The following is a 66,870-nucleotide window of genomic DNA, read 5'->3' as shown; positions in this document are numbered from 1 at the left end:
TCAAGTCTAAGGGTCTGAAGGGGGCCAAGGGAGCATAGGGCAGGTGACAATTAGTGTTCAGTAGGTCAACCCACCAGATGAATGACTCTGATAGGGAGACCCTCCTGGGAAGGCCACGGAGTCATTGAATATAAGTGACCAGTTGCTTCTCTCTGTAATTTCTCTCTTGTACCACTTCATTTCTTCCCTAAGAACAGCATTCCTTCCCTGAGAACTGGATGGGTGTTTTCTCTCTGCTTGTGTGTTTCTCTCATGTGTATATTCCATATATTGTACACACGTACAGCTGTGGATGGTCAGAATGATGATTTCTGCTTAACCTGAGATGATTTTGATAAATAGAAACAATGCTAAGATATTTCACATTGTTCAGACTGACATAGGAAAGTAACTGTATTTTCAATCACAAGAACAGCTAATTTTAGACTTCAGAACAAATTGAAAGCAACTGGTTGCCCCTGGCGATGAATACACAAGGGGAATTCCCAGGTGTTTATTGCTGATTCATGTCAGACTTGGAGCAACTTTGGTAGCCAATAGTCATGGACCTTATGGACATACTTCCTACCACTCAAGGTTCAGCTAACTACTTATTGTTTAAGTGCTGAATTTCAATGACATTTTCTGTCTGGAACCCTCACCACCATAGAGCCATGTGCATAGCCATGCGTTCCACACTGGACAGTTAATGTGACCTCCCTAGCCTAAGAGAAACTCTGACTTATCTTGTGTTATGAAAATGAGTAAGGTCCTGGAAAGGTAACATATAATTTTCCAGAATTTGGATTGAGGAGAGACTGTGTAGAGCTACATAGAGAGCTGTGGAAAACAATATAGAAGAGCAAGAGAGATTTCCAGAGAGGATTTTTTTCAACAGAAAGATACCATCAGGTAGCATTTTTTCTTATCCCCCCCCCCCCCCCGCGACAGGAAATTTTGGAAGTTGCTTGATTGCACTTCCTGCTTACTCTAGTAGTATTGCAATTTATACAATGTTGTTCCTACCAATCCAAGAGAATGGGGGATCCCTCCATTTCCTTGTATCCTCTTCAATTTCTTTCTTCAAAGCCTTAAACTTCTTGTCAAATAGATCTTTCACTTCCTTGGTTGAGTTACCCCAAGATACTTTATGCTGTTTGTGGCTATCATGAAAAGTCATGTTTCTCTGATTTCACTCTTCTTCTTTGTTCTTTGTGTATAGGATTTTTTGGAGTTGATCTTGTATCCTGCCACATTACGAAAGGTATAGTAAAAATTCTAACAAGGTAATCTATAAATTCAGTGCAAGCCCCATCATCACAGCTACATAGAGAGCTGTGGAAAACTATGTAGAAGAACAAGAGAGATTTTCAGAGAAGATTTTTTCCAAGAGAAGTAAACGAGAAAGATACCATCAGAAAGCATGTTTTTCCTTATTTACCCCCCTCAGATAGATAAGAATATTTCCTAAGACATCACTGAATTCAGGTCTGTTTTTGCATATCCTGGTTCTGACTGGAGGCCGGCTCCCCCTGGTAGCAATGGGGGTCCTACAGCCTTTGAGGCAGGAAGAACTGTGAGGCAGGAAGAAAGAGAAAAGGACAGCCATCCATCCTGACTCACCTATGTCTTTAACAAGAGCCCCCAGAACTCCTTTAGCAAGTTTCCCTTCATTTCTGCCCATGTCACACAGTCACTGTAAGTTTTAACACATCCCACAACTAGGGCGATGGATGTCCAGTGTCCAACAGGAGAGGCAGGCATGGGGAGGAGATCAGAGGAGTGGCTTCTGTACAGGTGGATGCGCATCAGCGTCCTTGGGAGACACTGGGCTGCTGTGATGAGGCAGTGAGCAGCCAGTGAGGAAAGGAACCTTTGGGAGCCTGGTTCCCTTTGACAGGCTTCACAGGGACACCTCCCAGATGCCTCGGTTTATTCATTCCTCCTACAAGACACTAGCAGCATATGCCAGTACAGTCCATGTCCGTCAGCGTAAGGTCCCAAGGACACTCCTGCCAGAGTCAGGTGAGTCAGTCATGTGTTCTCCTCAGTGAGGGAGAAGGGTCACGCTGGCATCATGATATTACTGAAGGTGATGGGAGAAGCCACGGTAGGAACTGGGCTTTGGTGAACTTGGTTGGAAGTGACCACACAACCCTTCAATACATTTCCTCATGTCATGGTGACCCCAGCCATAAAATTATTCCTTGCCACTTCAGAACTCTCATTTTATGGCTGTTTTGAGTCTTTTGCTTTTTTAATTTTTTGAGGTAGGACTTCTCTGTGCAGCTTTGGAACCTGTCCTGGAACTCATTCTGTAGACCAACTTGGCCTCAAAATCCCAAGTGCTAGGATTAAAACCATGTACCACCACCGCCCAGGCTGTTACGAATCTTACTGTAAATATCTGATATATCCAATGGTCTTAGGAGACCCCATGAAAGGGTTGTTTAACTGCTGAATATTGTCTACAGTGTCTGCTGCAGAAAGTGAGAGATGGATCCACACACACGTGTCTCCACAAATCCTATCTCTACAGAGAGACAGCGGAGAGGGGACACCTTCAAAACGTCACTCTGTCTTGAAGGTCAAAACAAATCTCTTCATCTATTCTGAGACACCGACAGGATGAAGCCTCTGACTAGGTCATTAGGAAGAATGAAGTTCTGTGTAGCTCATGGACCAGAGACTGGAGTCCGGTTCCACCTGGGATTCTGCATCACACACAGGATAGAGCAAACATGAAGGCTCAGGGTTCCCGTCCTTTTCTTCGTTCTTTATTTTATTCTTTAAGCGTTTTATTATTTAAGTGTTATATATAATAGTGGATTTTATTATTACATTTTTATCCATGTTTTTAATACATTTTGATCAAATTCAGCACAGTGACCCACTTAGGCCCCTCTTACACCCACTGACCCCTCCCTCTTACCAACTAGTCATGCTTCAACTTTCCTGTGTTGGTTTTGAGACAGGTTTCTCTGGGTAACAGCCCTGGCTGCCCTAGAACTGGCATTGCAGACCAGGCTGGCCTTGAACTCAATAAGATCCACCTGCCTCTGCCTCTCAAATGCTGGGATTAAAACGATGTCTCACCACCACCCAGCCCCTGATTATTTTGTGAGTGTGGTACTATTGTATCACTAGGGTTCACCTGTGACTTTACACCTAGCATTGTGTTGTCGGGATTCTTCCGCCTCTTTGGGTGTTCACACATCTAGAATTGCGATCCCTTCTTGATAATCAGAGGCCATCTCTCTCCTTTCACAGTCTTTCTGTTTGAAGTTTATTCTGAGAGACACTAGAACAGCTTCTGGCTAGTTCCATTTGTCTGGATGGCTGTCTTCCCTCTTTTGACTCTCACAGGGCATTTGGCTTTCATCACTATCACCTGTGTGTTCTCCAAGGCAACAAGAAGAGTTCTGTGTAGCTCTGTTTTTTAATCCAACCTGCTTGTCTGTGTCTTTTGATTGGGGAATTGAGACTGTTTGTATTCAGGGATAGTAATTACTGAAAGTATGAATTCCTATCATTTTGCTGAGTTAGGAATGTTTGATATTTACCTAGTTCTCATCTACTTAACCAGGATTCTAGTGTGATTTAGTCTCTCCGGTAGACTCTTGGATATATTGACCTTCTTCCTCACACTGAAAGAGTCCTTCCAAGATCCATTACAAACCTGGCTGTAATCATGAATTCTCTTAGCCTGCCTTGATCATGATATGTTTCCCTTTTTCTTTGCATCACAGCAGTAATTTGTCTGGGTATAGTGGAGTGGGTGAACAGCAATGGTCTCTCAGCGCTTGAAATCCATTGTTCCAAGCCCTTCCGGCTTTTCAAGTTTTTCTGTTAAGAAATCATTGCCAGTCTGATGGGCCTATCTTCATACATGACTCACTGTTTCTCTCTTGCAGCCTCTCATATACTCTCTGTCTTATATATCGAGTGTTTTAACTCTAAGGATGTGGAGAGTTGATATTCTAGCCCTGTTGAATGGTCTACATGTCTCTAGTACCCATCCAGATGGGCACCTCTCTCCTCAGATAGAGGGCAGAGCACTCACGTTGTGAACACTCATCACCGTCCAGATTTGAACTCATTCCATCTTGCAAGTGACACCTGCTCCTGGAAACCCTAAGTCCTCCCCACAGTGCTCGCAGCACACAGATCCTCTGCAGGGTGAGTGTCATGAGTTCTCATAGGAGATGCAGGACTCATTCTCAGGAGCTGACAAACCTGTTAAGCCTTCTGTGCACAAGATCACACACAAGTGTCTTCCCGTGTGGTGGGTAGTTTGGAGTGTCCTCAGACACTAGGAGTTGTCACTAAGTCACATGCCCTGCTGTCCCTCACTTCTCCTCCAGGCTGTTCTGGCAATATGGAGAGGCAAGTGAAGGGGAAGATGTCCCTGAGCATGTTCCCCAAGACAGAACCAAGAAAAACACCCTTTAGCCAGTTTCAGGAGACCCCCCCTTAGTCCATGTTGGGGACTCCTTTTCTATCCTCAACTCATTGGGCTCTCATGTGGAGGCCCTAGGTTCTAGACCACACTCAGGAAACAGCCAGAGAAGAGAAGTTGGTACCTCTGGGGTCCATGAGGGCTGCAGTGTTCCTGAGACCAGGTGTGGGGTGGCTCACTGGTCTTCCTCACAGCTATCTATGGGTCCAGGCTGGGAGGAAGAGAAAAGCAAACTGTTGGGATGGACGGGGGACAAGAGTAATGGAGGCTGGGGTCTCACGGCTCTGTCTGAGAGAGCAGAGCAACTAAGGTCAGACAGACAGGACGTTGTCCCTGCCCTGCTGCTAAGGACTCAGTCCTGGGCCTCCCTCACTCTTCTATCACCCTAGCCAGAGCACAGGCCCCCGTCCTGCTAGGTCCAGGGAAAAACAGGCATCTGGAAACATGTCCATGTAAAGGGACTAAAGCTGCTTGGGAGAGATGTGCTGAAATCTGGGTTGGGAGCTGTGCATGGCAAGGAAGGCAGATAACATCAGCTGAAGAAATATTGGCTTCCTTGCTCATGTTCTCCTTTCTTCTGCTCTTCATCTGGACCTTGAGAGCTCAGTCCAGTGCTCCATGTGGGTCTCTGTCTCTATCTCCATCCATCGCCAGATGAAAGTTCTACAGTTATATGCAAGGTGTTCATCAGTGTGGCTATGGGATAAGGCCATTTCAGGCACCCTCTTCCTCTGCTGCCCAAGGACCTAGCTATGGACATCTCCTTGAACACCTGGGAACCCCTCTAGAGCCAAGTCTCTTGCCAACCCTAAAATGGCTCCCTTAATTAAGATATCTTCTTCCCTGTTCCCATATCCACCCTTCCTCCATCTCAACCATCCCATTCCCCCAAGCTCTCCCCAATCCTCGCCTTCTCCCTTCTCTCTCCCCATCTTCCCTTCCTCCCACCCCACTGTGAGGGGTGCGTCCACCCACGGAGACGGTGGGACTGATCTAATCGGAGCTCACCTAGACCAGCTGAACTGGGGCTGAACGAGCATTTGATCAAACTGGACTCTGTGAATGTGGCTGACAATGGGGTCTGACTGAGAAGCCAATGACAATGGCACTGGGATTTGATTCTACTGCATGTACTGGCTTTTTGGGATCCTAGTCTGTTTGAATGCACACCTTCCTAGGCATGGATGGAGAGAGGAGGGCCTTGGACTTCCCACTGGGCAGGGCACCCTGACTTATCTTAGGACTGGAGAGGGAGAGGGAGAGGCGGGAGTGGGAGGGAAATGGGAGGAGAGGAGGAGGTGGAAATTTTTAATAAATAAATAATTTTTTTAAAAAAAGAAATATTGTTTATGGATCTGGGCTACTGTGCTAGAGCTCATGGCACTGAGAGAAGAGAAAGAAGCCCTGAGTCTGCACACCAGCTCGGTCCTGCTGTGTAAAGACAACTTCTTCTGGGGCATCAAGAAGGTCCTGCCAGAGACAGGAGCCGTGCCCGGTGGAGCAAGTTTATCAGGATCACCAGCCCATGACATGGAGACTTAGTACTAGCTATAGATGTCAGCTCTTCATTTAGGTTTGTTTCTACCCAGCTTTCTTTTAACCTAATTTATCCTATTTCTGTCTAACTGCCTTTTTGCTCAGGCCTTTTTACCTTTCTTTCATTCTGCATGTCTTACTTTCTTGCTTCCTCCATGTCTAGCTGGTTGGTCCCTCCCTGGCTGGCTGGAGCCAGGTGTCTTCCTCACTTCCTTCTTTTTTTTTTCTGCCTCAAGCCTAGATTTCTCCCTCCTCTTATTCCCTCTGCCTGCCAGCCCCACCCATTCCTTCTTTTCCTAGCTATTGGATGTTCAGCTTTTTATTGGACCAATAGGCACCTTAGGCAGGCAACGTAGACGAGAAACACATCTTTACATAAATGAACAAATGCCATCCTCTGAACCTTCCCAACCTCGTACGTGTACATGACATGAGCATTTATCTCGATAGGTCATGTCGGCACAGTTAGGTTCTGATAGTCTCAAATGTTACATTTATCTCGATAGGTCATGTCTGCAGAGTTAGCTTCTCATAGTCCCAAATGTTACATTTATCTCAGGAAGTCATGTCGGCACAGTTAACTTCTCATAGTCCCAAATGTTCTGAGGTCCCTCTTGCTGGAGAGGAAGATGAGTGTTAGTCTTTGCCAAGTAGGGCTTTACCTCCTGCTCTTCGTCCACAGAAAGGGTGTCCACGGATACTCCGGACACAACTGGCCCTCACTTCCTGCAGCACACATCTAGACTCTCCTTCAAGCTTCCCCGGCCAAGCCCTGGTCCTGACAGGTTCTCTCTGCTAGCCTGGTCCAGCCGTGGATCTCACATGAGTCTTCACTTTCACCGAGAATAACCACACAGGCTGACTGGGAGTGTCATTAGCCTATGGACATGAGACACTGACTCCACAGACACCTGCTGCTTCTGTCATGTGGGGAGGGAGGAGGGAGGCCAGGCTGTGACAAGAACTTCCTGCCAGGACACCACAGCTTCCTTTTTTCCCTTACCCACAGCTGCCCTGGCCATTCCCAGGATAGTCCATGTGCAGCTGGACTTGATGTACCTCAGTAGGAGAGTGGCGGTGAGAGCCACAGATGCCTGGCCACCCTGTGTGGAAGCCATACTCCTCCAGGTTGCCCTTCCTTCTGGACTTCGTGTTTCCCAGACATTAGTTTCCAGACTTGGGAACAATAACACAGTGACCAAGTGACCCAGTTGTGACTAGCCAGACATAAGGAAGGCTGATAGTACAGGCTCTTGCTACAGACACTAATGTGACAAGATGGCTTCTGTCCCTACCTCATGTGCCCTGTTTTATAGAATACAGGACCACAGAGGCTGTCAGGAAGAAAGACTGGCATTTGGGGTGATCTTACACTTGGGTGAAATGTCTACACTCTGAGTTTCCTGTTTCCGGTCACTCTGTGCTGGTGGCCAAGCCCAGTGGTAAAGCCCTTATTCAGTGCATAGGTCCAGGGCTGACACCTAGTACCACAAGGCCAGCTGCACTGTGACTGGAAAAGCAGGGGATAAAACCGAACTCTCTGAACATGGCGAACAATGAGGGCTGATGAGAAGCCAAGGACAATGGCACGGGGTTTTGATCCTACTTAACGTTCTGGCTTTTTGGGAGCCTAGCCAGTTTGGATGTTCACTTTCCTAGATATGGACAGAGAGGGGAGGACCTTGGACTTTCCACAGGGCAGGGAACCCTGACTGCTCTTTGGACTGGAGAGGGAGGGGGAGAGGAGTGGGGGGAGGGGAGAAGGGTAGGAGGAGGGAGAGGGAAATGGGAGGCTGGGAGGAGGCGGAAACTTTTTTTTTCCTTTTCTCAATAAAAAAAAAAGAAATGAAAGGAAAAGAGAAAGGAAAGGTCAGCTGTCCTTCATGCTTCCCTTGAGCCCTCCCACACACTTAATCAGCTACACAAAGAACCCCTTAGCACTGGCACACTATGCACTATGGATGTGAGTCAGGAGGAAGTGTGGGTGGCCCCAGCCCTTCCCTCTTCATAGCCAGCTGAAGCCCAGGCTGGGAGCCTCCCTTCCCTAGCTGTGCACAAGCTCTTCAGAGGAAAAAATAGAGGCTCTCAGCAAGTATTGATTCCCAGTGTCTGTGGGAAATCTTCCTAGGGAAAGGAGACAGGGGCTGAGGACAGCATAAACCTAAGAATTTTTGTCAGCTGTCTGGGTCACATTCAAGCCCATGTACACTGGACAGAGGGACTCCTGCTACCTCAGCCCCTCCCTTCACTCCATTCCCTCCATTAGTCCCCTGACCCCAAGCAGTCCCCAGAACTCCAGGCCTGTGCTGAGTCTCCTTCACAGGAAATGTCACCAAGTCCCACGTGGTGCCAGGACCAACCAGGACCGCCTCATTCCATGTGCCCAAACTGCTGTTCTCTGGACTCTGGAGACATTCATTGGACATCGAATCACTAGCTTCTGAGGAATCAGCCCCATTCCAGGAAACAGTGTGGATTAAAAAAAATAAGAGTTTCCAGGACCTTCTTCTGTTGCAGACACACAGGTAATCAATCTCCTCTCCCCCGGCCTGCCTGCAGTCTGGCCTTTGACCTTGGGATGCCAAGACTCATAGTTCTGAAGATGCGTTTGTGTCACGGCCACCCTCGTCCCACAAGAATGACGCGACCACCGGAGCTCTTCTCACTGCAGTTTATTCCAGGACTTTATTCACCATCTCTCTCTCTTCCCCTCTCTCCTCTCTCTCCCTGGGCAAATCTCCCCCAGCCCTTAAGTAGGCATGGGCTGCCAATCCAGGATTGCCAGGTGGGCACTGCCCATAGGCCCACGCATATGCAAGCAGCTGATAATCATTGCGTGATCATAGCATAGGTCAGACTTTAGCCATAGGAGTTGATTATACATCTCCATCAGGTGTGACACCACGCAGCTCGCTACATGTTTGTGCAGCTTCTCCCTCCATGCCCCACACTGTGCCCTGTCCACCCAAACACAGGACAGCCTGTCTTCCTTCTCCACCCCTCACAGGCTGTGCAGAGTCTGGGGAGGCCCAGAGGGAGGCGGGCTTGTCAACCACCTGCTCAGCCTGCTTCACTGAATCCTCAACAAGACTCAGATTCCCATGGAGCCTCACACAGATGCACGCTCAGAGATACAGTGAGAGGCACAACTCCTAGGCACCTTGAATCTCCCCAGTCAATATTCGTCCCATTTGGTCTTGGCAGCAATAACCACTCTGGGCAAACCTCAGTCTACCAAGGACTCATGAACTGCAGTCTGTACAGTAGGAACCCTCAAGAGCCACCTTCTTCTGGGAGACTGCTGGCCAGGTCTTAGGCAGACTTCAGCAGAGCCCCTGGGCCTTGGTAACCTCATCTGAGGGATTCCACATTTTGTCATGCTTATGACGGAGGGAGAGAGGGACAACCAGAGCCCAGCATGGCTGCATGTCTACCTGGTGTCCTGGACTGATGTCTGATTTGATCATCTTTCTCTTCAAGAGCTGCTGCGAGGATGATCAGGTAGGGAGCTTAAGAGATCCCCAACTTGCTGGAAAATCTTCCCATGGTTGAGCAGGAAGGGAACACAGCTGTCCTTCCCATGTGCATATCAGGACCCCAATAAGCAGCTGCCTGCTGGTTCAACCTAGCAACCGAAAGTGTTAAGTCCCACCTTCCCCAGCAAGGTCAGACCCACACAACAGAATGGCCACTTGTGGGGAAGCACCCACAATCCCAACATCCTTGTTTACCCAGGGAAAGGAACGAAGTAGCTGCACATCCCAAGTCCCTCTCAGTCCATGACACTTTGCTTGGGAGTTCTCTGTGGACTTCAGGAAGACCTGCCACCAGAGACCTTAATGCAATGGGAAGCAGCCCCGCTATGGCTCTGGGAGGCAGAGAGTGAACACCAGCACCACCAAGTGGAGCCCAAAGGGGTCAGCAGCCAAGGCACAGGGCCATCATGGTCACCACTGCACAGGCCACAGCCTGGAGAGGACAGAGCTCAGACAAGGTGGAGACTGCATTGGCTGCCTCAGAACAGAGGCTACCTCCCTGCTGACCTCCCTTTCTCCAGGTTTCATTCAGGGAACAGGTATTGTCCAACAGAGCATGTGACAGGGGACTTCTGGAGTCACACAGGCATCGACACAGGCAAACCTGCCAGGACCACAAAGCACATGGAAGGAAACTGGATCCCATGCTGACGTCCCTGGGTGACTGTGTGGGACTGGAAGGGTCCTGACACTCAGCCTGGCTTCCACACTCATCCTCGGGACAACACTAATTGTCTTTGCTCACATAGAGCATCTGGCTTGAATTATGTGGGAACTTAATGACAAATTAGAGCTTAGTTAGCTGGAGAGATGGCTCAGAGGTTAAGAGCATTGCCTGCTCTTCCAAAGGTCCTGAGTTCAATTCCCAGCAACCACATGGTGGGTCACAACCATCTGTAATGGGGTCTGGTGCCATCTTCTGGCCTGCAGGGATACACACAGACAGAATATTGTATACATAATAAACAAAAAATAATTAAAAAAAGAATATTGTATACATAATAAATATTTAAAATAAATTAGAACTCAGTGTAAGACAATACAATTGAACCCATGAACATAGTATTTCCTGATGGAGCGTAGATAACTCTGCCCTCTGTGAGATGCACCCCGTGCTCACAATAGTCGGGAGCTTCAGACTCGTTTGCTGAGTGGACACAGCAGCCTTGCGATCCCGGTTAAACAGGATTAGAAACTGATTCAGAGGCTGGTGTTCACCTTGAAGACTCTCCTGAGTACTGAGGGAGCTGCCAGTGAGTGGTAGAGAGAGGATGAGACCTCAAGTTCTGAAGATCCCCACATAGATGGAGAAGAGGGGTTGGGGGTCAGGGACCGGGATGGGGATCTTGCACAGCCGGCAGCTCCGCATCGTGGGCCACCACAGTACTCAGTCACCAAGGAGGGTCACTGTTGTGCCGCAGCATGGCCTTGAAATCTGTGACACTTAACTTTGCTAACCAGGGGGAAGGCTTGCCCTGCTTCCTGCTCCCTGCAGCCTGGCGTTTGTCCGTCACCTCCTAAGAAAGGAGCAGTCAAGGCCACCCTCTCTGCATATTTCTTTGGTCCCATACCACCTTCTCCAGCAGCAAGTGTTTTATATTCATTTTCCCAGTCAGTGGCTGTGTATTGAACCCGAGTCCACGAAACAGAAGGCAGAGCCAGTTGACCTGAGACATCATGTTGGCCAGTTCTGCTGCAGAGAACCATTTCTTCAATATAACAGCGCAGGGTCTTTTTAACACATTATATTACACTTGTTTACGTGTGGGTATGTAAACACATTATATTACATTTGTGTGTGTGTGTGTGTGTGTGTGTGTGTGTGTGTAGGAAGGAACACATGTGGAGATGCTGAGACAACTCGAGCCAGGTCCTCCTGCCACCATGAGATTTCCAGAAATCTACTCAGGTTCTTAAGCCCAGCAGCAAGTTCCTTCATTCCTTAAACATCTGCCAGGGTGGAGACTTTCGAAGAAACCAAATGGCTAGGATTTTTTTTATCACAAGTTGTGACCCATTACTCAAATACGTCTTTACTCTCCACCCCCAAACCCATCCTTGGTGCTGCACAGCAGAGAACATATTGATTCTTTTTACTGCTCTGGTCTCTCAAGTCACCCAGTCCTTATGGAGGACAAGCCTTTTGTCTACAACACGACCTACTGTGTATAGTAGGGCTAATGATTTGTGTGTGTGTGTGTGTGTGTGTGTGTGTGTGTGTGTGTTAATCTTGTACCCAACCATTTCGCTGAAGCTGTTTGTCGGCTATAGGAATTCCTGGGTATAATTCTTGGGGCCACTTATGTATGCTATTCTATTATCTGTGAATAGCGATAGTTTGACTTCTTCCTTTCCAAACTGTATCCCCTTGATCTCCTTTTGTTGTCTTGTTGCCTTAGCTAGAACTTCAAGTACTATATTAAATAGATATGGAAAGAGTGGATCCTTGTCTTGTTCCTGATTTAGTGGAATTGCTTTGAGTTTCTCTCCATTTAATTTGATGTTGGCTACAGGCTTGCTGTGAATTCCTTTTATTATGTATAGTGTTTCTCTTGCATCTCTGATCTCTTTAAGACTTTTATCATGAGAGGATGTTGGATTTTGTCAAAGGCTTTTTCAGCATCTAATGAGATGATTCTGTGGTTTCTTTTACCTTTCAGTATGTTCATATGGTGGATTATATTGATAGATACGTTTTGTATGTTGGACCATCCCTGCATCTCTGGGATCAAGTCCACTTGATTGGTGGGTGGTCTTTTGGATGTGCTCTTGAATTCAGTTTGTAATATTTTGTTAAGTATTTTTGTATATATGTTCACAAAAGAAATTGGTCTGTAATTCTCTTTCTTTGTCAAATCTTTATGTGTGGGGGGTATCAGGGTAACTGTGGCCTTATAAAAATAAATTTGGCAATGCTCCTTCTGTTTCTGTTTTGTGGAGTAATTTAAGAAATATTGGTATTAGCTCTTCTTTGAAAGGATGGTAGAATTCTTCACTAACACCATCTAGCCTTGGGTTTTGGGGGTTTGAGAGATTTTAATGATGGCTACTGTTTCTTTGGGGTTATAGATCTTTTTAAAGGGTTTACCTGATCTTGACTTAACTTTGGTAAGTGGTATCTATTGATAAAATTGTCCATTTCTTTCAGATTTTCCAGTTTTGTGGAGTACAGCTTTTGAAGCATGAGGTAATGACTCTTTGTGTTTCTACAATGTCTATTGTTGTATCCCCCTTTTCTCACTTTGTTGGTTTGGGTGTTCTTTCTGTGTCCTTCAGTTATTTTGGATAAGTGTTTGTCTACTTGATCAAATCCTGTTGATTTTCTCAAAGAACCAATCTTTCATTGTATTCATCTCTGTTTCTATTTTATTGATTTCAGCTTTCAGTTTATTTCCTGCCACTGGCTACTCTTCTTGGTTTGTTTTCTTCTTTTGTTCTAGAGCTTTCAGGTGTTCTGTTAAACTGCTGGTATGAAATCTAATTTCCATATACTTAGTGCTATGAACTTTCCTATTAGCACTGCTTTCATGTGTCTTACAAGTTTAGGGTATTGTACATTCATTTTCTTGGAATCTAGGAAGTCTTTTAACTTCTTTTTCTCTTTCTTTAACCATCAGTCATTCCGTAGAGAGTTGTTCAGATTCTATGAGTTTGTAGACTTTCTGCTGTTGTTAAAATACAGCTTTAGGCCGGGCGGTGGTGGCGCACACCTTTAATCCCAGCACTCGGAAGGCAGAGACAGGCGGATCTCTGTGAGTTCGAGGCCAGCCTGGTCTACAAGAGCTAGTTCCAGGTCAGGAACCAAAAAGCTACAGAGAAACCCTGTCTCGAAAAATCAAAACAAAAAAAATACAGCTTTAAACCACTGTGGTCTGATAGGCTACCGGGGGTTATTTCAGTTTTCTTGTAACTGTTGAGACTTGCTTTGTAACCAAGAATGTGGCCAGTTTTGGAGAATATTCTGTGAGGTGCTAAGAAGAATATTCTTATGTGTTTGGGTGAAATATTCTGTAGATATCTGTCAGGTCCATTTGGATCATAACATCTCTTAGCTCCATTATTTCTCTGTTTAGTTTTGTCTGGATCATCTGTTCTTTGCTGAGAATGGAATATTGGAGTCTCCCATTAAGTGAGGGTTTATGTGTGAATAAAGACTGAGTAATAATTCTTTTGCAAATATGGGGGTTACCTTTCATTCAGGGTATAAATATTAAGGATTGAAATGTCATCTTGGTGAATTTTTCCTTTGACGAATATGAAAAGTCCTTCATCATCTTCTTTGATTAACTTTGGTTTAAAGTCTATTTTGTTAGATAGTAGAATAGGTACAGCAGCTGGCTTCTTGGGTCCAGTTGCTTTGAAATCTCTTTCCAGCTCTTTGCTCTGAGGTAATGTCTATCACTGATATTGAAATGTGTTTCTTGTATGCAGCAGAAGGATGGATCTTGTAATCATACTCGTTCTGTTAGCCTGTGTCTTTTTATTGGGGAATTGAGTCCATTGATATTGAGATATATTAATGACCAATGTTTGTTAACTCCTGTTATTTTGGTGGTGGTGCTCATTTTGTGTGTGTGTGTGTGTGTGTGTGTGTCTTCTTTGGGCTTTTGTGGTGTGAGATTATGTATTCTTTGTGTCTTTTGTGAGTTTAGTTAACTGCTTTCCCTTGGAATTTTCCTTTTAGTAACTTCTGCATTTCTGGAAAGATATTGTTTCAATTTGACTTTATTATAAATTACGTTCTTATGTCCATCTCTGGCAATAGAAAGTTTTGCTGGGTATGGTAGTCTCGACTGACATCTGCGGTCTCTTAGAGTCTGTAGGACATTCAGGTCCTTCTGGTTTCTAAGTCTCCATTGAGAAGTCAGCTGTAATTCTAATGGATTTGCCTTTATATATGACTTGGTCCTCTTCCTTTGTAGCCCTTGATTGTCTTTTTTTGTTCTGTATGTTAAACTTTTGATTATCATGTGTCATGGGACTTCCTTTTCTGGTCTAGTCTATTTAGTGTTATTTAAGCTTCTCTCACCTTTATAGGAATGTCTTCCTTTAGGTTTGAACATTTTACTTCTGTAATTTTGTTGAAAATATTTTCTGAGCCTTTGATCTGGGATTCTTCTGCTTCTTCTATTTCTATTACTCTTTGGCTTTGGGTTTTCACGGTATTCCACATTTCGAGAATGTACTGTTTTAGGAATTTTTCAGATTATACATTTTCTTTCACCAATGTATCTATTGCTTCTATTGCATCTTCTACCCCTGAGATTCTTTCTTCTATCTCTTATATTATGTTGGTGATACTTGTGTCTGTAGCTCCTGTTCACTTACTAGATTTCCATTTCCAGAATTCCCTGTTTGTGTTTTTTTATTTTTTTATTATTTAATTGAAATTTTACATACCAGTCCCAGTTTCCATTCCCTCCCCTCCTCCAGTTCCCTCCACCTTCCTTTCCATCCCATCCCCCATCCAGTCCTCAGAGAGGTTTCAGCAAGGTAGCAAGGAGAACTCTAAAAGAAACATACTTGGATCCCCCTGGGAAAGGGAAATAAACAAGATCTTCTAAGTTTGTGGGTTTTTTTGTTTGTTTGTTTCTATTTCCATTTCCAGGTCTTGATCTCTTTGCCTTACCTGTTTGCATTTTCGTGACTGTCTTGGCATTATTTAATGGATTTGTTTATTTGCTCCAATTTTGTTTGTCTTTCCCCTGATTTCCTTTTTTTACCCACGAGTTTTTGATTCTTTGTGAGTTTCACATCATGAACACCAATCCCAAATCTTTGCCAGTCCTTCCATGTCTACTCTCTAGTCTTGCAACCTCCCCTCTCCTAAAAAAATCTAGAAAATAAACATTAAAAATTAGAAGAAAGTCTTGCCGCGGAAGCTGTGGTGTGTAGTTGAAAGTGGTTAGTTTGTTCCCAGTTGCTCAGCCCTGAAATAATCACTCAGAAATTATATTATTTGTAATATTTTTTGGCCAATGGCTTAAATGAATTTTTGGCTTACTCTTATATCTTAAACTAACCCATCTGGGGCTGGAGAGATGGCTCAGTGGTTAAGAGCACTGGCTGCTCTTCCACAGGTCCTGAGTTCAATTCCCAGCAACCACATGGTGGCTCACAACCATCTGTAATGAGATCTGGCGCCCTCTTCTGACATGTGGGCATACATGGAGGCAGAATGTTGTACTCATAATAAATAAATAAAATCTTATTCACCTGGAAGAAGGATCAAATCTCACAGGTTGAGGGCCATGACTGCCTTGGAACTTCAGAACATAATAGAACATATCAAGTCTATACTGATAGTTTTCTTGTGTTTTAGTAAATAAAGCTTGCCTGAAGATCGGAGTGCAAAGCTAGCCACACTAGTCAGCCCCACAAGCCAGGCGGTTGTGGCACACACCTTTAACCCCAGTAACCACACTACTAAGCCACAGAGGCCGGGCGGTGGTGCACACCTTTAATCCCAGCACTAAAGAAGCATATAAGCCAGGATGAGACAGGAATTTGCTCTCTTTTCAGTCTGAAGATTTCATAGAGGCAAGAGCTCTCTACTGGCTTGGATGCTTTGCTTTCCTGATCTTTAGCTTGAACCCCCCCCCCAAAAAAAAATCTTAAAAAACAACTAACCCATCTGCATTAATCTGTGCATCACACAAGGTCGTGTCCTCCCAGCAAAGTTTCCTCAGTCTCCAGCACAGGGTTTTGTCCCCGGTGACAGCTACATGACTCCTCTCTGACTCCGCCTTCTTTCTCCCACCATTCAGTTTAGTTTTCCCACCTAGCTCTATTCTGCCCTATCACAGGCCAAAGCCTCTTCTTTATTCACGAACCAATGGTATTCACAGGATGCAGAGGGGAATCACACATCACTGGTATGTTACGGTGTGTCACACAGTACACACATTTGCCAAGAGGCTTTACTTGCAAATGTTCTTTGCAATGAGCCATTGGGGTTTTTGTTGCTCTGTTTTTGTTTTTATTTTTGTTTGTTTGTTATTGTTGTTGTTTTTGTTGTTATGTTTTGTTTTTGTATTTGAGGCCTCTGGATTCTGCCACACCATTGATAGTGGCCCCTCAGTGAGACTCCTGGAATATCCTGCTATTGCTCTGAGTTCTGGAGATCCTGAGGCTATGGTTCTACAGGACCAGTTCCTTCATGTGCTCCAGCAGTTCATCGACTGGTTAGGTATTGGGGTATGCCATTTTACAAGGCCTGGGTCTGGACCAGTCTATTAGCTGAGTTGTTCAGTCGACCAGCTCTCTCACTCGCATGCCACCAGGGCCAGCTCCCCTGCAGTGCCCAAGAGAGGGGCAGAGCCATCTCTCCTGCACCCATCACTGCTGGCACCACTGTGCCACAGACCTCGACACATACCTGTGCTGCAGACATGGCCCTTGGGGGCAGAACAGATGCAATATCGCCGTGGTCCGCGGTGGCAGAACAGGCCTCTCACATCAGGCTGTTCTCACTCCTGCGCGTCTCCAGTTCTGACTCTCCTCACAGTGCACACCACTCTGCTTCTCTTCCTCTCCCATCTCCTATCACATGCTTGCTCATCGTGGTGGTGCCTGCCTGGCCTGTGCCAGAACCGCCTCGTTCCTAGTTTCTTCAAGGGAATTTTCTATTTCTTCTTTAAGGGCCTGTATCATGTTCATGAAGTTGGTTTTAAGGCCATTTTCCTGTGCTCCAGCTATGTTGGAACATTCTGGTCTTGCTGTTGTCGTCTAACTGGGCTCTCGTGGTGCCATATTTCCCTGGCTGCTCTCCATTGTGTTCTTACACTGGTATCTAGGCACTTGGGTTTGGATGATTATATGTCTAGGTACTGATTTCTGAGTTTATCTTTATTGGATGGGTGTTTTATTCTTTGGTTTCTGTTTCCTCTTTGATCTCCCGGACTTTATGACCTGGATATCTGGCAATTGACATGACCTCTGATCTAGTAGGGAGTCTCTGTCTAAGTTGGGGGCTGGACTTGTGGCAGCTGTTGGCCTTTGGTGCAGCAGGAAGTCTTTGCCTACATTGGAAAGTGGGATACAGTGATGAGAAAGGGAGTGAAGGTTGGTGGCCCTGAGTCAGTGGAGGAGGTCTGCTGCAGGCCTGCCTGTGTGTGGTTCTGGTGGCAGCTGTGGTGTCTGGTCCAGCAGGCAGTCTGCCCGAGTTCGCCTGTTTTTCTAGCTCATGTGGCCTGCCCCAGTTCTACTCACTGGTGTGGCCTGCACCTGTTTCCTTTTACCAGCTTGGACTGATGCTGGTGACAGTTGGAGTCACCTGAGTTACAGCAGGAGGAGGAGCACAGCTGCAGGAGGGAGCAGGGGTGGGGCAGGACTGGGTGGGAGAGTGGGATTGGTCTCTGGGAGCCAAATCTCAGGAGTGGGACAGTTCAGCTGGAAGATGGGTCACTCACCTGTTCTTCTGACTGGTATGTCTTGAAACTGAGCAGTGAGTATCCACCAGAATTAGGGGCCAAGAAAAAAATTTTAATGAAAAAAATAACTCTCTAAAGAGTGCATCATGTCTAAGGCTCCATCTTGGCTTGACTCATGGCTCAGTCTTCGTTGAGATATGGAATGAAAGCTGTGAGCCCGGTTCTCACTCCAGTCTCCCCACCTGCAAAATTACAGCACAGCCCCATAGAGCATGTGATAATTACACACTGATTTGTAAAATGGAGAAAGATTTGTATCTTACAGAATGATCGTAAAACTCCAAATGGTGAAATGAACGTTTGCAAACTGTAGTGTATGGGTCCTGAGTAGTCACCTGTTCTCCCTTTTTCAAGCTGTGAGGACGTGGCCATCCAGCCCCAGTGACATTTGTCTGTGATAAAATAGCCCGAAAAGAGAGAGTTTGTTGGCCCCTGGTGTCCAGGTCCTCTTAGTCCCTTCTCCTGGGACAAGTCAGAGATGTCTCATAGACTTCCAGCTGCGGGTCTCTGACAGAGCAGAGGATTTTGGTGTGTCCATAAATGATGCCATGAGAGCAAGACATGAGGTAGTGTTCTCTGTCGTGGAGGATGCTGGGAACTAATGGAGGAAGCAATGTAGGATGGTTCTAAGCAAAGTTGGATTCCAAGCACCATGTTCAACAGCATCAGCTCCATCCACTCCAGAGCCCAGGACTTCATGAGGGGCAAGGAGGGGCTCAGAGAGAAGAGGGGCTCGGGGAGAGAGCAGGCTGGTCAGAACCCAGGAGCTGTGGAGAGTGATCTGTGGTAGGTCCCTAAGCCTCTAGTGCAGTGATTCTCAACTTTCCAAGACTGCCACCTTTTAATCAGTTCCTCCTGCTGCAGTAATCCCCAACCCTAAAATGACTTTCATTACAACTTCATATCTGGAATGTTGTAACTATCATGAATCATAATGTAAATATCTGAAATGCAAATGATCGTAGGCAATGAAGGGGCCATACGACCTACTCTGGTGGCATACTCTATTTTCTTTTGTTTGTTTGTTTTGTTTTGTTTTTGAACCTGGGTATAAAGTTTTATTTAAGAAGAGGGTATTGGGTAGGTAAGGAGAATTGAGAGGGAGGAAGGAGAAGGGGAGGGAGGGAAGGAAGGAGACAGGGAGGGAAAGAGGGAGAGAAGGGGAGAGAAAGAGACATGAGAGCTGCCTCCTACTCGGTTTTCTTAAAGACCATGGAAAACCTACAAACAGCATGGGTGGGCAGAGAAGAATCTAGAAAGCCTGAGGTTGGTCCTGTGAGAGGGTGGACACGGAAGTGCAGTGAGGGTGGAGCTCAAAAGCGGTGTCTGAAGTTTCACTTGTTTCTGAGCTGCACAGAAGAGGAGGTTTTCACCCTTCCTTGAGCTCTGACCTTTGTCCGATAATCACAGGCACAGGCAGAGGCACCCAGACTGCTGAGAACCTGAGTCCTGCTCAGCTTGGGAGATCAAGACTCCTCGGTAAGTATGGGAAGGTGTGCAGTTCCCTCAGTGCTCATCTTCACTGCAGCTCTAGAGGATGTGATGGACCATTTTACAGATGCACTCAAGGGCGGTGAATCTGTATTTACATCCGAGTCGGGTCTGACTGTTCTTCCTAAGCCCAAGAGGTTGGGGAACGCATCAAATGGGATCACTGATCTTCAAGGGTTCCCCTTGGATAACAGAATGTTTGGGGCATGACAGGGAACTGCAGAAGAAAGGTGTCTGGTGTGGGTGCCCACTCCATTGTGAAATGGAGGAAACAAAAAGATAGAGAAGGGCAGGGACCTAAGCCTGCCCATCTTAGGGGACTGGTAATTAAGCTGTCTCTGGAGGGCTGGTTCTAAAGCTCATGGGGGCAAAGGCTGCCTTCTGAGATACAAGGAGCCCTTTCTGGTTGCTGGAGGGGAGTGGGAGATCTCTCACCCAACCTTTCTCTGAGACCCTAATCTATGGCAGTCTCTGAGTGTAAACTAAGGCTGGAGGAGACACTCAGTGGAGAGTGGCTTGACCAGGATCCTGGAAAGGAGGCTGAGCAGTGGATGGCAGCCTTGTGTCCTCTGGGCCTCACCTGTTCTCTGCTCAGCCTGTGCGGGATGGGGAATGGCAGGCTCTGTCCTGTGTATTCAGGTAAAGAAGAAGACAGACAGCTGGGCATGGGAGGTACGTACTTTTAATCCAGCATTTAGGAGGTAGGGGCTTTGAGTTCAAGGCCAGCCTCATCTATACATTGAGTTGCAGGGTACTGGAGGCTACATAGTGAGACCCTATTACCAAAAAAAAAAGGAAAATGGAGCAGACCTGTGACACATGCAAACTCAGGGGTCAGACCTAGCTAAATAAGTAAGCCATGTGTCTCACCTCTGTCCCATGGGTCTCTATGGTTACCTACTTTCTGGCTATCATTTCTCATTGTTCTGTCCCAGGGAAGCAGAGCACTTCCTGGTGCTTGTATTTCCTGGTTTGATGGTCATCTTCCTTATGGTTCAACAGTCAGTTCTTCCTTCATAATTTGGACAATATGAGCTGCTCTGGCCCCACAGTATCTCCAGGGACACTCTCTGCTGTCCCCCTGCTTTAGATATGGGGTGCTTGTGGGACCCTTGCTGAGCCCTATAGAGAAGGCTGCATAGTTTGTTCTGCTTCGCAGCACAGGGCTGCAACAAGGATCATGCCAAATCCACTGGTCCTGGAGGAGGAATTGGGGTGGGGCAGGTGGCAAGTGTAATGTGGAGAAGTGCCCTTAGTTATAGGTTACCCAGGGCTGGGAGGGTCTGGACAAACCTGCAGATAGGAGCTATTTATCGTATCCATTTGTAGCACTAGGGATGATGCCCAGAGTCTCATACACACTGAGGGGTTCCAACACCAAAAAGTAGCCCTAGCCCCAGACACCATTGGTGTTTGTTGTTAATTAAAACTAAGGTTTCAAAAGCTATGGAGAAACCCTGTCTCGAAAAATCAAAACAAAAAACAAAAAACTAAGGTCTCCGTGTGAAGCCTCAGCTGTCCTCAAACTGCCAGCAGCCACCTTGCCTCAGCCTCCCCAGAACTTTGCCTAACCCCTGTGCAATCAGATCTGCTATTTCAGGCTACTGTCCACTAGTAGTCTAGGGAGAATGTCCACCCTTGTGCACTGCCCATGGGAAAGTGGCTTCTCACACATTGTTGATGCAACATTGAGCCTCAGGCTATGAAAAAGTTAAATGTTGAAGCTCTGTGATCCAGTCATTTTTCTTCTAGAAACATCTTACAGGAAGCAATCTGCAATGCAAAAATTTTTTTTCAAGAGAGTGTTCATTTCACACGATGATTAGGAGCTGCCTAAGGGTGAACGTTTAGAGAAGAAAGCAAGGACTGCATGGGCCCTTTCAGGGGCAGGGACTAATAGGACTCCAGACATGGTAGGATACAGGATCCTGCAGAACAAGGAGGGTATGAACTTTGGGAGATCACTGTGGCATCTGTAAATTTAACCATTCAAGAACACAGGCCCTGATATAGGTGAGAAGGCACTCACAGTCACATAGGGAGGGGAGGAGATGCTGTGTGCCTTAGAGAGTGGAGAATCATACCTAAATGATGGGGTGCCATCAGAACAACTTGGGGTCAAATCCCTGGTCCAGTATTATTGTGAAATATTGAGAGATGTCAACAAACTCTTATGTTATTCCCTCCACTGTAAAATGGGGTTCACTGGAGTCCCCATCTCACGGAGGATGGTGGTCCTCTAATGAGGTGTGTATGAGGAGCCTTGTGTATCACAAACATACAGTAAATCTTTTCCATTAACATTAATTCACATGTGTTCCCACCAAATAGTTGGCAGAACATCCCTTCCCATTTCTCCTTTGTGTAGATTGCATATTGCTTTTCTTCATTGCTATGCCCTTACTTGGTGACATCCCCCTTGGACACTGGCAGGATAAGAGGGCTCTGGCAAGGCCAAGATGAGAGGACAAGGTAGACCAGATGGCTGGCATCTGTAAGCAGCAGTGCAGAGCCTACTGGTTGAGAAGTACTCTGGATGTCAGTCCTTTGGTCCTTTACTCCCACTCTGGTGGAACCACTGGGCCTCTGGCCCCTCCCTCCTGACTTCACTCAGCTGTCCCATTGCATCTTACACTTCTTACTGGTGTTTCTTTCTCCTCCCCGCAGCCTGGACACGTGAAGAGCTGTAAGGAAAACCTACCTGAAATCCCAGAGCTGGTGCTGAGGACCCAGACGCCCTCGTGATTATGTCAGGTAGCTAAGTTCCACCTCTCTGACTGCCTCCAGTTCACAAAGACTCCAAAACAGGAAAAATACTGCACCTATTACTTATCCACATCTGGTCCCTTTGGTCTTAGTGGTCCACCTATGTGTGGTGATTGTGTGTATGAGTGTGCATCCTGTTCTTACTAAAAGATTCCCCCGAGGCTCATGGATTTGAATACTTGGTCTCCAGTTGGTGTTGCCATTTGGGAAGGTTATGGAACTCATAGGACATGGAGCCTTACTGGAGGAAGTTTATCCCTGTGTGTGTGCCTTTAGAGTTTATAGCTCAGCTGACTGTAAAATTCAAGTCTTAATCTCAACACTAGGGAGTCTGAGGTAGGTGGGTCTCTGTGAGTTGATGTCAAACTGCTCTACACAGTGAGTTCCTGTAGGAGCATAAATGACCCACAAATAGGATTAACCAGGCTAGCTTTAATATCACCTTTATTAAGAGGAAGAAGAGGACAGCTTACAAAACCAGGGTTCCAGCGACAAGCAGTAAAAAAAGGGGCAAACAGGCGCACATGGATGGTTTTATAGGCTATTTGGGGTCCCGGGGCAAACACCCCCCCCCAAACAAGGTGATTGGTTGAGATTCCCCATCAAGTTCCAGGTCAGCCAGTGTTACATAGTGAGACACTGTCTCAAAAATGAACAAAATAAAATAAAATAGAGTTTTTAACCTTTGCCCCTTCCAGTACATTCTATGCATCTTAGGTATAGAAGATCTCTCGGTTTCCAGCACCTGCTTCTGTCCCTTCACTGCCACTCTGGACATCTAACCCTGTGGAGCTGGAGGCCAAATGGATCTTCATTCGTGCATTTGTGTCACAGTGCTTTATCTCAGTAACAGAAAAGTAACAGTACAGAAGTTGGCAGCAGAGAATGAGCCCATGCCGTGAAAAACTCTCCACCACCACCTCTCTGTCTACCTATCGATCGATCAATCCATTGATCTGTCTACCTATCTATATCTATCTCTATCTTTCTCTCTTTCCTTTTATCTGTGCACACACACACAGACACACTCACAAACATGTAAATGTGTGATATATACAGTAAATATTTGCTGTATTGATTGATATTATATGTGAGGAATGTGGGAGACTTTGGAACATTGGACTAGACATGCAGTTGAATACTGTAAGCAGAGCCCAATGGGTCAGTTTGGCAAGATCGTGGAAGACAGTCGTGCTGAGAGCAATGCAGAAGTGGGGATTCTGGCTCATGCTGTTTCAGAGGGATGCAAGGACTTATTGACAACTGGGACAGAAGTCATTCCTATGACATTTTGACAAAGAACCTAAGTATATTTATCCATATTCTGAGAATTTACAAAAGGCTAAATTAAAAACAACGAACTAATTTTCTTGTTGGGGGAAAGGTCAAGGCATCATAATATTGAGTCTGTGGAATGGTTATTAATGGTGACTCTTTACACAGATCTACGGTGAAAGAGCAGGTGGGGCAGTAAAAAATGACAAACGTTTGGAAATTTTGCACTGGAGACAAAAGGAGCAATAAGAAGCTCAATGTCACTGAGTAGCTATGACTGTCAATGAGATTGGGAGACTAACTGGAGGCTCCTGCCCTGTGGTGGAACAGTGGGAGGATGCCAGCTAGGCTCCAGCTTAAGAATGGAGAAAGCCCAGAGCTTTCTTGGTCCTGGAAAGCCATTGCTTCAATGTTCAAAGATGCTGCTAGTGTGGTTGAATGGGCAAGGGTCCATCCCAAGCTGACAGCCAAACCTGACAATATTGTTTATGGGTACTGGCTGTGGAGTCATGAAAGATGCAAGAGTCAAGTAGTTAATGTGCTGGCTTGGTGGGAGCCTAGCCAGTTTGGATGTTCACCTTCCTAGATATGGACGGAGGGGGGAGGACCTAGGACTTACCACAGGGCAGGGAACCCTGACTGCTCTTTGGACTGGAGAGGGAGGGGGAGAGGGGTGGGGGGAAGAGGAGAGGTGTGGGAGGAGGGGGAGAAGAGTGGGAGGAGGGGGAGAAGAGTGGGAGGAGGGGGAGAAGAGTGGGAGGAGGGGGAGAAGAGTGGGAGGAGGGGGAGGGAAATGGGAGGCTGGGAGGAGGTGGAAATTTGTTTTGTTTTTACTCTCCTTTTATCAATAAAAAAAAAATCACACCAAAAAAAAAAAAAGAGTCAAGTAGTGACGAATGCTTTCTCCATGGTGTCAGAGCTCCCTACGTCAGGAAACAACCCGAGTCACTCCATGTTCAATAGACACTGATGTTAATTACATATTTTTTTAACTTCTACTATTGACACAATGAGCTAATGGAGAACCCACTTGGCTTGAAAGTCACATCTGAAGGAGCGGGTACCACAGTTTTTGACGATTTAGAAACTGTTGGTGAGCACAAAAAGGAATTCAAGAAAAGGTCAAAAGGTCTGTCAATTCCCTCAGCAATGGAAGCCCATATCTATAATGAACATATGGAAATTTAGTCCCTAATAAGCATCCTCTTCTTGGTATGCAGAGGGAGAATGGTCACTACAGCTGCACATGGGGTCTCCTCTGTATGCATAGACATAGACAGAGAGGTAGGTGGACACAGAGACAACCGTGTGAACATATAATAGATAATGAAATGAAAGAGAGATGACAGAGAATAGACCTCGGGTATCTCACTGTCATGAGGACACCAGTCCCACTGAGTAGCGCTCTATATTTAGAGCATCATTTGGTCTTCATTACTTTACTTCCTTAAAGGTTCTGTATCCAAGCACAGTTGTTGTAGATACTGCCTTTGGATGGGCTACTCAGTCTAGGGGTTGTAACCCACCCTGCAGTCAGTTATTCCAGGGTCCCGGAGAGGCACTACCTGGAAGATATGAGCTAGGAGACAGAAGGAGGCTAAGCAGGGGTTCCTATCAAAGCCTCCGTTTATTAGAGATGGGGTACAGCTTATATATGGTAAAGAGTTGGGGGATGGGCACAGGGGCTGGGCTCTTGCCACGTGGTTCACGTTGGTCACATGGTCCGAGTTGGTCACGGAGGCAGGAGGTTACCTTCGGTCAGGTCACAGTAGGCCAGGAGTCACGAGTTGACACACCTAGTTCCCTAGATAGTTTGGAATGTGGGGTGGGTTCCGCTAACAGATAGCTCTCATTAACAGCCAATTTGGGTGTGGGGTAGGCTCTGTCAATAGAACGATTCCTAACACAATTAGGGGTGTGAGGTTCTCTGCAGACTCCCCAGGGTGACGGTTCCTGCAATGATTTTAGGACGAAATTGGCTCCTGACAAGTTGTTGAGCCTAAGAGCTTTTACACATGAATTTAGGGAACATAATTGAATATACAACCCAGGAGACCCCATTAAAATCCTAAGACATATGCTCGGGAACATGACATCTCATCCCTCCTGCTTCTTGCCATTTAACCTCTTCGATGCTGTCTTCTAACCTCATTCTTTTTTTGTTTTTTTTTTGGTATATAGTGTTGTTAAACATTGTGAACAATATAACTACCATCATCACGAACAAACTGTGCAGAGATGACTTGAAGCTGTTGATAAATGAAGATAACACCTGGAAGGCGTTTGTGAAGAAAGCAAAGTTGTCAAGGTTACCTGCGTGGTGCACCCAGCACTGCCCACCACACCAAGAGGATGAGGGCTTTCTGGGCAGGCATATCCACTCTAGGCAGTCCCAGGGGAGGGGTGGTGGACATTCCTTCTAAACAATCCAGGAGGGATGTTTCCACTATTTTATCCTTGGTGGACATCTCAGGTTGACTGAAGATGTTGCTCAAGGTGTCAGGACCAATTCTGCCATCTACTAGTTCTGTGACCTTGGCAAGTTAGTTAGCACTTCCTGAGTTTCCCCACCATGAGACTGCAGTGTGAGAAAATAAGATCATGTGCGTGCAGCTCTCAGCATGTGGCCAGTACACAGTGGGTGCCCCTGAAATTATCACTGAGAGATACTTTAGACATGGGGAGAGGCCAGGGCCAGGAGTCAACTGTAGGACTGAGGAATCAAGAACTTATTGTGAGACAAGTGAGAAAAATGTAGACATGGTTAGCCCTGTCCCCAGGTTCTGTCTCAGTCACTTTCCTCCCATGTGAGGAGCTGTGACAACAGCAGGGTCCTCTGTGAACTGAGGAGGCCGAGAGCCCACAGTGCAGCTGCACAGAGCTGGGTTGACCCTGACTGTCCTTACTGAGATCTGGAGCCCAGCTGTGTTCAGTAGGAATAAAAGTGCAGGCTTATAGGACATGATGATGACAGCCTGGGATGAGCAGCAGGTCAGGGACAGGAAACCAATGCCAGCACCCTTCCCAAACCCACAGAGACCAAGACCAGTATCTCATCCACGGTCCAGGAAAGACTGAGAGTGACCCTAGAATGGAGGTGCAGGTAGAAGGCAAGGACAGCAGGGACGGAAGGATGGAGGAATTGGAGGTACAGAGAAGAGGCCTAGCAGGGGACATGCAAGATGGAGAAGAGTGTTTATCTCCTCGGCCATGACCTCATGCTTTATGTGTGTGCAGCATTGTGTTTGGGCACACCCTCCACGTGCTGTGTGTGCTCAGAAGTTCTCAGGTGTTATTTCAGACTCTATCCTGTTCTACACAGGGCTCCCTGAATATCAGAAAGGATGTGTGGCTAGAGGCAAGAGTCCACAGGCAATGTGGTTGGAGGACGGTTTGCAGAACCTGACAGTCTGAGGGGATCACATGATACCATCTCAGAGGACAATATTTCCCTTATTGCCCTGTCCAGCTTCAGGCGATGTCCAGCCTGCTTGTCACTATTAGTGATCTCCAGGCCCCTTGTATCTTTGCACATGGCCTTGCTGTGTTCAAATGTGACCCTGTCAGTAGCTATAGTATCTGTTAGCAGGGTGACCTCTGTTTGCAGGGCTCCTACTAGACCTGGTCAAGAGTGAGTGTGGGGTGGGAGTCGGTGTAAAGCCAGGGTTAATGGCAGCTGTCCTGTCTCAGTCACCTCAGGCAGCCACTTGACCTTGTGAGATCCAGTCAAGGAGGGAAAGGAATTTGTCAATCTGCAGAGATCAGGCAAAAGGATCTGGAAAGTCTCTTGTGGCTCTGAAGGTTTGCTTTGGGTTTAATTTTAAATCTCAAAAATAGCTAAATGACAAAGTCTGAGGAAAGAGTCCCAGTGAGCCTTCTTTTTATATTTGACACTAGCCATTAATGAAGGACAACTCTAATCCAAACAGGACTGAGAAGTTGCAAAAAAAAAAAAAACCACACAAAGAATGCACATATAAGACAGTTGGCACATAGTAACAGTTGATCTTGGAGCATAGAGGGTTAAAATGAGCTAATGGAAACATCCACCAGATGGAAATGAGAGAGCTTCAAGCTTCAAGTTTCTTCTCCTTAGTGTGGAGTGTTGTTCTGCATTGAGTGTGTGACAAATCACACAACTACTGCACACAAGAAAATCACAGGACTACTGCACACTAGAAAATCACATGACCACTGTACACCAGGAAATCACAGGATCATTGCACACCAGGAAATCACATGACCACTGCACACCAGGAGTCACATGACTACCGAACCCCAGGAAATCACATGACCACTGCACACCAGGAAGTCACATGACTACTGCACACAGGGAAGCCCACCCTAGGAAAGAACCTTCATCCTGAAGCAGGTCCAAGAAGTCGGGAGAACATTGCTCAGGACTGTTGCCCTCAGGGACAAACATGGAGCCATACTGTACACACAGAGAGCTGGGGACTTAGAGACACCTGTCAGGAGGGCAGGACCACAGATCCCTTGCATGAACATCAATAAGAAATCAATTTCAGTGACACATCCCTCAGGGGAATCTTCCTAAGGTCAGTGTTTTGGCTTCCAGTTCCTCTGCAGGTCAGAAATGTCATCAAAGTTCCTGCATCTTTCAGGTTGAGCATTTTCATAGGAAATTCTTGGGAACAGATGCATCTCAGACCCTGCATTTTCCAAACTTTGAAACACCTGCAGATATTTAGTGAAGTATATCACAGATGGAGCCTGAATCTGCCTGAATGCTGACAGTGTACAGGAGATGGAGGAGTTTCTGTAATTCTTTATAATCAGTTGTGCTGTCGCTGTGTATTGTCCCATGAGGACAGACGTGGAGTTTTGGTTGCTAGGTTTGGAATTCATTCAGAATGAGGGATCCACACTTGGCTTGCACTGTGAATGGTCCATTGCAGACTTCCCAGGCAAGCACAGGCATTCCTGCCAACTGCATACTGCGTGGGCTGCAGATGACTTCAGGGCAACCAGGGACAGAGAGGAGACTCTTGGGAAAGGGGAATTCCATACACCACGCACAGTTCTCTGACTGAAAGAGTAATTGCTCTAAGCCCACATGTGGCACTCATCTATGGGCTTCCACAGATAGTGATGACATTGGCTTGACCTTGAGTGAAATCATTTTATCAGTGCCTCTAATTTTGTCAAGTGTCCTGACTTCACACACTGACGCCTATGGACTAAGGCCCTGGACATCTATGCTGTAACAGATGATCCAGGTAGAGGGCAGATTACAGATCTCTGCTGCGTTATTCTTGCTGGGTCTGTGGTATGAAAGTGAGGTATACACAAGGTTTTAGGTTTCAAAAACTAACTCTTTTATTCATGAACTTGATCTCTTCTGTCACAGCACAGAGGGAGCTGCCCTGCGTGATGCATTGAAGAAGCATTTAGTACAGAAGCCCGCAGATGAAAATGATGAAACAGAAAAGAGGCAGCAGAAAAAAAATTTTCTGAAAGAATTTCCTGAATTGAAAAGGAAACTTGAAGAACACATCAGGAAGCTCCGAGCTCTGGCTGACCATCTTGACAAAGTGCACAAGGGCTGCACCATATCCAATGTGGTGTCCAACTCCACCGGCATCGCTTCAATCATTGGAATAGCTCTGGCACCCTTCACAGGAGGGGCCTCTCTGCTGATCTCAGTCGGTTCAGGGATTCTAGGATTAGCATCAGCTGTAACTGGTGTCACCACTACCATTGTGGAAGAATCCATCACAATGGCAGATGAAAGTGAAGCCAGACGCCTGATTGGAGCCAGCATGGACATAGTGGAAAGAATTTTTAAGATCATGCCTTTGATTGCATTCAAAGTTAGTAGTTCAGGTGTGGATTTATTCTGTGCCTGGAAAACCCTCAAAGATCTTATTAACGGCATCAGGAAAGGCAGAATCGGGAACTTCACAACATTTGGAGAAGGTATTAGGCAGTTGAGGAATCTCATATCACACAATATTCCCCTACGAATCAAAGTGGCCAAGATTGCAAAAGGAGTCGGTTCTCTTTCACTATTTGGATTTGATTTGTATAACCTTGTGATTGACTCCAAGGATTTACACAAAGGGGCAAAGACAAAGTCAGGAGGAGCGCTACGGGAGCTGGCTAAGAATCTAGAAAAGAAGTTGCGTGAGTTTGAGCAGATCCACAAGGCTCTGCAGTCATTCTAGCCTCAGTGATCCCTCCACCAAGCAGTTAAGAGTTCAGGGGAAATGACATGTACAGGGATGGGGACGGGGGGGGGCATACCATTACAAGGGAAATAACACATGATCAAGTCTATGGACCTGAGGGTTGAGGAGTTTGTATCTCTGGCTGAGCAGAGCAAGGTCAACGCAGTGCTCTAAGAAGACAGAATCTGGAGTCTAAAATAAGGGGCCAGAATGCCTAGAGAATGGGACTAGGACTGCAATACAGAGGGTCTGATATGGAGAGCAGAACACGAACAAGCCATGAGAACCTAGGAAACCTGGAGAGCTGAAGATGGGAGAAAGCCAGAGTGGGAGCTGAAGCCAGAGCAGGGGACCACATCCCGTTCCCTGAGGGCAGGGTCCCTATGACCTCTAGGTGATTCTTCCCAGCATCAGCAGGATAAACTCATCTTTGTGTGCTCCCGGCAGTGACTTCTGTATAGAGATAGTGATGGTGATGATATTGAAGATGATGTTGAGGATGGTGGTGGTGACAACAGAAAAGATGGAGTTCTTGAGAAGTAGTCAACCCTCCAAGGGAACAAGATCACCACAGAGACCAATGACATCAAAGTGATTGTCTGCTGTGATGTGTCATTATTGGGTCTTTGGAGATAGAGAGTCAAGGCAGATTTACATAAGATGTCAAACAAAGTATTGTTTGGGGTCAACATGTTTGTGACAAGAGACTCAGTCTGTGACCCTCAGCTTCCTCTCATAGTGTAGGGAGGTCTGATGACCAAGATAGTGTCTAGATAACCTGGATTTTGTCCTCTTGTCTTCTATAATTTGTGTTCAATAAATATTAACTGTGGTCTAGAAAATGGAGTATATAGCAGTCAATTACAGCAGAAGGTGGCATGGGACCAAAGACAATGCAGTCAGGATAAATCGGACTGATCTGAGGTAGGGAGATATGAACAAACACCAGGCTGGTGATGGAGGAAGGTCATTGGTTAATTATTAAAGAAACTGCTTGGCCCTGATAGGTTAGAACATAGGTGGGTGGAGAAAACAGAACAGAATGCTGGGAGGAAGAGGAAGTGAGCTCAGGCTCGATAGCTCTCCTCTCTGCAACAGACATGATGAAGCAAGCCACCAGTTCAGACATGCTGAATCTTTCCCGGTAAGACTGGTGCTACACAGATTATTAAATATGGGCTAGGCAAGTTGTGAGAATTAGCCATTAAGAGGCTAGAACTAATGGGTCAAGCAGTGTTTAAAAGAATACAGTTTCCGTGTAATTATTTCGGGGCATAAGCTAGCCAGGCGGCCAGTAGCCGGGTGGCAGGAATGCGGCCCGCAGCTCCCTCAACAGGCTGGGGAAGGTAGGAAGGCTGGTGGCCTGCCACAGCTCTCAGAGGGAGGAGTGGTGAGCAGGGTAATCCTGGCATTAATCAGAGTCAGAAAGTTCTAGTCTCAGCTAATGCCACCAATGTCAGGCTTGGTTCTAGCATGGGCAGCACTTGGGACCCCTTACAAAGACCTACAGTCCACTGCAATGGCAGGGGCCCATGCAGGGAGAGCAGGTTGGGGTTTCTTGTGGTGGCTCTTGATGGTTGGACTCAAAACAGCTGAAGTCAGGCCAAGCTGGGACCCCTGCACTGACACATTGAGCCTTGTAATGTTGGCTCACTGGCTCCTCTAGACACGGGTCTCCTCACTTCCCTTCACCACAGGACCACAATGTCATGGTGTTTGAAGTGTCTTGACTCTTCTCAGGGTCTCAAGGATGAGAATCACATTTTCAAAACCCTTGAGAGATCAAGGATTTCACTTCTTCTACGGAAAAAAGACTGTTTCGAATGGGCTGTCAGTATGGCGTGAAATTGCCTTCTCTGTGCTTGTGGTCCCAGGAGGTTTGTCTGTTTTAGTTCCTCTGATGATTACAGCAGTCATGATGTCACTGTTCATATGGAAGATTCCTGTCTCCTTTAAGATCTGTACAAAAAGGAGGCCATTTGAAAGGTAGATTCTCTCTGATACAGGTAATCATGTGCCTGGTCCAATTGGTCAGAGCCAACCCTCTTCTTTAGAGTTCTAAATAGGGTAGAGTAACCTTGGTGTCCTCGCTCCTTTGTACTGACGCCTTCCTGCACATGGAAAGGTTAATATTTGTACAGCAAGGATACCATCAGTTGGATTCAGATCACATTCCCATTTGCTGAAGTTTTCTCTAGACAACTTTGAGCTGGCAAATGTTTGCAAGACTGTCTTGTGATGTCACTGTTCATGGTGAACAATTCCCTGGAAGATCTTCAGGATCTCCAGGTGGGATGAGATCTGCTTGCGTTGTTGGAGTTACAGATGGCAGGATGGGATTGTCTTGACCCCTGACTTAAGAGTCAGTAGCCCCATCCTGACTGTTAAAAGTCTATGAATGTTCCAACCCATTCCCCACCATGTTTGGCCTGTGGCTCAGGAGACATTTACATGGCCCTGACTCTCACTGTGGTTTCCTCTACTAAGCTAAAGTCATGCTGATGAAAAGGCAGAATCAAGAGTAAGAAGAGCCTTATCTGGAAAGCTCAGCACAGCTGAGGAAAGAGGTTCCCTGCCTCAACTTCCAGGAGCAGGTCAGGGCAGACACCATCAGAGATCCATGAAAGCATCTACACAGGGGACAGTCATCCAAGAAGGCAAGAAGAGTGAGGTCCAAGGCAGGTTCAGAGCTGACCAAGAGAGCCTTCCTCCATCTCAGTGCTGAGGATACAAGGTGTTGCATGCTTGGGAAGTACTGTAGCACTGGGGCACGTCAACAGCCCTATAGGAGCCTGGAAGACCGAGACTCACAGTGCAGATGCTGCTAGGCAAGTGTGGAGTCACCCAAGATTCCATCTCATTATCCCTTTTGCCCGTTCTCCCAGCTCTGTTTGGCACATGGTCCTCATGTCTAAGGGTCTGAAGGGGGCCATGGGAGCATACAGTAGGTGACAATTAGTGTTCAGTAGGTCAACCCACCAGATGAATGACTCTCATGGGGAGTCCTACCTGGGAAGGCCACAGAGTCATTGAATATAAGTGACCAGTTGCTTCTGTCTGTAATTTCTCTCTTGTACCACTTCATTTCTTCCCTAAGAACCGCATTCCTTCCCTGAGAACTGGATGGGTGTTTTCTCTCTGCTTGTGTGTTTCTCTCATGTGTATATTCCATATATTGTACACACGTACAGCTGTGGATGGTCAGAATGATGATTTCTGCTTAACCTGAGATGATTTTGATAAATAGAAACAATGCTAAGATATTTTACATTGTTCAGACTGACATAGGAAAGTAACTGTATTTTCAATCACAAGAACAGCTAATTTTAGACTTCAGAACAAATTCAAAGCAACTGGTTGCCCCTGACGATGAATACACAAGGGGAATTCCCAGGTGTTTATTATCGATTCAAATCAGACTTGAAGCAACTTTGGTAGCCGATAGTAATGGACCTCATGGACATACTCACTACCACTCAAGTTTCAGCTAACTACTTATTGTTTAAGTGCTGAATTTCAATGACATTTTCTGTCTGGAACCCTCACCAACATAGAGCCATGTGCATAGCCATGCGTTCCACACTGGACAGTTAATGTGACCTCCCTAGCCTAAGAGAAACTCTGACTTATCTTGTGTTATAAAAATGAGTAAGGTCCTGGAAAGGTAACATATAATTTTCCAGAATTTGGATTGAGGAGAGACTGTGTAGAGCTACATAGAGAGCTGTGGAAAACGATATAGAAGAGCAAGAGAGATTTCCAGAGAGGATTTTTTACAAGAGAAATATACCATCAGGTAGCATTTTTTCTTATCCCCCCCCCGACAGGAAATTTTGGAAGTTGCTTGATTGCACTTCCTGCTTACTCTAGTAGTATTGCAATTTATACAATGTTATTCCTACCAATCCAAGAGAATGGGGGATCCCTCCATTTCCTTGTATCCTCTTCAATTTCTTTCTTCAAAGCCTTAAACTTCTTGTCAAATAGATCTTTCACTTCCTTGGTTGAGTTACCCCAAGATACTTCATGCTATTTGTGGCTATCGTGAAAAGTCATGTTTCTCTGATTTCACTCTTCTTCTTTGTTGTTTGTGTAGAGGATTTTTTGGAGTTGATCTTGTATCCTGCCACATTACGAAAGGTATAGTAAAAATTCTAACAAGGTAATCTATAAATTCAATGCAATCCCCATCATCACAGCTACATAGAGAGCTGTGGAAAACTATGTAGAAGAACAAGAGAGATTTTCAGAGAAGACTTTTTTCAAGAGAAGTGAACGAGAAAGATACCATCAGAAAGCATGTTTTTCCTTATTTTCCCCCCTCAGATAGATAAGAATATTTCCTAAGACATCACTGAATTCAGGTCTGTTTTTGCATACCCTGGTTCTGACTGGAGGCCAGCTCCCTGGTAGCAATCGGGGTCCTACAGCCTGTGAGGCAGGAAGAACTGTGAGGCAGGAAGAAAGAGAAAGGGACAGCCATCCATCCTGACTCACCTATGTCTTTAACAAGAGCCCCCAAAACTCCTTTAGCAAGTTTCCCTTCATTTCTGCCCATGTTACACAGTCACTGTAAGTTTTAACATATCCCACAACTAGGGCTATAGATGTCCAGTGCCCACAGGAGAGGCAGGCGTGGGGAGGAGATCAGAGGAGTGGCTTCTGGACAGGTGGATGCGCATCAGCGTCCTTGGGAGCCACTGGGCTGCTGTGATGAGGCAGTGAGCAGCCAGTGAGGAAAGGAAACTTTGGGAGCCTGGTTCCCTTTGACAGGCTGCACGGGGACACCTCCCAGATGCCTCGGTTTATTCATTCCTCCTACGAGACACTAGCAGCATATGCCAGTACAGTCCATGTCCGTCAGCCAAAGGTCTCAAGGACACTCCTGCCTGAGTCAGGTGAGTCAGTCATGTGTTCTCCTCAATGAGGGATAAGGGTCATGCTGGCATCATGATATTACTGAAGGTGATGGGAGAAGCCACGGTAGGAGCTGGGCTTTGGTGAACTTGGTTGGAAGAGTCCACACAACCCTTCAATACATTTTCTCATGTCATGGTGACCCCAGCCATAAAATTGCCACTTCAGAACTCTCATTTTATGGCTGTTTTGAGTCTTTTGTTTTTTTTAGTTTTTTGAGATAGGACTTCTCTGTGCAGCTTTGGAACCTGTCCTGGAACTCATTCTGTAGACCAAATTGGCCTCAAAATCCCAAGTGCTAGGATTAAAACCATGTACCACCACCGCCCAGGCAGTTATGAATCTTAGTGTAAATATCTGATATATCCAATGGTCTTAGGAGACCCCTATGAAAGGGTTGTTTAACTACCGAACATCTTGTCTCCAGTGTCTGCTGCAGAAAGTGAGAGATGGATCCACATACACCTGTCTCCATAAATCCTATCTCTACAGAGAGTCAGCAGAGAGGGAACACCTTCAAAACGTCACTCTGTCTTGAAGGTCAAAACAAATCTCTTCATCTGTTCTGAGACACCGACAGGATGAAGCCTGTGACTAGGTAATTGGGAAGAATGAAGTTCTGTGTAGCTCATGGACCAGAGACTGGAGTCCGGGAACATGGCACCAGCTCTGCCTGGGATTCTGCATCACACACAGGATAGAGCAAGCATGAAGGCTCAGGGCTCCCGTCCTTTTCTTCATTCTTTATTTTATTCTTTAAGTGTTTTATTAACATATATAAGTTATATGTAATAGTGGATTTTATTATTACATTTTTATCCATGTATTTTATACATTTTGATCAAATTCAGCACAATGACCCACTTAGGCCCCTCTTACACCTACTGACCCCTCCCTCTTACCAACTAGTCATGCTTCAACTTTCCTGTGTTGGTTTTGAGACAGGGTTTCTCTGTGTAACAGCCCTGGCTGCCCTAGAACTGGCATTGAAGACCAGGCTGGCCTTGAACTCAATAAGATCCACCTGCCTCTGCCTCTCAAATGCTGGGATTAAAACGATGTCTCACCACCACCCAGCGCCTGATTTTTTTGTGAGTGTGGTACTATTGTATCACTTGGGTTCACTTGTGACTTTACACCCAGCAGCTCTGTTTTCGGGATTCTTCCGCCTGTTGGGATGTTCACACATCTAAAATTGTGATCCCTTCTTGACCAATTTTTCCGATAATCAAAAGCCATCTCTCTCCTTTCACAGTCTTCTCTGTTTGAAGTTTATTCTGAGAGACACGAGAACAGGTGCTAGCTAGTTCCATTTGCCTGGATGGCTGTCTTCCCTCTTTTGACTCTACGGGGCATCTGTCTTTGATCACCATCACCCGTGTGTTTTCGGAGGCAACAAGCAGAGTTCTGTGTAGCTCTGTTTTTAATCCAACCTGCTTGTCTGTCTTTTGATTGAGGAATTGAGACTGTTTATATTCAGGGATAGTAATTACTGAAAGTATGAATTCCTATCATTTTGCTGAGTTAGGAATGTTTGATATTTTCCTAGTTCTCATCTACTTAACCAGGATTCTAGTGTGATTTATTCTCTCCGGTAGACTCTTGGATATATTGACCTTTCTCCTCACTCTGAAAGAATCCTTCCAAGATCCATTACAAACCTGGCTGTAATCATGAATTCTCTTAGCCTGCCTTGATCATGATAGGTTTCACTTTTTCTTTGCATCACGGCAGTAATTTGTCTAAAATTTTGTCTAAAACGGCTCCCTTACTTAAGGTATCTTCTTCCTTGTTCCCATATCCACCCTTCCTCCATCTCAACCACCCCACTCGCCCCAAGCTCTCCCCAATCCTCCCCTTCTCCCTTCTCTCTCCCCATCTTCCCTTCCCCCCACCCTACCGCGAGGAGTGTGTCCACCCACGGAGACAGTGGGACTGATCTAATGGGAGTTCACCAAGACCAGCTGGACTGGGGCTGAACAAGCATGTGATCAAACCAGACACTCTGAACGTGGCTGACAATGGGGTCTGACCGAGAAGCCAATGACAATGGCACTGGGATTTGATTCTACTGCATGTACTGGCTTTTTGGGATCCTAGTCTGTTTGGATGCACACCTTCCTAGACCTGGATGGAGAGGGGAGGGCCTTGGACTTCCCACTGGGCAGGGCACCCTGACTTATCTTAGGACTGGAGAGGGAGGGGGAGTAGGAGGAGTGGGAGGGAAATGGGAGGAGAGGAGGAGGTGGAAATTTTTAATAAATAAATAAATTTTTTAAAAAAAAGAAATATTGTCTATGGATCTGGGCTACTGTGCTAGAGCTCACGGCACTGAGAGAAGAGAAAGAAGCCCTGAGTCTGCACACCAGCTTGGTCGTGCTGTGTAAAGACAACTTCTCCTGGGGCATCAAGAAGGTCCTGCCAGAGATAGGAGCTGTGCCCGGTGGAGCAAGTTTATCAGGATCACCAGCCCATGACATGGAGACTTAGTACTAGCTATAGATGTCAGCTCTTCATTTAGGTTTGTTTCTACCCAGCTTTCTTTTAACTTAATTTATCCTGTTTCTGTTTAGCTGCTTTTTTGCTCAGGCCTTTTTACCTTTCTTTCATTCTGTATGTCTTACTTTCTTGCTTCCTCCATGTCTAGCTGGTTGGTCCCTCCCTGGCTGGCTGGAGCCAGGTGTCTTCCTCACTTCCTCCTTCTTTGTTTTTCTGCCTCAAGCCTAGATTTCTCCTTCCTCTTATTCCCTCTGCCTGCCAGCCCCACCCATTCCTTCTTTTCCTAGCTATTGGATGTTCAGCTTTTTATTGGACCAATAGGCACCTTAGGCAAGAAACGTAGACGAGAAACACATCTTTACATAATTGAACAAATGCCATCCTCTGAACCTTCCCAACCTCGTACGTGTGCACTACATGAGCATTTATCTCGGGAAGTCATGTCGGCAAAGTTAGCTTCTGATAGTCTCAAATGTTCTGAGGTCCCTCTTGCTGGAGAGGAAGATGAGTGTTAGTCTTTGCCAAGTAGGGCTTTATCTCTTTCTCTTTGTCCACAGACAGGGTCTCCACGGATACTCCGGACACAACTGGCCCTCACTTCCTGCAGCACACATCTAGACTCTCCTTCAAGCTTCCCCGGCCAAGCCCTGATCCTGACAGGTTGTCTCTGCTAGCCTGGTCCAGCCATGGATCTCACGTGAGTCTTCACTTTCACCGAGAATAACCACACAGGCTGACTGGGAGTGTCATTAGCCTATGGACATGAGACACTGACTCCACAGACACCTGCTGCTTCTGTCATGTGGGGAGGGAGGAGGGAGGCCAGGCTGTGACAAGAACTTCCTGCCAGGACACCACAGCTTCCTTTTTTCCCTTACCCACAGCTGCCCTGGCCATTCCCAGGATAGTCCATGTGCAGCTGGTCTTGATGTACCTCAGGAGGAGAGTGGCGGTGAGAGCCACAGATGCCTGGCCACCCTGTGTGGAAGCCATACTCCTCCAGGTTGCCCTTCCTTCTGGACTTCGTGTTTCCCAGACATTAGTTTCCAGACCTGGGAACAATAACACAGTGACCAAGGGACCCAGTTGTGACTAGTCAGACATAAGGAAGGCTGATAGTACAGGCTCTTGCTACAGACACTAATGTGACAAGATGGCTGCTGTCCCTACCTCGTGTGCCCTGTTTTATAGACTACAGGACCCCAGAGGCTGTCAGGAAGAAGACTGGCATTTGGGGTGATCTTATACTTGGGTGAAATGTCTACACTCTCAGTTTCCTGTGTCACTCTGTGCTGGTGGCCAAGCCCAGTGGTAAAGCCCTTGTTCAGTGCATAGGTCCAGGGCTGACACCTAGTACCACAAAAGAAATGAAAGGAAAAGAGAGAGGAAAGGTCAGCTGTCCTTCATGTTTCCCTTGAGCCCTCCCACACACTTAATCAGCTACACAAAGAACCCCTTAGCACTGGCACACTATGCACTATGGATGTGAGCCAAGAGGAAGTGTGGGTGGCTCCAGCCCTTTCCTCTTCATAGACAGCTGAAGCCCAGGCTGGGAGCCTCCCTTCCCTAGCTGTGCACAAGCTCTTCAGAGGAACAAATAGAGGCTCTCAGCAAGTCTTGATTCCCAGTGTCTATGGGAAATCTTACTAGGGTAAGGAGACAGAGGCTCAAAACAGCATAAACCTAAGAATTTTTGTCAGCTGTCAGGGTCACATTCAAGCCCATGTACACTGGACAGAGGGTCTCCTGCTACCTCAGCCCCTCCCTTCACTCCATTCCCTCCATTAAACCCCTGACCCCAAGCAGTCCCCAGAACTCCAGGCCTGTGCTGAGTCTCCTTCACAGGAAATGTCACCCAGTGCCACGTGGTGCCTAGAACCGCCTCGTTCCATGTGAACAGAACTGCTGTTCTCTGGACTCTGGAGACATTCATTGGACAGGACCCCCACGCCCAAGCAGTCCGCAGAACTCCAGGCCTGTGCTGAGTCTCCTTCACAGGAAATGTCACCCAGTCCCACGTGGTGCCAGGACCAACCAGGACCGCCTCATTTCATGTGCCCAGACTGCTGTTCTCTGGACTCTGGAGACATTCATTGGACATCGAATCACTAGCTTCTGAGGAATCAGCCCCATTCCAGGAAACAGTGTGGATTAAAAAAATAAGAGTTTCCAGGAATTTCTTCTGTTACAGACACACAGGTAATCAATCTCCTCTCCCCTGGCCTGCCTGCGGTCTGGCCTTTGACCTTGGGATGCCAAGGCTCATAGGTGTGAAGATGTGTTTGTGCGGCTTCTCCCTCCATGCCCCACACTGTGCCCTGTCCACCCAAACACAGGACAGCCTGTCTTCCTTCTCCACCCCTCACAGGCTGTGCAGAGTCTGGGGAGGCCCAGAGGGAGGCGGGCTTGTCAACCACCTGCTCAGCCTGCTTCACTGAATCCTCAACAAGACTCAGATTCCCATGGAGCCTCACACAGATGCGCGCTCAGAGATACAGTGAGAGGCACAACTCCTAGGCACCTTGAATCTCCTCAGTCAATATTCGTCCCATTTGGTCTTGGCAGCAATAACCACTCTGGGCAAACCTCAGGGTACCAAGGACTCATAAACTTCAGTATGTACAGGTGGACCCTCAAGAGCCACCTTCTCCTGGGAGACTGCGGGCCAGGTCTTAGGCAGACTTCAGCAGAGCCCCGGGGCCTTGATAACCTCATCTGAGGGTTCCCACATTTTGTTATGCTTATGACGGAGGGAGAGAGGGACAACCAGAGCCCAGCATGGCTGCATGTCTACCTGGTGTCCTGGACTGATGTCTGATTTGATCATCTTTCTCTTCGAGAGCTGCTGCAAGGATGATCAGGTAGGGAGTTTAAGAGATCCCCAACTTGCTGAAAAATCTTCCCATGGTTGAGCCGGAAGGGAACACAGCTGTCCTTCCCATGTGCATATCAGGACCCCAATAAGCAGCTGCCTGCTGGTTCAACCCAGCAACCAAAAGTGAAAGTCCCACCTTCCCCAGCAAGGTCAGACCCAGACAATAAAATGGCCACTTGTGGGGAAGCAGCCACAATCCCAACATCCTTGCTTACCCAGGGAAAGGAACGAACTAACTGCACATCCCAAGTCCCTCTCAGTCCATGACACTTTGCTAGGGAGTTCTCTGTGGACTTAGGAAGACCTGCCACCAGAGACCTTAATGCAATGGGAAGCAGCCCCGCTATGGCTCTGGGAGGCAGAGAGTGAACACCAGCACCACCAAGTGGAGCCCAAAGGGGTCAGCAGCCAAGGCACAGGGCCATCATGGTCACCACTGCACAGGCCACAGCCTGGAGAGGACAGAGCTCAGACAAGGTGGAGACTGCACTGGCTGCCTCAGAACAGAGGCTACCTCCCTGCTGACCTTCCTTTCTCCAGGTTCCATGCAGGGAGCAGGTATTGTCCAACAGAGCATGTGACAGGGGACTTCTGGAGTCACACAGGCATCGACACAGGCAAACCTGCCAGGACCACAAAGCACATGGAAGGAAACTGGATCCCATGCTGACGTCCCTGGGTGACTGTGTGGGACTGGAAGGGTCCTGACACTCAGCCTGGCTTCCACACTCATCCTCGGGACAACACTAATTGTCTTTTCTCACATAGAGCATCTGGCTTGAATTATGTGGGAACTTAATGACAAATTAGAGCTTAGTTGGCTGGAGAGATGGCTCAGAGGTTAAGAGCATTGCCTGCTCTTCCAAAGGTCCTGAGTTCAATTCCCAGCAACCACATGGTGGGTTACAACCATCTGTAATGAGGTCTGGTGCCCTCTTCTGGCCTGCAGGGATACACACAGACAGAATATTGTATACATAATAAATAAAAAATAAATAATTAAAAAAAGAATATTGTATACATAATAAATATTTAAAATAAATTAGAACTCAGTGTAAGACAATACAATTGAACCCATGAACATAGTATTTCCTGATGGAGCATAGATAACTCTGCCCTCTGTGAGATGCACACCGTGCTCACAATAGTCGGGAGCTTCAGACTCGTTTGCTGAGTGGACACAGCAGCCTTGCGATCCCGGTTAAACAGGATTAGAAACTGATTCAGAGGCTGGTGTTCACCTTGAAGACTCTCCTGAGTACTGAGGGAGCTGCCAGTGAGTGGTAGAGAGAGGATGAGACCTCAAGTTCTGAAGATCCCCACATAGATGGAGAAGAGGGGTTGGGGGTCAGGGACCGGGATGGGGATCTAGCACAGCCGGCAGCTCCGCATCGTGGGCCACCACAGTACTCAGTCACCAAGGAGGGTCACTGTTGTGCCGCAGCATGGCCTTGAAATCTGTGACACTTAACTTTGGTAACCAGGGGGAAGGCTTGCCCTGCTTCCTGCTCCCTGCAGCCTGGCGTTTGTCCGTCACCTCCTAAGAAAGGAGCAGTCAAGGCCACCCTCTCTGCATATTTCTTTGGTCCCATACCACCTTCTCCAGCAGCAAGTGTTTTATATTCATTTTCCCAGTCAGTGGCTGTGTATTGAACCTGAGTCCATGGAACAGAAGGCAGAGCCAGTTGACCTGAGACATCATGTTGGCCAGTTCTGCTGCAGAGAACCATTTCTTCAATATAACCGTACAGGATCTTTTTTTAACACATTATATTACACTTGTTTACGTGTGGGTATGTAAACACATTATATTACATTTGTGTGTGTGTGTGTGTGTGTGTGTGTCTGTGTGTGTGTGTGTGTAGGAAGGAACACATATGGAGATGCTGAGACAACTCAAGCCAGGTCCTCCTGCCACCATGAGATTTCCAGAAATCTACTCAGGTTCTTAAGCCCAGCAGCAAGTTCCTTCATTCCTTAAACATCTGCCAGGGTGGAGACTTTCGAAGAAACCAAATGGCTAGGATTTTTTTTTATCACAAGTTGTGACCCATTACTCAAATACGTCTTTACTCTCCACCCCCAAACCCATCCTTGGTGCTGCACAGCAGAGAACATATTGATTCTTTTTACTGCTCTGGTCTCTCAAGTCACCCAGTCCTTATGGAGGACAAGCCTTTTGTCTAGAACACGACCTACTGTGTATTGTAGGGCTAATGATTTTTGTGTGTGTGTGTGTGTGTGTGTGTGTGTGTGTGTGTGTGTGTTAATCTTGTACCCAACCATTTCGCTGAAGCTGTTTGTCGGCTATAGGAATTCCTGGGTATAATTCTTGGGGCCACTTATGTATGCTATTCTATTATCTGTGAATAGCGATAGTTTGACTTCTTCCTTTCCAAACTGTATCCCCTTGATCTCCTTTTGTTGTCTTGTTGCGTTAGCTAGAACTTCGAGTACTATATTAAATAGATATGGAAAGAGTGCATCCTTGTCTTGTTCCTGATTTAGTGGAATTGCTTTGAGTTTCTCTCCATTTAGTTTGATGTTGGCTACAGGCTTGCTGTGAATTCCTTTGATTATGTATAGTGTTTCTCTTGCATCTCTGATCTCTTTAAGACTTTTATCATGAGAGGATGTTGGATTTTGTCAAAGGCTTTTTCAGCATCTAATGAGATGATCCTGTGGTTTCTTTTTCCTTTCAGTATGTTCATATGGTGGATTATATTGATAGATACGTTTTGTATGTTGGACCATCCCTGCATCTCTGGGATCAAGTCTACTTGATTGGTGGGTGGTCTTTCGGATGTGCTCTTGAATTCAGTTTGTAATATTTTGTTAAGTATTTTTGTATATATGTTCACAAAAGAAATTGGTCTATAATTCTCTTTCTTTGTCAAATCTTTATGTGTGGGGGGTATCAGGGTAACTGTGGCCTTATAAAAATAAATTTGGCAATGCTCCTTCTGTTTCTGTTTTGTGGAGTGATTTAAGAAATATTGGTATTAGCTCTTCTTTGAAAGGCTGGTAGAATTCTTCACTAACACCATGTAGCCTTGGGTTTTGGGGGTTTGAGGGATTTTAATGATGGCTACTGTTTCTTTGGGGTTATAGATCTTTTTAAAGGGTTTACCTGATCTTGACTTAACTTTGGTAAGTGGTATCTATTGATAAAATTGTCCGTTTATTTCAGATTTTTCAGTTTTGTGGAGTACAGCTTTTGAAGCATGAGGTAATGATTCTTTGTGTTTCTACAATGTCTATTGTTGTACCCCCTTTTCTCACTTTGTTGGTTTGGGTGTTCTTTCTGCGTCCTTCAGTTATTTTGGATAAGGGTTTGTCTACTTGATCAAATCCTGTTGATTTTCTCAAAGAACCAATCTTTCTTTGTATTCATCTCTGTTTCTATTTTATTGATTTCAGCTTTCAGTTTATTTCCTGCCACTGGCTACTCTTCTTGGTTTGTTTGCTTCTTTTGTTCTAGAGCTTTCAGGTGTTCTGTTACATTGCTGGTATGAAATCTCTCTAATTTCCATATACTTAGTGCTATGAACTTTCCTATTAGCACCGCTTTCATGTGTCTTATAAGTTTAGGGTATTGTACATTCATTTTCTTGGAATCTAGGAAGTCTTTTAACTTCTTTTTCTCTTTCTTTAACCATCAGTCATTCCGTAGAGAGTTGTTCAAATTCTATGAGTTTGTAGACTTTCTGCTGTTGTTAAAATACAGCTTTAAACCACTGTGGTCTGATAGGCTACCGGGGGTTATTTCAGTTTTCTTGTAACTGTTGAGACTTGCTTTGTAACCAAGAATGTGGCCAGTTTTGGAGAATATTCTGTGAGGTGCTGAGAAGAATATTCTTATGTGTTTGGGTGAAATATTCTGTAGATATCTGTTGGGTCCATTTGGATCATAACATCTCTTAGCTCCATTATTTCTCTGTTTAGTTTTGTCTGGATTATCTGTTCTTTGCTGAGAGTGGAATATTGGAGTCTCCCATTAAGTGAGGTTTATGTGTGAATAAAGACTGAGTAATAATTCTTTTGCAAATATGGAGGTTACCTTTCATTCAGGGTATAAATATTAAGGATTGAAATGTCATCTTGGTGAATTTTTCCTTTGATGAATATGAAAAGTCCTTCATCATCTTCTTTGATTAACTTTGGTTTAAAGTCTATTTTGTTAGATAGTAGAATTGGTACAGCAGCTTGCTTCTTGGGTCCAGTTGCTTTGAAAATCTCTTTCCAGCTCTTTGCTCTGAGGTAATGTCTATCACTGATATTGAAATGTGTTTCTTGTATGCAGCAGAAGGATGGATCTTGTAATCATACTCGTTCTGTTAGCCTGTGTCTTTTTATTGGGGAATTGAGTCCATTGATATTGAGATATATTAATGACCAATGTTTGTTAACTCCTGTTATTTTGGTGGTGGTGCTCATTTTGTGTGTGTGTGTGTGTGTGTGTGTGTGTGTGTGTGTGTGTGTCTTCTTTGGGCTTTTGTGTTGTGGTGTGAGATTATGTATTCTTTGTGTTTTTTGTGAGTTTAGTTAACTGCTTTCCCTTGGAATTTTCCTTTTAGTACCTTCTGCATTTCTGGAAAGATATTGTTTCAATTTGACTTTCTCATAAATTAAGTTGTTATGTCCATCTCTGGCAATAGAAAGTTTTGCTGGGTATGGTAGTCTCGACTGACATCTGCGGTCTCTTAGAGTCTGTAGGACATTCAGGTCCTTCTGGTTTCTAAGTCTCCATTGAGAAGTCAGCTGTAATTCTAATGGATTTGCCTTTATATATGACTTGGTCCTCTTCCCTTGTAGCCCTTGATTGTCTTTTTTTGTTTTGTATGTTAAACTTTTGATTATCATGTGTCATGGGACTTTCTTTTCTGGTCTAGTCTATTTAGTGTTATTTAAGCTTCTCTCACCTTTATAGGAATGTCTTCCTTTAGGTTTGAACATTTTACTTCTGTAATTTTGTTGAAAATATTTTCTGAGCCTTTGATCTGGGATTCTTCTGCTTCTTCTATTTCTATTACTCTTTGGCTTTGGGTTTTCACGGTATTCCACATTTCGAGATAGTACTGTTTTAGGAATTTTTCAGATTATACATTTTCTTTCACCAATGTATCTATTGCCTCTATTGCATCTTCTACCCCTGAGATTCTTTCTTCTATCTCTTGTATTCTGTTGGTGATACTTGTGTCTGTAGCTCCTGTTCACTTACTAGATTTCCATTTCCAGAATTCCCTGTTTGTGTTTTTTTATTTTTTTATTATTTAATTGAAATTTTACATACCAGTCCCAGTTTCCATTCCCTCCCCTCCTCCAGTTCCCTCCACCTTCCTTTCCATCCCATCCCCCATCCAGTCCTCAGAGAGGTTTCAGCAAGGTAGCAAGGAGAACTCTAAAAGAAACATACTTGGATCCCCCTGGGAAAGGGAAATAAACAAGATCTTCTAAGTTTGTGGGGGTTTTTTTTGTTTGTTTCTATTTCCATTTCCAGGTCTTGATCTCTTTGCCTTACCTGTTTGCGTTTTCGTGACTGTCTTGGCATTATTTAATGGATTTGTTTATTTGCTCCAATTTTGTTTGTCTTTCCCCTGATTTCCTTTTTTTACCCACGAGTTTTTGATTCTTTGTGAGTTTCACATCATGAACACCAATCCCAAATCTTTGCCAGTCCTTCCATGTCTACTCTCTAGTCTTGCAACCTCCCCTCTCCTAAAAAAATCTAGAAAATAAACATTAAAAATTAGAAGAAAGTCTTGCCGCGGAAGCTGTGGTGTGTAGTTGGAAGTGGTTAGTTTGTTCCCTGTTGCTCAGCCCTGAAATAATCACTCAGAAATTATATTATTTGTAACATTTTTTGGCCAATGGCTTAAATGAATTTTTGGCTTACTCTTATATCTTAAACTAACCCATCTGGGGCTGGAGAGATGGCTCAGTGGTTAAGAGCACTGGCTGCTCTTCCACAGGTCCTGAGTTCAATTCCCAGCAACCACATGGTGGCTCACAACCATCTGTAATGAGATCTGGCGCCCTCTTCTGACATGTGGGCATACATGGAGGCAGAATGTTGTACTCATAATAAATAAATAAAATCTTATTCACCTGGAAGAAGGATCAAATCTCACAGGTTGAGGGCCATGACTGCCTTGGAACTTCAGAACATAATAGAACATATCAAGTCTATACTGATAGTTTTCTTGTGTTTTAGTAAATAAAGCTTGCCTGAAGATCGGAGTGCAAAGCTAGCCACACTAGTCAGCCCCACAAGCCAGGCGGTTGTGGCACACACCTTTAACCCCAGTAACCACACTACTAAGCCACAGAGGCCGGGCGGTGGTGCACAACTTTAATCCCAGCACTAAAGAAGCATATAAGCCAGGATGAGACAGGAATTTGCTCTCTTTTCAGTCTGAAGATTTCATAGAGGCAAGAGCTCTCTACTGGCTTGGATGCTTTGCTTTCCTGATCTTTAGCTTGAACCCCCCCCAAAAAAAGTCTTAAAAAACAACTAACCCATCTGCATTAATCTGTGCATCACACAAGGTCGTGTCCTCCCAGCAAAGTTTCCTCAGGCTCCAGCACAGGGTTTTGTCCCCGGTGACAGCTACATGACTCCTCTCTGACTCCGCCTTCTTTCTCCCACCATTCAGTTTAGTTTTCCCACCTAGCTCTATTCTGCCCTATCACAGGCCAAAGCCTCTTCTTTATTCACGAACCAATGGTATTCACAGGATGCAGAGGGGAATCACACATCACTGGTGTGTTACGGTGTGTCACACAGTACACACATTTGCCAAGAGGCTTTACTTGCAAATGTTCTTTGCAATGAGCCATTAGGGTTTTTGTTGCTCTGTTTTTGTTTTTATTTTTGTGTGTTTGTTAATGTTGTTGTTTTTGTTGTTATGTTTTGTTTTTGTATTTGAGGCCTCTGGATTCTGCCACACCATTGATAGTGGCCCCTCAGTGAGACTCCTGGAATATCCTGCTATTGCTCTGAGTTCTGGAGATCCTGAGGCTATGGTTCTACAGGACCAGTTCCTTCATGTGCTCCAGCAGTTCATCGACTGGTTAGGTATTGGGGTATGCCATTTTACAAGGCCTGGGTCTGGACCAGTCTATTAGCTGAGTTGTTCAGTGGACCAGCTCTCTCACCCGCATGCCACCAGGGCCAGCTCTCCTGCAGTGCCCAAGAGAGGGGCAGAGCCATCTCTCCTGCACCCATATCACTGCTGGCACCACTGTGCCACAGACCTCGACACATACCTGTGCTGCAGACATGGCCCTTGGGGGCAGAACAGATGCAATATTGCCGTGGTCCGAGGTGGCAGAACAGGCCTCTCACATCAGGCTGTTCTCACTCCTGCGTGTCTCCAGTTCTGACTCTCTTCACAGTGCACACCACTCTGCTTCTCTTCCTCTCCCATCTCCTATGACATGCTTGCTCATCCTGGTGATGCCTGCCTGGCCTGTGCTAGAACCACCTCGTTCCTAGTTTCTTCAAGGGAATTTTCTATTTCTTCTTTAAGGGCCTGTATCATGTTCATGAAGTTGGTTTTAAGGCCATTTTCCTGTGCTCCAGCTATGTTGGAACATTCTGGTCTTGTTGTTGTCGTCTAACTGGGCTCTCGTGGTGCTATATTTCCCTGGCTGCTCTCCATTGTGTTCTTACACTGGTATCTAGGCACTTGGGTTTGGATGATTATATGTCTATGATTTCTGAGTTTATCTTTATTGGAAGGGTGTTTTATTCTTTGGTTTCTGTTTCCTCTTTGGTCTCCCGGACTTTGTGACCTGGATATCTGGCAACTGACATGACCTCTGATCTAGTAGGGAGTCTCTGTCTAAGTTGGGGGCTGGACTTGTGGCAGCTGGCTTGGCTTTGGTGCAGCAGGAAGTCTTTGCCTACATTGGAAGGTGGGATACAGTGATGAGAAAGGGAGTGAAGGTTGGTGGCCCTGAGTCAGTGGAGGAGGTCTGCTGCAGGCCTGCCTGTGTGTGGTTCTGGTGGCAGCTGTGGTGTCTGGTCCAGCAGGCAGTCTGCCCAAGTTCGCCTGTTTTTCTAGCTGATGTGGCCTGCCCCAGTTCTACTCACTGGTGTGGCCTGCACCTGTTTTCTTTTACCAGCTTGGACTGATGCTGGTGACAGTTGGAGTCACCTGAGCAGGAGGAGGAGCACAGATGCAGGAGGGAGCAGGGGTGGGGCAGGACTGGGTGGGAGAGTGGGATTGGTCTCTGGGAGCCAAATCTCAGGAGTGAGACAGTTCAGCTGGAAGATGGGTCACTCACCTGTTCTTCTGACTGGTATGTCTTGAAACTGAGCAGTGAGTATCCACCAGAATTAGGGGCCAAGAAAAAATTTTTAATGAAAAAAATAACTCTCTAAAGAGTGCATCATGTCTAAGGCTCCATCTTGGCTTGACTCATGGCTCAGTCTTCTTTGAGATATGGAATGAAAGCTGTGAGCTCGGTTCTCACTCCAGTCTCCCCACCTGCAAAATTACAGCACAGCCCCATAGAGCATGTGATAATTACACACTGATTTGTAAAATGGAGAAAGATTTGCATCTTACAGAATGATCGGAAAACTCCAAATGGTGAAATGAACGTGTTGCTAACTGTAGTGTATGGGTCCTGAGTAGTCACCTGCTCTCCCTTTTTCAAGCTGTGAGGACGTGGCCATCCAGCCCCAGGGACATTTGTCTGTGATAAAATAGCTCGAAAAGAGAGAGTTTGTTGGCTCCTGGTGTTCAGGTCCTCTTACTCCCTTCTCCTGGGACAAGTCAGAGATGTCTCATAGCCTTCCAGCTGCGGGTCTCTGACAGAGCAGAGGATCTTGGTCTGTCCATGAAGGATGCCATGAGAGCAAGACATGAGGTAGTGTTCTCTGTCGTGGAGGATGCTGGGAACTAATGGAGGAAGCAATGTAGTATGGTTCTAAGCAAAGTTGGATTCCAAGCACCATGTTCAACAGCATCAGCTCCATCCACTCCAGAGCCCAGGACTGCATGAGGGGCAAGGAGGGGCTCAGAGAGAGGAGGGGCTCGGAGAGAACAGGCTGGTCAGAACCCAGGAGCTGTGGAGAGTGATGTGTGGTAGGTTCCTAATCCTCTAGTGCAGTGATTCTCAACTTTCCAAGACTGCCACCTTTTAATCAGTTCCTCCTGCTGCAGTAATCCCCAACCCTAAAATGACTTTCATTACAACTTCATATCTGGAATGTTGTAACTATCATGAATCATAGTGTAAATATCTGAAATGCAAATGATCGTAGGCAATGAAGGGGCCATACGACCTACTCTGGTGGCATACTCTATTTTCTTTTGTTTGTTTGTTTTGTTTTGTTTTTGAACCTGGTATAAAGTTTTATTTAAGAAGAGGGTATTGGGTGGGTAAGGAGAATTGAGAGGGAGGAAGGGAGGGAGAAGTGGAAGGAGGGAAGGAAAGAGAAAGGGAGGGAAAGAGGGAAAGAAGGGGAGAGAGACAGAGAGCTGTCTCCTACTCTATTTTCCTTTTTTTTAGAGTTTGCTTTATTTTATTTTTTTAATTTATTTATTTATTAAGGATTTCTGCCTCCTCCCTGCAACCGCCTCCCATTTCCCTCCCCCTCCTCAGATCAAGTCACCCTCCCTCATCTGCTCGAAGAGCAATCAGGGTTCCCTGACCTGTGGGAAGCCCAAGGACCGCCCACCTCTATCCAGGTCTAGTAAGGTGAGCATCCAAACTGCCTAAGCTCCCCCAAAGCCAGTACTTGCAATAGGATCAAAAACCCACTGCCATTGTTCTTGAGTTCTCAGTATTCCTCATTGTCCGCTATGTTCAGCGAGTCCGGATTTATCCCATGCTCAGGCCAGCTAGCCTGGGTCTACTCTATTTTCTTAAAGACCATGGAAAACCTACAAACAGCATGGGTGGGCAGAGAAGAATCTAGAAAGCCTGAGGTTGTTCCTGTGAGAGGGTGGACACGGAAGTGCAGTGAGGGTGGAGCTCAAAAGCTGTGTCTGAAGTTTCCCTTGTTTCTGAGCTGCACAGAAGAGGAGGTTTTCACCCTTCCTTGAGCTCTGACCTTTGTCCGATAATCACAGGCACAGGCAGAGGCACCCATGCTGCTGAAACCTGAGTCCTGCTCAGCTTGGGAGATCAAGACTCCTCGGTAAGTATGGGAAGGTGTGCAGTTCCCTCAGTGCTCATCTTCACTGCAGCTCTAGAGGATGTGATGGACCATTTTACAGATGCACTCAAGGGCAGTGAATCTGTAATTACATCCGAGTCGGTTCTGACTGTTCTTCCTAAGCCCAAGAGGTTGGGGAACGCATCAAATGGGATCACTGATCTTCAAGGGTTCCCCTTGGATAACAGAATGTTTGGGGCATGACAGGGAACTGCAGAAGAAAGGTGTCTGGTGTGGGTGCCCACTCCATTGTGAAATGGAGGAAACAAAAAGATAGAGAAGGGCAGGGACCTAAGCCTGCCCATCTTAGGGGACTGGTAATTAAGCTGTCTCTGGAGGGCTGGTTCTAAAGCTCATGGGGGCAAAGGCTGCCTTCTGAGATACAAGGAGCCCTTTCTGGTTGCTGGGGGGAATGGGAGATCTCTCACCCAACCTTTCTCTGAGACCCTAATCTATGGCAGTCTCTGAGTGTAAACTAAGGCTGCAGGAGACACACTCAGTGGAGAGTGGCTTGACCAGGATCCTGGAAAGGAGGCTGAGCAGTGGATGGCAGCCTTGTGTCCTCTGGGCCTCACCTGTTCTCTGCTCAGCCTGTGCGGGATGGGGAATGGCAGGCTCTGTCCTGTGTATTTGAGTAAATAAGACAGACAGCTGGGCATGAGAGGTACGTACTTTTAATCCAGCATTTAGGAGGTAGGGGCTTTGAGTTCAAGGCCAGCCTCATCTATACATTGAGTTGCAGGGTACTGGAGGCTACATAGTGAGACCCTATTACCAAAAAAAAAAGGAAAATGGAGCAGACCTGTGACACATGCACACTCAGGGGTCAGACCTAGCTAAATAAGTAAGCCATGCGTCTCACCTCTGTCCCGTGGGTCTCTATGGTTACCTACTTTCTGGCTATCATTTCTCATTGTTCTGTCCCAGGGAAGCAGAGCACTTCCTGGTGCTTGTGTTTCCTGGTTTGATGGTCATCTTCCTTATGGTTCAACAGTCAGTTCTTCCTTCATAATTTGGACAATATGAGCTGCTCTGGCCCCACAGTATCTCCAGGGACACTCTCTGCTGTCCCCTTGCTTTAGATATGGAGTGCTTGTGGAACCCTTGCTGAGCCCTAGAGAGAAGGCTGCATAGTTTGTTCTGCTTCGCAGCACAGGGCTGCAACAAGGATCATGCCAAATCCACTGGTCCTGGAGGAGGAATTGGGGTGGGGCAGGTGGCAAGTGTAATGTGGAGAAGTGCCCTTAGTTATAGGTTACCCAGGGCTGGGAGGGTCTGGACAAACCTGCAGATAGGAGCTATTTATCGTATCCATTTGTAGCACTAGGGATGATGCCCAGAGTCTCATACACACTGAGGGGTTCCACCACCAAAAAGTAGCCCTAGCCCCAGACACCATTGGTGTTTGTTGTTAATTAAAACTAAGGTCTCAAAAGCTATGGAGAAACCCTGTCTCAAAAAATCAAAACAAAAAACTAAGGTCTCCGTGTGAAGCCTCAGCTGTCCTCAAACTGCCAGCAGCCACCTTGCCTCAGCCTCCCCAGAACTTTGCCTAACCCCTGTGCAATCAGATCTGCTATTTCAGGCTACTGTCCACTAGTAGTCTAGGGAGAATGTCCACCCTTGTGCACTGCCCAAGGGAAAGTGGCTTCTCACACATTGTTGATGCAACATTGAGCCTCAGGCTATGAAAAAGTTAAATGTTGAAGCTCTGTGATCCAGTCATTTTTCTTCTAGAAACATCTTACAGGAATCAATCTGCAGTGCAAAAATTTTTTTTCAAGAGAGTGTTCATTTCACACGATGATTAGGAGCTGCCTAAGGGTGAACGTTTAGAGAAGAAAGCAGAGGACTGCATGGGCCCTTTCAGGGGCAGGGACTAATAGGACTCCAGGCATGGTAGGATACAGGATCCTGCAGAACAAGGAGGGTATGAACTTTGGGAGATCACTGTGGCATCTGTAAATTTAACCATTCAAGAACAGAGGCCCTGATATAGGTGAGAAGGCCCTCACAGTCACATAGGGAGGGGAGGAGATGCTGTGTGCCTTAGAGAGTAGAGAATCATACCTAAATGATGGGGTGCCATCAGAACAACTTGGGGTCAAATCCCTGGTCCAGTATTATTGTGAAATATTGAGAGATGTCAACAAACTCTTATGATATTCCCTCCACTGTAAAATGGGGTTCACAGGAGTCCCCATCTCACGGAGGATGGTGGTCCTCTAATGAGGTGTGTATGAGGAGCCTTGTGTATCACAAACATACAATAAATCTTTTCCATTAACATTAATTCACATGTGTTCCCACCAAATATTTGGCAGACCATCCCTTCCCATTTCTCCTATGTGTAGATTGCATATTGCTTTTCTTCATTGCTATGTCCTTACTTGGTGACATCCCCCTTGGACACTGGCAGGATAAGAGGGCTCTGGCAAGGCCAAGATGAGAGGACAAGGTAGACCAGATGACTGGCATCTGTAAGCAGCAGTGCAGAGCCTACTGGTTGAGAAGTACTCTGGATGTCAGTCCTTTGGTCCTTTACTCCCACTCTGGTGGACCCACTGGGCCTCTGGCCCCTCCCTCCTGACTTCACTCAGCTGTCCCATTGCATCTTACACTTCTTACTGGTGTTTCTTTCTCCTCCCCCCAGCCTGGACACGTGAAGAGCTGTAAGGAAAACCTACCTGAAATCCCAGAGCTGGTGCTGAGGACCCAGACGCCCTCGTGACTATGTCAGGTAGCTAAGTTCCACCTCTCTGACTGCCTCCAGTTCACAAAGACTCCAAAACAGGAAAAATACTGCACCTATTACTTATCCACATCCGGTCCCTTTGGTCTTAGTGGTCCACCTATGTGTGGTGATTGTGTGTATGAGTGTGCTGCCTGTTCTTACTAAAAGATTCCCCCGAGGCTCATGGATTTGAATACTTGGTCTCCAGTTGGTGTTGCCATTTGGGGAGGTTATGGAACTCATGGCACATGGAGCCTTACTGGAGGAAGTTTATCCCTGTGTGTGTGCCTTTAGAGTTTATAGCTCAGCTGACTGTAAAATTCAAGTCTTAATCTCAACACTAGGGAGTCTGAGGTAGGTGGGTCTCTGTGAGTTGATGTCAAACTGCTCTACACAGTGAGTTCCTTTAGGGGCGTAAACAACCCGCAAATAGAATTAACCAGGCTAGCTTTAATATCACCTTTATTAAGAGGAAGAAGAGGACAGCTTACGAAACCAGGGTTCCAGCGACGAGCAGTAAAAAAAGGGGCAAACAGGCACACATGGATGGTTTTATAGGCTATTTGGGGCCCCGGGCAAACACTCCCCCCAAACAAGGTGATTGGTTGAGATTCCCCATCAAGTTCCAGGTCAGCCAGTGTTACATAGTGAGACACTGTCTCAAAAATGAACAAAATAAAATAAAATAGAGTTTTTAACCTTTGCCCCTTCCAGTACATTCTATGCATCTTAGGTATAGAAGATCTCTCGGTTTCCAGCACCGGCTTCTGTCCCTTCACTGCCACTCTGGACATCTAACCCTGTGGAGCTGGAGGCCAAATGGATCTTCATTCGTGCATTTGTGTCATAGTGCTTTATCTCAGTAACAGAAAAGTAACAGTACAGTGTTGGCACCAGAGAATGAGCCCATGCCGTGAAAAACTCTCCACCACCACCTCTCTGTCTACCTATTGATCGATCAATCTATTGATCTATCTATCTACCTATCTATATCTATCTTTCTTTCTCTCTTTCCTTTTATCTGTGCACACACACAGACACACTCACAAACATGTAAATGTGTGATATATACAGTAAATATTTGCTGTATTGATTGATATTATATGTGAGGAATGTGGGAGACTTTGGAACATTGGACTAGACATGCAGTTGAATACTGTAAGCAGAGCCCAATGGGTCAGTTTGGCAAGATCGTGGAAGACAGTCGTGCTGAGAGCAATGCAGAAGTGGGGATTCTGGCTCATGCTATTTCAGAGGGATGCAAGGACTTTATTGACAACTGGGACAGAAGTCATTCCTATGACATTTTGACAAAGAACCTAAGTATATTCTATCCATATTCTGAGAATTTACAAAAGGCTAAATTAAAAACAATGAACTAATTTTCTTGTTGGGGGAAAGGTCAAGGCATCATAATATTGAGTCTGTGGAATGGTGACTCCTTACACAGATCTACAGTGAAAGAGCAGGTGGGGCAGTAAAAAATGACAAACGTTTGGAAATTTTGCACTGGAGACAAAAGGAGCACTAAGAGGCTCAATGTCACCGAGTAGCTATGACTGTCAATGAGATTGGGAGACTAACTGGAGGCTCCTGCCCTGTGGTGGAACAGTGGGAGGATGCCAGCTAGTCTCCAGCTTAAGGATGGAGAAAGCCCAGAGCTTTCTTGGTCCTGGAAAGCCATTGCTTCAATGTTCAAAGATGCTGCTAATGTGGTTGAATGGGCAAGGGTCCATCCCAAGCTGACAGCCAAACCTAGCAATACTGTTTGTGGGTACTGGCTGTGGAGTCATGAAAGATGCAAGAGTCAAGTAGTGAGGAATGCATGCTCCATGGTGTCAGAGCTCCCTACGTCAGGAAACAATCCGAGTCACTCCATGTTCAATAGACACTGATGTTAATTCCATATTTTTTAAAATTCTGCTATTGACACAATGAGCAAATAGAGAACCTACTTGGCTTGAAAGTCACAACTGAAGGAGCGGGTACCACAGTTTTTGACGTGTTAGAAACTGGTGGTGAGCACAAAAAGGAATTCAACAAAAGGACAAAAGGTCGGTCAATTCCCTCTGCAATGGAAGCCCATATCTATAAAGAATATGTGGAAATTTGGTCCCAATAAACATCCTCTTCTTGCTGTGCAGAGGCAGAAGGGTCACTACATGTGTACATGGTGTCTCCTCTGTATGCATAGACATAGACAGAGAGGTGGGTGGACACAGAGACAACCGTGTGAACATATGATAGATAATGAAATGACAGAGAGATGACAGAGAACAGACCTCGGGTATCTCACTGTCACAAGGACACCACTCCCACTGAGGAGCGCTCTATATTTAGAGCATCATTTGGTCTTCATTACTTTACTTCCTTAAAGGTTCTGTATCCCAGCACAGTTGTTGAGCCTAAGAGCTTTTACACATGAATTTAGGGAACATAATTGAATATACAACCCAGGAGACCCCATTAGAATCCTAAGACAAATGCTCGGGAACATGGCGTCTCACCCCTCCTGCTTCTTGCCATTTAACCTCTTCCATGCTCCCCTCTAACCTCACCCTTTTTTTTTTGGTATATAGTGTTGTTAAACATCGTGGACAATATAACTACCATCATCACGAACAAACTGTGCAGAGATGACTTGAAGCTGTTGATAACTGACGATAACACCTGGAAGGCGTTTGTGGAGGCAGCAGAGTTGTCAAGGTTACCTGCATGGTGCACCCAGCACTACCCAACAGACCATGAGGATGAGGGCTTTCTGGGCAGGCATACCCACTCTACGGAGTCCCAGGGATGGGGTTGTCAATATTCCTTCTCAACAATCCAGGAGGGATGTTTCCACTATTTTATCCCTGGTGGACATCTCCTCAGGTTGACTGAAGATGTTGCTCAAGGTGTCAGGACTGATTCTGCCATCTACTAGTTCTGTGACCTTGGCAAGTTAGTTAGCACTTCCTGAGCGTCACCACCATGAGACTGCAATGTGAGGAAATAAGATCATGTGCGTGCAGCTCTCAGCATGTGACCAGTGCACAGTGGGTGCCCCTGAAAGTGATCACTGAGAGATACTTTAGACATGGGAAGAGGCCAGGGCCAGGAGTCTCCTGTAGGACTGAGGAATCAAGATCTTATTGTGAGACAATTGAGAAAAACGTAAACATGGTTAGCTGTGTCCCCAGGTTCTGTCTCAGTCACTTTCCTCCCATGTGAAGAGCTGTGACAAAAGTAGGATCCTCCTCTGGGCTGAGGAGGCCGAGAGCCCACAGTGCAGCTGCACAGAGCTGGGTTGACCCTGACTGTCCTTACTGAGATCTGGAGCCTCAGCTATGTTCAGTAGGAATAAAAGTGCAGGCTGATAGGACATGATGATAGCCTGGGATAAGCAGCAGGTCAGGGATGGGAAACCAAGTGCCAGCACCCTTTCCCAAAGCACAGAGAGACCAGGACCAGGGTCTCAGCCAGGGTCCAGGAAAGACTTAGAGTGACCGTAGAATGGATGTGTTGGAAGAAAGCAAGGACAGCAGGGATGAAAGGATGGAGGAATTGGAGGCACAGAGAAGAGGCCTAGCAGAGGACATCAAGATGGAGAAGAGTGTTTATCTCCTCAGACCCAAACTCATGCTTTATGTGTGTGCAGCTTTGTGTTTGGGCACACCCTCCACATGCTGTGTGTGCCTAGAAGTTCTCAGGTCGTATTACAGACTCTATCCTGTTCTACACAGCGCTCCCTGAATATCAGAAAGGATGTGTGGCTAGAGACAAGAGTCCACAGGCAATGTGGTTGGAGGACGGTTTGCAGAACTTGACAGTCTGAGGGGATCATATGTCACCATCTCAGAGGACAATATTTCTCTTATTGCCTTGTCCAGCTTCAGTCGATGTCCAGCCTGCTTGTCACTATTAGTGATCTCCAGGCCCCTTGTATATTTGCACATGGCCTTGCTGTGTTCAAATGTGACCCTGTCAGTAGCTGTAGTATCTGTTACCATGGTGACCTCTGTTTGCAGGGCTCTGACTAGACCTGGTCAAGAGTGAGTGAGGGGTGGGAGTCAGTGTGGAGTCAAGGCTAATAGCAGCTGTCCTGTCTCAGTCACCTCAGGCAGCCACTCACCTTGTGAGATCCAGTCAAGGAGGGAAAGGAATTTGGTAATCTGCAGAAAGCAGATAGCAGACAAAAGGATCTGGAAAGTCTCTTGTGGCTCTGAAGGTTTGTTTTGGGTTTAATTTTAAATTCTCAAAAATAGCTAAATGACAAAGTCTGAGGAAAGAGTCCCAGTGAGCCTTCTTTTTATATTTGACACTAGCCATTAATGAAGGACAACTCTAATCCAAACAGGACTGAGAAACTGCAAAAACCACACAAAGAATGCACATATAAGACAGTTGGCACATAGTAACAGTTGACCACGGAGCACAGAGGGTTAAAATGAGCCGATGGAAACATCCACCAGATGAAAATGAGAGAGCTTCAAGCTTCAAGTTTCTTTTCCTCAGTGTGGAGTGTTGTCTTGCATTGAGTGTGTGACAAATCACACAACTACTGCACACAAGAAAATCACATGACTACTGCACACCAGAAAATCACATGACCACTGTACACCAGGAAATCACATGACTAGTGCACTCCTGGAAGCCCACCCTCGGAATGAACCTTCATCCTGAAGTAGGTCCAAGAAGCCAGGAGAATCTATTTGACAAGAACTATAAGTCTTTGAAGAAAGAAATTGAAGAGGACACCAGAAAATGGAAGGACCTCACTTGCTCTTAGATTGGGAGGATCAACATAGTAAAAATGGCAATTCTACCAAAAGCAATCTATAGATTCAATGCAATCCCCATCAAAATTCTTCACAGATCTGGAGAAGACAATAATCAACTTTATATGGAAAAACAAAAAAAACCCAGGATAGCCAAAACAATCTTATACAATAAAGGATTGTCTGGAGGCATTACCATCCCTGACTTCAAACTCTCTTACAGAGCTACAGTATTGAAAACAGCTTGGTATTGGCATAAAAACCGAGAAGTCGACCAATGGAATCGAATAGAAGACCCTGACTTTAACCCACAAACCTATGAACACCTCATTTTCGATAAAGGAGATAAAAGTATACAATGGAAAAAAGAGAGCATCTTCAACAAATTGTGCTGGCAAAACTGGATGTCAATCTGCAGAAGAATGAAAATAGATCCATATCTATCACCATGCACAAAACTCAAGTCCAAATGGATTAAAGACCTCAATATCAGTCCGAACACACTGAACCTGATAGAAGAGAAAAAGGGAAGTACTCTACACCACATGGGCACAGGAGACCACTTCCTACATATAACCCCAGCAGCACAGACATTAAGGGCATCATTGAATAAATGGGACCTCCTGAGACTGAGAAGCTCTGTAAAGCAAAGGACACTGTCACTAAGACAAAAAGGCAACCCACTTACTGGGAGAAGATCTTCACCAACCCCGCAACAGACAAAGGTCTGATCTCCAAAATATATAAAGAACTCAAGAAACTAGACCGTAAAAGGCTAATCAATCCAATTATAAAATGGGGCACTGAGCTGAACAGAGAATTCTCAACAGAAGAACTTCAAATGGCCAAAAGACACTTAAGGTCATGCTCAACGTCCTTAGCGATCAGGGAAATGCAAATCAAAACAACTTTGAGATATCATCTTACACCGGTCAGAATGGCTAAAATAAAAAACTCCAATGATAGCCTTTGCTGGAGAGGCTGTGGATGAAGGGGTACCCTCATCCATTGCTGGTGGGAATGCAATCTTGTGCAACCACTTTGGAAATCAGTGTTTCAGTTTCTTAGGAAATTCGGGATCAACCTACCCCTGGACCCAGCAATACCACTCCTGGGAATATACCAAAGAGAGGCCCTATCATACAACAAAAGTATATGCTCAACTATGTTCATAGCAGCATTGTTTGTAATAGACAGAACCTGGAAACAACCTAGATGCCCTTCAACGGAAGAATGGATGAAGAAATTATGGAGTATATACATATTAGAGTATTACTCAGCAGTAAAAAACAAGGACTTCTTGAATTTTGCATACAAATGGATGGAAATAGAAAACACTATCCTGAGTGAGGTAAGCCAGACCCAAAAAGAGGAACATGGGATGTACTCACTCATATTTGGTTTCTAGCCATAAATAAAGGACATTGAGCTTATAATTCATGTTCCTAGTGAAGCTAAATAAGAAGGTGAACCCAAAGACAAACACATAGGCATCCTCATGAATATTAACCTTCATCAGGCAATGAAAGGAGACAAGACAGTGACCCACATTGGAGCACCGGACAGAAATCTCAAGTTCCAAATCAGGAGCAGAAGGAGAGGGAGCACGAGCAAGGAACTCAGGACGGCGAGGGGTGCACTCACACACTGAGACAATGGGGATGTTCTATCGGGAACTCACCAAGGCCAGCTGGCCTGGGACTGAAAAAGCATGGGATAAATCCGGACTAGCTGAACATAGCGGACAATGAGGAATACTGAAAACTCAAGAACAATGGCAGTGGGTTTTTGATCCTACTGCACGTACTGGTTTTGGGGGAGCCTAGGCAGTTTGGATGCTCACCTTACTAGACCTGGATAGAGGTGGGTGGTCCTTGGACTTCCCACAGGTCAGAGAACCCTGATTGCTCTTCGAGCAGATGAGGGAGGGGAGCTTGATCGGGGGAGGGGGAGGGAAAAGGGAGGCAGTGGCGGGGAGGAGGCAGAAATCCTTAATAAATAAATAAATTTTAAAAAAAATGAAAGAAAAGAATGTTTAACTATGGAAAAAAAAGAAGCCAGGAGAACACTGCTCAGGACTGTTGCCCTCAGGGACAAACATGGAGCCATACTGTACACACAGAGAGCTGGGGACTTAGAGACACCTGTCAGGAGGGCAGGACCACAGTTTCTCTATATGGACATCAGTAAGAAATCAATTCCGGTGACACAGGCCTCAGGGGGATCTTCCTGAGGTCAGTGTTTTGGCTTCCAGTTCCTCTGCATATCAGAAATGGCACCAAAGTTCCCACATCTTTCAGGTTGAGCATGTTCATAGGAAATTCTTGGGAACAGATGCATCTCAGACCCTGCATTTTCCACACTTTGAAACACCTGCAGATATTTAGTAAAGTATATCACAGATGGAACCTGAATCTGCCTGGATGCTGACAGTGTACAGGAGATGGAGGAGTTTCTGTAATTCTTTATAATCAGTTGTGCTGTCGCTGTGTATTGTCCCATGAGGACAGATGTGGAGTTTTGAGACATTAGGTTTGGAATTCATTCAGATTGAGAAATCCACACTTGGCTTGCCCTGTGAATGGTCCATTGCAGACCTCCCAGACAAACACAGGCATTCCTGCAAGCTCAATACTGCATGGGGTGCCGATGACTTCAGGGCAACCAGGGACAGAGAGGAGACTCTGGGGAAAGGGGAATTCCATACAACACGCACAGTTCTCTGACTAAAAGAGTAATGGCTCTAAGTCCATGTGCGGCACTCATCAACAGGGCTACCACAATAGCGATGACATTGGCTTGACCTTGAGTGAAATCATTTTATCAGTGCCTCTAATTTTGTCAAGTGTCCTGACTTCACACACTGACCCCTATGGACTAAGGCCCTGGACATCTATGCTGTAACAGATGATCCAGGTAGAGGGCAGATTACAGATCTCTGCTGCGTTACTCCTGCTGGGTCTGTGGCATGAAAGTGAGGTTTGAACAAGGCTTTAACATTCAAAAAGTAACTGTTTTATTCATGAACTTGATCTCTTCTGTCACAGCGAGGAGGAAGCTGCCCTGCGTGATGCACTGAAGCAGCATTTAGCCCGGGAGCCCGCAGATGAAAATGATGAAACAGAAAAGAGGCAGCAGAAAAAAAATTTTCTGAAGGAATTTCCTGAGTTGAAAATGAAACTTGAAGAACACATCAGGAAGCTCCGAGCTCTGGCTGACCATCTTGACGAGGTGCACAGGGGCTGCACCATCTCCAATGTGGTGTCCGGCTCCACCAGCATCGCAGCCACAATCGCTGGATTAGTTCTGGCACCCTTCACAGCAGGGGCCTCTCTGGCTCTCGCAGCAGCAGGTTTAGGAGCAGCATCAGCTGCGACTGGTCTCACCACTAGCATTGTGGAAGAATCCATCACAATGGCAGATGAAAGTGAAGCCAGGCACCTGGTTGGAGCCATCATGGACATAGTGAACAGAATTTTGAAGATCATGCCTTTGATCACATTCAAAGTTAGTAGTAAGGGTGTGGAGTTAATCTGTGCCTGGAAAACCCTCAGGGATCATATTAAAGTCATCGGGACAGGCAGAATCAGGAACTTTACAACGTTCAGAGGAGGTACTAGGCAGTTGAGGAATCTCATCCCACACAATATTCCCCGAGGAACCAGACTAGCCAGGATTGGAAAAGGAGTCGGTAATGTTTCACTATTTGGATTTGATGTGTATAACCTTGTGACTGACTCCATAGATTTACACAATGGGGCAAAGACAAAGTCAGGAGGAGCGCTACGGGAGGTGGCTAACAATCTAGAAGAGAGGTTGCGTGAATTTGAGCAGCACCACAAGGATCTACAGTCATTCTAGCCTCAGTGACCCCTCCACCAAGCAGTTAAGAGTTCAGGGGAAATGACATGTATAGGGATGAACACAAGGGGGGGGGAACATACCATTACAAGGGAAATAAGGCATGATCAAGTCTATTGACCTGAGGGTTGAGTGGTTTCTATTTCTCTGTCTGAGCAGAGCAAGGTCAATGCAGTGCTTTAAGAAGATGAGAACTGAAGTCTAAAATAAGGGGCCAGAATTCCTAGAGAATGGGACTAGGACTGCAATACAGAGGGTCTGATATGGAGAGCAGTACAGGAACAAGCCATGAGAACCTAGGAAACCTGGAGAGCTGAAGATGGGAGAAAGCCAGAGTGGTCACTGAAGCCAGAGCAGGGGACCATGTCCCATTCCTTGAGAGCAGGGTCCCTATGACCTCTAGGTGATTCTTCCCAGCATCAGCAGGATCAACTCACCCTTGTGTCTTCTAGGAAGTAATGTCTGGATAGTGATAGTGATGGTGATGATGATGGGGATGTAGACGATGTTGAGGATGGTGGTGGTGCCAGCAGAAAAGATGGAGTTCTTGAGAAGTAGTCAACCCTCCAAGGGGACAGGGTCACCAGAGAGACCAATAGCATCAAAGTGAATGTCTGTGCTGTGATGAGTCATTATTGGGTCTTTGGAGATAGAGAGTCAAGGCAGATGTACATAAGATGTCAAACAAAGTATTGTTTGGGGTCAACATGTTTGTGACAAGAGACTCAGTCTGTGACCCTCAGCTTCCTCTCATACTGTGGGAAGGTGTGATGGCCAAGATAGTGTCTAGATATCCTGGATTTTGTCCTCTTGTCTTCTATAATTTGTGTTCAATAAATATTAACTGAGTGGTCTAGAAAATGGAGTATATAGCAGTCAATGACAGCAGAAGAAGTTGGCATGGGAACAAAGACAAATTCAGACAGGATAAATCAGACTGATCTGAGGTAGAGAGATATGGGCAAACACCAGGCTGAGGAAGGTAGGAAGGCTGGTGGGCTGCCACTGCTCTCAGAGGGAGGAGTGGTGAGCAGGATAATCCTGGCATTAACCAGAGTCAGAAAGTGTGTGTTCTAGTCTCAGCTAATGCCACCAATGTCAGGCTTGGTTCCTGCACTGGCAGCACTTGGGACCCCTCACAAACACCTACAGTCCACTGCAACGGCAGGGGCCCATGCAGGCAGAGCAGGTTGGGGTTTCTTGTGGTGGATCTTGATGGTTGGACTCAAAACAGCTGAAGTCAGGCCAAGCTGGACCCCTGCACTGACACATTGAGCCTGTGTAATGTTGGCTCACTGGCTCCTCTAGACACGGGTCTCCTCACTTCCCTTCACCACAGGACAACAATGTCATGGTGTTTGAAGTGTCCTGTCTCATCTCAGGGTCTCAAGGATGAGAATCACATTTTCAAAACTCATGAGAGCTCAAGGATCTCACTTCTTCTGGGGAAACAGACTGGTTCAGAATGGGCTGTCGGTATGGCATGAAACTGCCTTCTCTGTGCTTGTGGTCCGGGAGGTTTGTCTGTTTTAGTTCCTCCGATGATTACAGCAGACATGATGTCACTGTCCACATGGAAGATTCCTGTCTCCTTTAAGGTCTCTACACAAAGGGAGGCCACTTGAAAGGTAGATGCTTTTTGATACAGGTAACCACATGCCTGGTCCATTTGGTCAGACCAACCCCCTTCTGAAGAGTGCTGGTTAGGTTAGAGTTACCTTGGTGGCCTGGCTCCTTTCTGCTGGTCACTCCTTTCTCCACAAGATAAGTGTAGATTTAGGATACCTTCATTTGGATTGAGGTCACATTTCCATTGGCTGAAGTTTCTTCTAGACAACTCTGAGCTGGCAAATATTTGCATGAGTGTCTTGTGATGTCACTGTTGATGTGAACAGTTCCCTGGAAGATCTTCAGGATCTCCAGGTGGGATGAGATCTGCTCGTGTTGTTGGAGTTAGAGATGGCAGGATGGGGTTGTCTTGACCCCTGACTTAAGAGTCAGGAGCCCCATCCTGACGGTTAAAAGTCTATGAATGTTCCAACCCATTCCCCACCATGTTTGGCCTGTGGCTCAGGGGACATTTGCATGGTCCTGACTCTCACTGTGGTTTCCTCCACTAAGATAAAGTCAAGCTAATGAAAAAGGCAGAACCAAGAGTAAGAAGAGCCTTATCTGGAGAGCTCAGCACAGCTGGGAAAGAGGTTCCCTGCCTCAACTTCCAGGAGCAGGAAGGGCAGACACCATCAGAGATCCCTGAAAGCATCTAACCAGGGGAAAGTATTCCAAGAAGGCAAGAAGGGTGAGGTCCAAGGCAGGTTCAGAGCTGACCAAGAGAGCCTGCCTCCATCTCAGTGCTGAGGATACAGGGTGTTGCATACTTGGGAAGTACTGTAGCACTGGGGCATGTCCACAGCCTTCTATGATCCTGGAACACTGAAACACACAGTGCAGATGCTGTTTGACAAGTGTGGAGTCACCAAGACTCCATCTTATTATTCCATCTGCCCATTCTCCCAGCTCTGTTTGGCACATGGTCCTCATGTCTAAGGGTCTGAAGGGGGCCATGGGAGCTTACGGCAGGTGACAATTAGTGTTCAGTAGGTCAACCCACCAGATGAATGACTCTGATGGGGAGACCCAACTGGGAAGGACATGGAGTCACTGAATGTAAGTAACCAGTTGCTTCTGTCTGTACTTTCTCTCTTGTACCACTTCGTTTCTTCCCTAAGAACTGCATTCCTTCCCTGAGAACTGGATGGGTATTTTCCCTCTGTTTGTGTGTTTCTCTTATCTGTATATTCCATATATTGTACACACGTACAGCTGTGGATGGTCAGGATGATGATTTCTGCTTAACCTGAGATGATTTTGATAAATAGAAATAATGCTAAGATATTTTACATTGTTCAGACTGACATAGGAAAGTAACTGTATTTTCAATCACAAGAACAGCTAATTTTAGACTTCAGAACAAATTCAAAGCAACTGGTTGCCCCTTGCAATGAATACACAAGGAGGAATATCCAGGTGTTTATTACGGATTCAAGGTCAGACTTGAAGCAACTTTGGTACCAATAGTAATGGACCTCATGGACATACTCCCTACCACGCTAGTTTCGGGTAAGTGGTTATTGTTTAAGTCCTGAATTTCAATGACACTTTCTGTCTGGGACCCTCACCAATGTGGACCCATGTACATAGTCATATGTTCCACACTGGACAGTTAATGTGACCTCCCTAGCCTAAGAGAAACTCTGACTTATCTTGTGTTATGAGAATGAGTCCGGCCCTGGAAAGGTAACATATAATTTTTCAGAGTGAGGATTGAGAAGAGGCTGTGTAGAGCTACATAGAGAGCTGTGGAAAACTATGTAGAAGAGCAAGAGAGAAAAATCAGAGAGGATTTTTTTCAAGAGAAGTAAAAGAGAAAGATATCATCAGAAAGCATGTTTGTCCTTATTCCCCTTCCCCGGGAAATTTTGGAAGTTGCTTGATTGCACTTTCTGCTTTCTGGAGTAATATTATTTCCCTTCTTGGATCTTCGATGGGGTTGAAGAGTAGATAGTTGTAGTTACTTTGGTCTCATGACTTTGCCAAGTTATTTCTTATATGAGACTTAACCTAGTTAGGATATGATAATTGTTAAACATATTTGTTCTTATTGTATATAATTATGTATTATGCTAAGAACTCTCTTATTTAAACAAGAGGGGGAGGTGCTGTGGGAAGTCTTCCAGCTTGTGGTTCCCTGCCCACTGGTGTGTGGCCTCTTTGACTATATATGGTAATGCAGAGCCTGCATCCAGCCTCTTTTCTGGCCACTCATTCCAGTTTCTGGATTCGGTCCCTGTTCTCCGTTCAAGCAAAGATTCTGATTTTTTAGTTTCCCCCTAAATAAATAAGCATCTATTTCTCAATTCTGAACTAGTGTGGGATTTTTTTAAGCGTCCTTCCACAAGACTTCAAACAGAAACGACTATAAAAGGATAGAGATGGCCTCTGATTATGGGAAACATCATTCAAGAAGGTATCACAATTCTACATGTGTGAACAACAAAAGAGGCAGAACAAGTCCCGAAAATTGAGCTGCTACGTGTAAAGTCACAGGTGAACCCTAGTGATACAATAGTAACACTCTCTCTCACACACACACACACACAGACTCTGGGGCTGGGAGGTAGTGTCACACCCATTTAATCCCAGAATTTGAGAGGCAGAGGCAGGTGGATCTTATTGAGGTTGAGGCCAGCCTGGTCTGCAATGCCAGTTCTAGGGCAGCCAGGGCTGTTACACAGAGAAACCCTGTCTCAAAATCAACACAGGAAAGTTGAAGTGTGGCTAGTTGGTAAGAGGGAGGGGTCATTGGGTGTAAGAGGGGCCTAAGAGGGTCATTGTGCTGAATCTGATCAAAATGTATAAAATACATGAATATAAATGGAATAATAAAATCCACTATTACATATAACTTATATATGTTAATAAAACACTTAAAGAATAAAATAAAGAATGAAGAAAAGGACGGGAACCCTGAGCCTTCATGCTTGCTCTATCCTGTGTGTGATGCAGAATCCCAGGCAGAGCTGGTGCCATGTTCCCGGACTCCAGTCTCTGATCCATGAGCTACACAGAACTTCATTCTTCCTAATGACCTAGTCACAGGCTTCATCCTGTCGGTGTCTCAGAATAGATGGAGAGATTTGTTTTGACCTTCAAGATAGAGTGATGTTTTCGGGACGTCCCCTCTCCGCTGTCTCTCAGTAGAGATAGGATTTATGGAGACACGTCTATGTGGATCCATCTCTTCACTTTCTAAAGCAGACACTGCAGACAAGATGTTTGGCAGTTAAACAACCCTTTCATGGGGTCTCCTAAGAGCACTGGATATATCAGATATTTACAGTAAGATTCATAACTGGTCAGGCAGTGGTGGTACATGGCTTAATTCTAGCACTCAAGAGGCAGAAGCAGAAAAATCTCAGTGATTTTGAGGCCAGCTTGATCTACAAAGAGAGTTCCAGGACAGGTTCTAAAGCTACACAGAGAAGTCCTGTCTCAAAAAAACCAAAAAAACCAAAACACTCAAAACAGCCATAAAATGAGAGTTATGAAGTGGCAATTTTATTATGGCTGGGGTCACCATAACATGAGGAAATGTATTGAAGGGTTGTTTGGTCACTTCCAACCAAGTTCACCAAAGCCCAGCTCCTACCGTGGCTTCTCCCATCACCTTCAGTAATATCCTGATGCCAGCGTGACCCTTCTCCCTCACTGAGGAGAACACATGACTGACTCACCTGACTCTGGCAGGAGTGTCCTTGGGACTTTTGGCTGACGGACATGGACTGTATCGGCATCGGCTGCTAGTGTCTTGTAGGAGGAATGAAT

At 45.8% G+C, this 66,870-nt stretch overlaps 2 protein-coding genes across 3 annotated transcripts; both read left to right on the top strand.

Moving 5' to 3' along the window:
• The first annotated feature begins 19,302 nt into the window (after nucleotides 1-19,302).
• On the top strand, nucleotides 19,303-30,492 carry LOC142843122 (apolipoprotein L4-like). Of its 2 annotated transcripts, XM_075960001.1 has the most exons (4): nucleotides 19,303-19,421; nucleotides 22,101-22,187; nucleotides 25,656-25,782; nucleotides 28,846-30,492. In XM_075960001.1, exons 2-4 carry the CDS (start codon nucleotides 22,181-22,183, stop codon nucleotides 29,660-29,662), a joined length of 951 nt encoding a protein of 316 aa, XP_075816116.1. In that variant the 5' UTR covers nucleotides 19,303-19,421; nucleotides 22,101-22,180; the 3' UTR covers nucleotides 29,663-30,492. The 2 variants fall into 2 exon arrangements, with proteins under 2 accessions (XP_075816116.1, XP_075816115.1); XM_075960000.1 differs by lacking the exons at nucleotides 19,303-19,421; nucleotides 22,101-22,187 and having other exon boundaries at nucleotides 24,314-25,782.
• A 19,540-nt stretch (nucleotides 30,493-50,032) lies between these two features.
• Nucleotides 50,033-62,325, top strand: LOC142842914 (apolipoprotein L4-like). The gene is made up of 4 exons (XM_075959457.1): nucleotides 50,033-50,112; nucleotides 52,784-52,870; nucleotides 55,444-55,738; nucleotides 60,633-62,325. Exons 2-4 carry the CDS (start codon nucleotides 52,864-52,866, stop codon nucleotides 61,483-61,485), a joined length of 1,155 nt encoding a protein of 384 aa, XP_075815572.1. The 5' UTR covers nucleotides 50,033-50,112; nucleotides 52,784-52,863; the 3' UTR covers nucleotides 61,486-62,325.
• Nucleotides 62,326-66,870: the final 4,545 nt, after the last annotated feature.

This window comes from Microtus pennsylvanicus, chromosome 2 (assembly GCF_037038515.1).
Source record: "Microtus pennsylvanicus isolate mMicPen1 chromosome 2, mMicPen1.hap1, whole genome shotgun sequence".
NCBI lineage: Eukaryota > Metazoa > Chordata > Mammalia > Rodentia > Cricetidae > Microtus > Microtus pennsylvanicus.
Note: the sequence above shows the minus strand (reverse complement) of the source record. Positions and strands in the feature narration are given on the sequence as shown.

Bases quoted from the DNA above. Each gene is read 5' to 3' on its own strand.
- LOC142843122 (XM_075960000.1), top strand. From the start codon at position 25,607: ATGCTGTCTTCTAACCTCATTCTTTTTTTGTTTTTTTTTTGGTATATA. The intron at 25,783-28,845 runs GTTACCTGCGTG...CTTCTGTCACAG, and splicing joins AAGAAAGCAAAGTTGTCAAG to CACAGAGGGAGCTGCCCTGC.
- LOC142842914 (XM_075959457.1), top strand. The intron at 55,739-60,632 runs GTTGACTGAAGA...ACATTCAAAAAG, and splicing joins CCTGGTGGACATCTCCTCAG to TAACTGTTTTATTCATGAAC.